General features: G+C 46.2%; 4 protein-coding genes across 7 annotated transcripts; 3 read left to right on the top strand and 1 right to left on the bottom strand.

Moving 5' to 3' along the window:
* The first annotated feature begins 3,778 nt into the window (after positions 1-3,778).
* On the top strand, positions 3,779-19,028 carry LOC133916245 (protein SEMI-ROLLED LEAF 2). 2 transcript variants are annotated; one of them, XM_062359839.1, is made up of 19 exons: positions 3,779-4,269; positions 4,569-4,643; positions 4,738-4,853; positions 4,977-5,088; positions 5,202-5,324; positions 5,433-5,480; positions 11,173-11,372; positions 12,214-12,410; positions 12,845-13,125; positions 13,341-13,490; positions 13,728-14,120; positions 14,397-14,546; positions 14,810-14,885; positions 14,993-15,117; positions 17,068-17,259; positions 17,664-17,804; positions 17,933-18,064; positions 18,311-18,511; positions 18,593-19,028. In XM_062359839.1, exons 1-19 carry the CDS (start codon positions 4,135-4,137, stop codon positions 18,719-18,721), a joined length of 2,976 nt encoding a protein of 991 aa, XP_062215823.1. In that variant the 5' UTR covers positions 3,779-4,134; the 3' UTR covers positions 18,722-19,028. The 2 variants fall into 2 exon arrangements, with proteins under 2 accessions (XP_062215823.1, XP_062215824.1); XM_062359840.1 differs by having other exon boundaries at positions 13,731-14,120.
* A 10,792-nt stretch (positions 19,029-29,820) lies between these two features.
* Positions 29,821-33,460, top strand: LOC133916247 (ATP-dependent Clp protease proteolytic subunit 5, chloroplastic-like). Its single transcript, XM_062359845.1, has 9 exons — positions 29,821-30,006; positions 30,098-30,190; positions 30,323-30,446; positions 30,550-30,642; positions 31,469-31,514; positions 31,611-31,683; positions 32,580-32,614; positions 32,716-32,804; positions 33,057-33,460. Exons 1-9 carry the CDS (start codon positions 29,900-29,902, stop codon positions 33,252-33,254), a joined length of 858 nt encoding a protein of 285 aa, XP_062215829.1. The 5' UTR covers positions 29,821-29,899; the 3' UTR covers positions 33,255-33,460.
* Positions 33,461-34,162: 702 nt separating this feature from the next.
* On the bottom strand, positions 34,163-37,152 carry LOC133916246 (ubiquitin-conjugating enzyme E2 32-like). 3 transcript variants are annotated; one of them, XM_062359842.1, is made up of 6 exons: positions 36,932-37,152; positions 36,373-36,504; positions 36,185-36,269; positions 34,896-35,059; positions 34,694-34,817; positions 34,163-34,663 (listed from the first exon to the last, which is right to left on the bottom strand). In XM_062359842.1, the coding sequence occupies exons 1-6, from the start codon at positions 37,043-37,045 to the stop codon at positions 34,371-34,373; spliced, it is 912 nt and encodes a 303-aa protein (XP_062215826.1). In that variant the 5' UTR covers positions 37,046-37,152; the 3' UTR covers positions 34,163-34,370. The 3 variants fall into 3 exon arrangements, with proteins under 3 accessions (XP_062215826.1, XP_062215827.1, XP_062215825.1); XM_062359843.1 differs by having other exon boundaries at positions 34,163-34,615; positions 34,691-34,817; XM_062359841.1 differs by having other exon boundaries at positions 34,163-34,817.
* A 3,183-nt stretch (positions 37,153-40,335) lies between these two features.
* Positions 40,336-41,720, top strand: LOC133914753 (uncharacterized). The gene is made up of 3 exons (XM_062357780.1): positions 40,336-41,102; positions 41,174-41,347; positions 41,441-41,720. Exons 1-3 carry the CDS (start codon positions 40,336-40,338, stop codon positions 41,718-41,720), a joined length of 1,221 nt encoding a protein of 406 aa, XP_062213764.1.
* Positions 41,721-70,556: the final 28,836 nt, after the last annotated feature.

Here is a 70,556-nt window from a genome sequence, read left to right on the forward strand (position 1 = left end):
ATCCCAAAATGCCTGGCGGAACTCCACCCAAGACACCTTATAATTTGCGGAGTGCATGGCCAAGTAATTGGACCACCACGCGCCCGCCGGGTCTTGAAGCTGATGAGCAGCGAAGAGCGCCTTCTCGTAGTCCTCGCACCGAAGGAGAGCGAGTTTCTACTCGATGGTGCGAAGCTAATGGTCGGTGTCGAGCGGGTCCTCAACACGCGTGAAGGTAGGCGACTGAGTCCTAAGGAAATCCGAGAAGTCATCTCGGCGCACGGCCCCACCTCCTCCTTAAGAGGCCATGTTATGCACGAGAGCTTCAAGAAGTGTCGTCTGAGCTTGACGGTATTGCTCGATTTGCATAAGCACCTCCGCCATGCTCGGCGGTGGAGGCACGTTATTCTCATTAGAACCATCGGGAAGATCTCCCAAACTGCCACGGGTTCTTATCCTGTTGTGACGATGTAAATAAAGAGAGGCGAAAGGTTAAACTCCAACATAGGTGAAAGATCCAACTTCAACTAATGCTACTTTGCTATGTCGGATCTCGCTTACTTGGACCCGTATTCTATATACTGATGAAAATGCATGTTCAAAGGCATGATACAAAATGAGCAATCAAACATGAAAGCATGCTCGCTTCTGAACTACACATATCCTTCTCAAATGCATTCCACCCCATCAAGCGTCACAACTACATATGTTATACTTAGGAGTATAATATAGCAGGTTTATACATATTGGCAAGAAGATACACAAAAGAAATTTTAGTGAGTTGCTTAGTGAAGTTAATCACTTACTAAACAACGTTCTAATTATATTTAGGCTACTTTATTAAACTAAGCTCTGATACCACGTTTTGAGGAATTGTTCAAATAATATTTTAATTAATCACCAGGAGAATCATTATTTATAATCACAACATCGATGATTAAACAGAATATCATCCTATTAGTCCCGACACATGTTTTATGTCCAAGATCGGAACACATGCCTTCCAACAATTAGCATCACAACGTAGCTTAAGAAAGAGCAAGTAATTAACATTTATGTTACAAGTTCTTTAACATGCAACAATTTTCAATAATTTACAATAAAAGGTAACAACAACTACGAAGCAGAAACATAAACCTATACAATAAAAGAGAGTAGAGCCATATGCCCTTAAGCTGTACTCCAAAAGCATGACCTCCGAGAGTACGGTGCACTACTCTTACCAGTCACCCTGAACGGCAGGCACTAAGTAGCTAAATACCGACTCTTCCTCACCAGCAGCACCTGAAAATGCAGGCAGGAGTACGAAGGTACTCGTAAGACTTAAACCATATAGAGCATATATACATAGCTCGACTCCAAGGATTATGCATTGAGCCATTAGCAAGGAAAAGTCACATGATTAAATTAAACATAAGCGGTAAGCAATCTAGATATATATGTGTGAGCAACTAACTTAACCAACAACAACATAAATCTATCCTGCCATAACCAACTAAACATACATAACTGAAACCATAAGAACATACATGTAACAAGAACCAACTCAACCATCTCCCACATATCCAACCATCAACCACAAGCAAAAACTCTATGACCGATGCAGATGGACATAAGCATGCTCATGATCGAGAGCGCGGTATTTCGAAATGTTTTTACACCCTGCAGGGGATACTCTTGACTCACACGACTTGAGGACCATACAGCTTGCATGACCACACAGATCTATACAAAGGGTACTCATGTCAACCTTTTTCAATAAGCCTCAAAAATTTGAAATATGCATCGCTCGGCGCGGCGGTACTAGAACTACTCTCGGAGCAAACTAGTACCACTACAAGCTCGCCCGCTCACACCGTCGATGTTCAGGCCCTAAATGACTACAACTACAAAGGTATTCGGCTCACCTTGCCATTAGATCGGCATGTGGTGAGTAAGGTAAGTGCTAAAATCGACTACACCGACGATCGGTGCTTAAACGACGTAAGCGGTCTACGGTATTCAGGTTCCTCTCCCGGTCTGCCCCCAGGATTTTCCTCCGGAGCAAACAACACCCCTAGCACCGTTCACATCTCGTCTCATACTCATCACTCATTCAACCATCATCAACAACCCATCAAGATTTAAAATTATTGTGAACAACAATTAACCCATCAAGGTTTAAAAAACAGCTTCCTCTGATTCACTTCCTGCACAGAATTATTTCTTCCGTATATTTTATTTTTGAGAATCACTTTCAGCCACAGAATCACTTCCTCTGGAAAATCACTCCCCGCAGAGAATTTGAATCCGGAAGAGCTCTACCAAACAGACCCCTACATGTTAAAATTACTTCTAACCATGAAATACTCAGTGAAAAAATAGAAAAAATAAGGACACAGGTAAATTAGTTAATTGCACCATCATCATCTCCTTCAAGAAACTAATTTCTGCCAGTTAGCCAAACAATTTCTAGATGTAATTTTAATTCACTAGGAAAGTATTTCTATAAAAAATTTGAAACTGAAACGTTTCTACTAAAATATAGATCCCTACCAAAAGGGCCTTTCATCAAACACTTCAATAGATAAAAATCTTAATTGCCTGATTTCACATATCTTATTACGAAAAGAAAAAATAATGATCCTTAGTCCACGAGCTAACCCATGGCTTATACTAAAAAAATCCCTGCCACTAAAAAAATCCAATGTCCTGACAAAACTATGAACAACATGATGAAACAGGCATGGCAACATCTAGAGAGCACCAAACCTTGGGTGACCGGCAACTATTAACAACTACCAAGTCCTAGGTTGCATCAACGACGTCTTAATCTGATGAACGAATAGAGTCAATAAACTATGCCAAGTTTGCATACTTATAACGAAAAGATCCTTGCCAACCTCATAAATTTCAATTATAGCTCCCGCAGTTAACCAATCACGCTCAGTCAATGATCACCCGGTTACAACAGTCCATGCATCCACGCTACCTTTTTAGTCTAAATCACATTTGTTTTCTGAGTAAGGAGTTAATTAACAGAAGCATGTGAAAAAATGTAAGATGACACTGCCTCACCACATATGTCCTCTCTCTCAAATCACAATGGTAGCAAAAAGGAAATTTTCTCCTTACATGATTCATCATCAGTGCCCGGAGTTGAAGGCGGGGAGGAGAAGTTTTCTTTTTAATCGGGGACACAACACCTTCTTACATGATTCCCACCATATAACTTCTACTTAAATCCATGAAAATTCTCAATTCACGCTTAGTTGTAATATTTTGTTCGGACGCTTAGTCCTAATTTGTCTTTAGACATTCACTAGCTTTGATGCTTCATCATGGTTGCACTTGGTATACATCTTACTTCTACTAGAATTTGAAGTAACCTATGTTTTTTGGATGATAGGTTGGTTTTGCCTCTTTTGTCACAAATGACAAATCTATGAAAATTCTTTGAATCTAATGGCTAGACCTCTTGTACTATGGAATTTAGAGTCCAACTAAACGAAGAGTTTACCTATAACAATCCACCATCGAAATTGAAACAACAAATTGTGAATCCACGTGTGATGCAAGCATCAAAAGTACACATTTTTCTCCGTATAAATCTGCCCTATCACATAGGATCAGATCAAGTCATGTTCGAGTAAACTTCCAGGTTTCCATCGGAGGACGTTGGCCTCAAGTTGTACTTCATTTAGAAAATTAAAAAACGCTCTAGGCGCACTCGACGTTCAAACCGCAGTCCCCATCCGTCACAAGTGCGCGGCGTGGGCACTGGGCAAGCCCTGCCCCTGCTCAGTGGCGCGTGTGGAAAGCGCTCGTCACTCGTCGCGGGGGACACAGGAAAAGGCTGCGGCCTGCAATTGGCGCTGCCACCGAGGCCTCACTCACGTGGTCTCTCTCTCCTCTCCTCTCCTCTGTACTCGCAACCCAACCCTCCCCTCTTTCCCACCCCAAGTTCCCCCTCCCGGCCGTCGGTTCCGGGCCTCTCCAGGTTGGGTTTTGGGGGCTTCTCCGCGGGTTGGGTTTGGGGTTTGGGCGGCGGAGCTGGGAGGGCAGCCTGAAATATCCTGCTGCGAGCAAGTGGAGTTTGGGTGCTCTCTCTGCAGGCGGACAGAGGGGGTTGAGATCTAGGAGGGCTGCTGCGGTGGTCTTGCGGGGCCGCGGAAGATGGGGTTCCTCCCGGCGAAGCTCTTACCGTCGTGCGAGAGCATGTGCGTGTGCTGCCCCGCGCTGCGCCCGAGCTCGCGCCGCCCCGTCAAGCGGTACAAGAAGCTGCTCGCCGAGATATTCCCCAAGACGCCCGTGAGTCATGTTCTGCTCGGTTTCTCCTCTCGCTCGGATTCGGTCGGCGCGGGTCTAGTTTAGGAAGTTCGGTAGCGGCATTGGTTGCTGCCGTCGTTCAATGCATTGTGCTATGTTCTATCTGTAAGTAGTTAACAAGCTTCACTGAAAAATGCTCTAGTGGAATACTGTGCTGTCAAATGGCGTCAAATCGTGGATAATGTAGATTCCGATGTTGGTTGTAGACGGCATTAGTACCCATACTTAAGTAGTAGTCAGGTATACTGCTGCTGCTTATGTTACATGATTTACTCTTGCAGGATGGTGCTCCAAATGAGAGGAAAATCATGAAGTTGTGTGAATATGCTGCGAAGAACCCCCTCCGCATACCAAAGGTATGTGAATGTGATGTCGCCATTTTGTTACGTTTTATTATGCTGCTACATCATTCCTTAGAAGTATGTTTCCCTTTCATTGCTTTCTTGTCAGATCGCTAAGTTCCTAGAACAGAGGAGTCACAAGGAGCTGCGCGCTGCCCATGTGAACTTTGTCAGAATCATCACCGAAGCTTACAGCAAGTTACTCTTCATTTGTAAGGAGCAGATGTGAGTTTGCGAAGTTCTTGGCTGCCACTTATATATAATCATACATAACAATGTTAACTGTTTCAAATGAGGTTTTATGGCTGAGTTTTTATGTCGTACTACTGTGGGCATGTGATGTTACAGGGCATATTTTGCCATCAGCCTGGTAAACGTCCTTACTGAGCTTCTGGAAAGCAAGCAAGAGAACATTCACATCCTTGGGTGCCAAACTTTAGCGAGGTTTATCAACAGCCAGGTGGGGCTAACAAATAGACATGCTCTGTTCTATAAATGTCCATTTTGTTGGTTTTCATTTGTTTTTCTTTTTTAATGTATGCCTGAGGATTCATGTTTGTGGCATATTAACAGGTAGACAATACATATGCACGGAATATTGAAAGCTTGGTTCGCAAAGTGTGTGTTCTTTCACGTGAACAGGGAGAGGAGCATACTCTTCTGAGGGCAGCTAGCTTGCAGTGTTTGTCAGCAATGGTATTACATAGCTTGTTTTCACTTCCTTCTTTTTCTTTACCTTCCTGATGCTTTCCAATAACTTTGTCTGGAGCTTCAAGTCTGCTGACTGTCCTAATACTTGTTCAGATCTGGTTCATGAAGGAGCATTCATACATATTTGCTGATTTTGATGAGGTAGTCACAACCAGTTTTTTTATGGCATTGATCCTGTTGCCATTGTTTGTGCAGAATCAGTAGGAACTTAAACTGCTTAACATGAGTTCCAAACTGCTCCTGGTTGGCTTCTGAATAGCTTGCTTGTTTGTACCAGGTTGTTTTCATGCTTAGAAACAACCAGCTTGTCTGCTTAGACATGCTTTCTGTAATTCCATGGTTGAGTTGGGCTTGTTCATCTGCACCAAGTTTAAGCTTCCATTTCAGGCCACAGATTATAACCCTTTTTGTCTTATCTTTTCCACCAAACATCACTGGCTTCATGTGTTTTTTGTTGTTTGCTCTACTGACCTATACCTAAATGATTATTGTATCATGATAGATTAAAAATCAAACTGTTTTAGTTTAATTTAGGATCTCTTTTTCGGGTAGTTGTACTTCATCCTTTTAGGAATTAGGAATCCTTTCTACCAAAACTACCATTAGTATGTGTTGAGTCAATAGCTATGTGTCACAAGCCCTGTGCTAACGGTAGAGAGGGAGCGCAGGCAGTAGTCGTGGGAGATGGGAGGCCGTGGCCTTGGACCTTGTCGGCGTCGCTATTGAGCCGTGATCAGCTACCGCACCGGCGAGGCATGGATAAGAGAAGAGGAGGGGGAAACTAGGAGATTGATTCGGCTTGCTTTATTCCAATAGCCGTACCCCTTTTATAGATGAAGGGAGGCACTAACAAACTTAACAAATTGTCTAACAATCAAATCCAAATCCTAACAAGAATGGATCAACCTAGCTTATCCCTTAAACAAAGCGCAAGTAGCTCAACATGCCCTGGCGTTGACTTCTGCTCAACCACGACGATGCCTGTAGGTTCGGCCCACCATGACATCTTTCCCCTCCTCTGCAAACAGTTAGTCCTCGAGCTTGTACTCTAGATACTGCTTCTGAAAAACGCGTCCAGAGGCTCCCATGACGCTTCAGCTGTGGTGAGGCCGTCCCAATGAACCAACAACTCCTTCCGTCCCCTTGCAAGATGGGCTTTGATGATCTTGGCTGGTTTAGGCAGCACACATCCATGAAACAGAGGTGGCAATGCAGCAGGCGACGGCAGTGGAGTACCGTGGAACGGCTTGAGCATGCCGACATGAAAGACATCATGAATGCAAGTGCGAGCAGGAAGACGGAGCCTGTAAGCCACCTTGTTGAAGCGTTCCACCACCTGGAAGGGCCCAAAGTAGCGCGTGTCCAACTTGGAACGGCCCTGTGTAGACAGGGATGATGCATGTCGGTGAAGAAGCTGGAGCCACACCCATTGGCCGACCTCATATTCATTGTCGTGGTGGTTGGCGTCGTAGTGGCGCTTGTGGTATTGTTGGACTTGTTCAGACGGCCACGAATGTCAGCGATGAACTCGTCAAGGTCCGTAAGCAACCGATCCACCGCCGGAAGACGAGCAGCGCCGTCTGCATAAGAGCGAAGTGACGGTGGTGACCGACCATAGATCTCGAACGGTGTTGTCTGCACCTGAGGTTTGATACGAGGTGTTGTAAGCGAACTCTACCCACGACAACTAGCGAAGCCATTCACGAGGACGGTCCCCAGTCAAGCTCCGCAGAGACATGGTGACTATTTTGTTCACCACTTCAGATTGGTTGTCGGTTTGTGGATGAAACACGGTGCTGAGATTTAGCTTGACGCTGGCCAATCAAAAGAGCTTGCTCCAAAACCCACTAGTGAACACCGGGTCTCTATAGCTGACAATGGAGACTGACATTCCATGGAGACGCACAATCCCGTCGAAGAACTCCCGCACCACTAATTGAGCCGTGTAAGGATGTTCGAGGGCTAGGCAGTGCGCCATCTTGGAGAACCTGTCGACGACGGTGAGAATCACCGACTTGCCGTGCACGCGCGATAGCCCTTTGATGAAATCCATGGAGATATCGGACCACACCGTTGTGGGCACGTTGAGCGGCTGAAGGAGTCCAGTAGGGTGGAGTTGCTCGGCTTTGTTCTTTTGGCGAGTAGTGTAGGAGCGCACGTAGTCTTGCACCACTGTGTGAAGGCGATGGAGCGTCTTTTGAACACCCTCGTGCCCCATGTCGTGTAGAACAACCAAGACAACCAGCAGGGACAGTGACGACGTCGAAATGTAGATGTGCCCCTTGAACGTGATGAGGCCGTCTTGGAATGCCCACGGGCCGCGCTGCTTGCCTACTTTGATTACGGCCCTGAGTGATTGCAGCTTTGTTGTCGTCGATGCCTCTTGGCGGAGGACATCAAAGATCGCGAAGTCGGTGGCAGACAACGCCATGGCAGATTGCTAATCCTCTGTGTTGCACTGTGAAAGCGCGTGTGCTACCTTGTTGCTGACGCCTAGCTTGTACTCCACATGGAAGCCGAAGCTGAGGAGCTTGCTAACCCATTGATGCTGCGGCACTGTCGAAAGGCGTTGATCAAGCAAAAAATTTAAACTGTAATGATCCGTTTGTACCAGAAAACGTCGGCCCCATAGATAAGGCCTCCAGTAGCGCACAACCTGCACGAGGCCAATGAGCTCACACTCGTAGGCTGCAAACTTGGCATGATGATCGACGATTTATCGACTGAAGAAGGCATTGGTGCCATGCCTTGGTGGAGGACGACGCCAAGACTGTGACCCGACGCGTCGCACTCCACGACGAACTCGGCGCTGAAGTTCGGGAGCTGTAACACAGGTGCTGATGTCAGCACCATCTTGAGGGTCTGGAACACCTGTGCTGCATCGCCGGTCTAGGTGAAAGCCTCCTTGAGGAGCTTGGTCAGGGGCGTGGCGATCTCGCCGAATCCGCGGATAAATCGGCGGTAATACTCTGTCAGCCCGAGGAAGGCACACACTGCGCTCATCGAATGGGGCGTTGGCCACTCTTGCACTGCTTGCACCTTTTCTGCATCCATGGACACGCCGGCCGCTGAAACGACATGGCCCAGGTAAGCCACCGTGTCCTCACCAAAGGAACACTTGCTGCGCTTGAGGAAGAGACGGTGTTGGCAGAGTGTTTGGAAGACGGTTCACACGTGCTGGAGGTGCTTCGCCCAAGAGTTGCTGTACACCAGTATGTCATCGAAGAAGACGAGGATGAAGCATCGCAGGAACGATCGGAGGACCTCGTTCATTAGCGCCTAGAACGTGGCCAGTGCGTTGGAGAGGCCGAAGGGTATCATGAGAAACTCGAATAGGCCTTGGTGCATGCGGAAGGCAATCTTCTCAACGTCGTCTGTGTGCATGAGGATCTGATAGTAGCCGGATCGTAAATCGAATTTGGTGAAGAACTTGGCGCTGTGTAATTCATCAAGAAGCTCACCTACGACGGGAATGTGGAATTTGTCTTTGATGGTGCATGCGTTTAAGGTGCGGTAGTCCACACAAAACCGCCATGAGCCGTCACGCTTCTTGACGAGTATGACCGGGGAAGAGAGAGCAGAGGAGCTACATCGGATTGTGCCTTGCCAAAGCATCTTGTCGTATTGTCGTTCCAGTTTGTCTTTTTTGGAGTTGGGCATAGTGGTAGGGCCTCACCGCGATGGCCTCTGTCCCAGGCTTCAGATGAATCTGGTGATGGCGCTCGCAGTTCGAGGGCAAACCCGTTGGTTCATTGAAAAGGTCTTCGAATGCTGCCAGCAACTCGTCCATCTAGTCGTGCCCCGTGCAGACCACGGTGGACGTCGCGCGGCGACTGCTCGGTAAGCCATGCCACATGATGTGGCGACCATCGCGCGCGAAGGCCATGGTGAGCTTGGCGAAATCCCATGTAATAGGCCCGAGGGTACCCAGCCACTGCACCTCCAGCACGAGATCGAAGCCGGCCAGCGGGATGGTGAAGAAGTCCAGTCGAAATGTGTCGTCGCCAATTGTCGCTGTTACACCACGACACATGCCCAGGTCATCCACGTGATCGCCATTGTCCACCATCACACTGATGTGGGAGTGAGCATGGATGGGAACGCCTTTGATGGCGACGGCGCCAAGTCGAGGAGAGCGATCAAGCTGATGCTGTTGACACACGCCGCGACTCGAATTGTTTGTGTTGCGTGATGCTCCATGCCGGTCAGCGTGGATAGGGAGATGCTTGGATCCCCCGCGCTGTCGCTATCCTCTGGCTCATTGTCATCCATGGCGAACGGGTTAATTTTCAGGACGAAGAGTTTCTTGCACTTGTGGCCAACATGGAATTTTTCTTCGCAATTGAAGCAAAGACCTTTATCCCGTCGTGTAGCCATCTCTGCTGGTGTTAGGACACGTTGCGGTAGACTGCAGACCGATGGCGGTGCTGATGTCGCTGTAGGATCTACGCCAGCCGATGTTGACTGTGTACTTGGAGGAGATTGGATGGATCGGCCATGGAAGATCTTGCAGACTGAACAACGGTGCAATTTGTGTGCCGTTTGTAGGACCGAGCCAGTGTCATCGCTCGCTCCAACGTCTCTGGTGCTTGGAGCTCGGTGTCGATTTGCAGTGGTTTCGGCACACCAGCGGTGAAGATGTTCGCCTGTTGTGCTTCCGTCAGTGGCCTCGCCCGCGGCAGCGTCATCAGGAACTGCTCGTAGCGTGTGTTGACGAGTTCTGTGAACACCGGCCATGAAGGTATCCCGTTCTCCTATTCCAGCCTGTAGTACCAAAGAATGGTTGGTCTGCCCATGTTGAATGAGGCTAGCCAAACTTTGTCCTCCTCCGGCGTGCGCTGTCCTTGGAAGTACTGCTTGTAGTGATGCAGCCATGGTAGAGGATCTTCTTTGCCATTGAAGACCGGGAAATTGAGTTTGTGGAAGCGCGGGATGCCGCCATAGCTGGCAGGCATCGTGCCGCTACCTGACGTTCTGGAGTCGGTGGAGTCGTGTTGCAGCAGTGGCTTACCGAGGAGGTTGTCCCTGGCCGCGACGGCCTCTTTGTCGATCTGTTCCAGGGATTTGCCATTACCGAACTCCAGCCAGTTGATGGTGACGTGATGGGCATTCTGCTGCTGTTGCAGATCCTTCAACGTGGACATCACTTAGTCAAGTGTATCAGTTTGCTTCTTCAATGCTAGCGTCAAGTGATTGATGGCGTCGTGCACCTGTTGATCGGTGCTGCATTGGGTGGCGGTTGACATGGGCGTGGCGGGTGAGTATGGTGCACTGGATCTTGATACCAAAGATGTCACATGCCTTGTGCTAGCGGTAGAGAGGGAGCACAAGCAGTAGTCGCGGGAGATGGGATGTCGTGGCCCTGGACCTCATCGGCGCGGCTGTTGAGCCGTGGTCGGTTACTGCACCGGCGAGGCAGGGATAAGAGAAGAGGAGGGGGAAACTAGGAGGTTGATTCTGCTTGCTTTATTCCAACAACTGTACCCCGTTTATAGATGAAGGGAGGCACTAACAACTTAACAAATTATCTAACAATCAAATCCAAATCCTAACAAGAATGGATCAACCTAGCTTATCCCTTAAACAAAGCACAAGCAGCTCAGCAGGCCCTGAAGTCAACTTCTGCTCAGCCATGCCGCCGCCTGTAGGTTCAGCCCACCATGGCACTATGGAAACCGCAACCTCACAAAATTTGGTGCCAACAGGAGTTTAGGCTTGTTCTTGCATTGCCCTTTTAAGCTTTTGAGTAGTTTTTGAATGCAACCACTATCTACATTTCTTACGTTCAATGCAATGATAGTGGTTCAACATTTAACTTTCTTGGATTTGGCAGATAGTGCAATCGGTGTTGGAAAATTATAGGACGGAGGAATCTGGTGGTGCTGGTGATGACAGACATGCATCACAGCATAACTGGGTTGATGAAATAGCGAGGCGTGAGGGTAGACCTGGTTTAGGTGGAGGTAATGATGTGAATTTCAGCAGTACAACTGTTAGACTGCGACCAGCAAGGGATTCTTCAGCTCTGACCAGGTAAAGTATCATTAATGCATGCCGCTATTTAAAGTGGTTGATTATATTAGAAGGAAGAATAACATGCACCAAATGTGCCCAAACAAAATTCAGCTACAGGTTACATGGCCATATGCCCACAAAACACATTATGTTGTCCTAAAGTTCGTTCAGAAAATGTATGCTTTTGCAACCATATGAGTTTGTCCTGCTCTACGGTCTTATATGATGTCACTCTTATATGATGTCACGCCACAGCATATGGCTTTCTTTCTCCTCTTTTAAAGGGTTCAGAGTTCAGAGATGTTAGAAGTGGAGATCCGATAACACACTTAAGCTCTAGATTTATTTGATGACTTTTTATTTGTCTAATGTAATATCTTTTGAAGTGTACAGACATGTTAGATTTGGAAATCTGATAGCACAGTTAAACCGTAGATCGATTTTGTTTCTTACTTGATGAGTTATTTCAGTTATTTGTTTGTCTAATATACTCTTACTAGATTAGTAATGTGTGGGAAAATAACATGAAAATAATTATCTATTAGTTAAAGTAGAAGGCATTTCAAACATACACCCAATGTTAAAAAATGCTCTCGGAGGAAAAGCTTAGTAATACAAAGAATTCAAATTCAACTTTTTTCTGATTTATCCATCAGCCGACAGGTGAATTTGAACATGATAACGTAACTTCATCACCATATGAATAATTATCCCGCCTATATTTTGCGACATGTTTCTCCTTTTCTTTTCATATTTTGCTTTGTCACGTGTCTATTTTTTTAAGTTATCCATTTATCTCCTTGTTCACTCCAAGTGCAGTGCACCCAATAAATCATGATTTACTTTGATGGTAATGCAGGGAGGAACGTGAATCTCCAGAAGTATGGTCACATATTTGTGTGCAGAAGCTTGCAGAACTGGCTAAAGAGAGTACAACTATGCGGCGCATCCTAGATCCAATGCTTTCATTCTTTGATATGAAGAAACAATGGGCTCCTCGACATGGATTGGCCTTGCTTGTTTTGTCTGATATGGCTTATCTGGAGAAGAGTTCAGGTATTCAGTATTCTTTTTAGTCCTGAGAAGATTTGAATGATCAGAATTGCTTGCAAAATAAAAATAACAAGTCGCATTATCTTCTATATAAATTCCTTTCAACTATTTTACATGGCATTCTATGAAGATCTTATTCTTCAGGCACTATTGATTATGTTTCTGATTCCCTTTGTTTTTTACACAGTGCCAACCTATTTTTAATCATCTTTTAGAAAGTACTTCGTTAGCTACTTCAATTTTTAGGGTTGGTTATCTTTCTTGTTAGAAATTGATCATCATAGAAGATGTGGAGCTTCTGCATTCTTCATCACTCCATCCACAAACTCAAAGCTTGGTCAACCTCACTATTGAATACAATACAATTTGCACTGACAACATTCTTTTCCTCTCTGTAGGTTATTGTCCTTGCCTGCTAATGTGTTCTTGTCTTGCAGGTTATGAACAATTGATTTTAACTGCTGTCATCCGGCACCTGGATCACAAGAATGTTTTACATGATCCTCAGACAAAACCAGATATTATTCAGACAGCAACATCCTTGGCACGGCAATTGCGATCGCAAGGAGTTGCTGCTGAACTTGTAGTAGCAGGCGACCTGTGCAAGCACTTGAGGAAAACATTAGAGGCCATGGAGTCAGCCTGTGTTGAAGAGCTGAACTTGAATGAATCTCTTCAAAATTTCCTGGAGGACTGCCTTCTGGAAGTTGTTAGAGGAGTATGCCCCGCACTATTCCAGTCACATGCTAACATCTGTTGATGAGAATGGATGCTCTTGGTGCATGATTAAGCAGTGATTGATCACATTAGTTTTCATGACAAAAACTTCCAAACAGCAGCATGCTAGTTGATGACTGTATTACCTGTTTTTATACATATAACCCTTTCATTTTCACCTTTTTAATTTCTTTTTATTTTTGGAATTTCTACTAGATTAATGATGTGCGGCCGCTCTATGATATGATGGCAATCACATTGGAGAATTTACCTTCTATGCCAACTGTTGCCAGAGCGACGATTGGAAGTTTGCTGATCCTTTCACACATAATCTCGTTGACATCAATATCTTCTAACACTCCTATGGTCGGTTGACAGCTTTGAATCTATGCTATCCACTCAATTTTTTAATACTGCTCACTATTTACGAAATTTCGTATTTGGTATGTCCGAATAAAAAGGAATGTAAAAAGTCCAGAACTGTGTTATTTATTTTGCTGCAGATAAAAATTTCCCCTCTCTGTCTTTCATTCTCTATTTTTTGCAAAATGCTGTTCTTTGACCGCCTCAGCCATTCTTTGCTTGTTCCTTTTCTTCTATTAGCAGGTATTTCCAGAAGCACTCCTCCAGCAGATACTGAAGTCCATGATACATCCTGATGTTGACACACGTGTGGGAGCACACCACATGTTCTCTGCCGTTATTGTCCGAGGACCAAGCCATCTGAGGAATGAATCAGAGTACCTGTATGAAACAAAAAAGTGGCAATCTCGGACGACATCAGTATTTGCTTCAGCTACTGCACTACTGGAGAAACTGAGGAAAGAAAAAGAGAGTTCAGATAAGCCTCGTAGTATGATGCATGATGATTTAAAGGAAAGAAACATGCATGAAGAGGAGAATAAACATGTTTGGGCACGGAGAAATTCGGCTTATTTTTCAAAGTTGGTTTTCTCTTTCACTGATCGACGTGCGGCACTAAGTAGCTCTCAAGAGGTAAACCCACCCACTCTCACAGTTGGGCATTCTCTTTAATCATTTTCGCCCTTTCTGTTGTCAATGACTGCCTGTTAGATTAGCTAAAATTAAATGGCATTTGTACTATTGTTTCACTTTCACGTTCTTTGTTTCTGTTTTGCTCTTATGAACTTTCTTCCTTTCTGTCAGCTGTGTTTATTAGGGTGTTAGGTGAGGACAGAATGATTTACTTACCTTACCTCTAAACCCTACAAAGTGGTCTAACATCTGACTTTCCTTGTACCTATGTTTCAGGAGACCAATGTCGCCATGTTAACTGAAGATCAGACAAATCAGTTGTTGTCTGCATTCTGGTTACAAGCCCATCAGACAGATAATACTCCTTTTAATTATGAGGCTATTGGTCATTCATACAGCCTCACAGTTCTTTCTTCTCGCCTAAAGGTATAAATATCTTTGGATAAAAATACAGCTTTCTGAAGTTTCATTTATAATAGAGAAAAGTTAACCACAATGTTGTTATTAGTCTTTGCTCTTCACATTTTCAGCTATCAATTGTTCTTTTATAAGAAAGTCACTTCTCACTAGCCATGTTAGTGATCCCTTTTGTGAACTGCAATAAGTATCCTTACATTTGCAGTGGAAATCTACATAATTATGACTAAGTTATTTTGCCCCTTATGGAAATAATGTTTTTGATGCTGCAGAATTCAAGCTACAGTAATATCATCCAGTTTTTCCAGTTGCCACTGTCCCTTCGGAGTGTTGCTTTAACCCCTAGTGGTATGATCTGCATAAAAAAATTATGGTTTTCTCAAACCTGCTTATTGGTCTTTCATTTATTATAAGCTTATGTAAGCCACGCGCCTTTGTTTGTGCGATTTTTCCAGGAGCCCTGTCTGCTTCTTGTCGGCGGTCTCTTTTTACTTTAGCAACGAGTATGGTGGCTTTTGCCGGGAAAGTCTGTCACGTTACTGAACTGGTAGACTTGCTAAGGTGTTTTACATCTCCCAATGTAAGTTATAGTACGGATGATAAGATATTACTGTTAGGAGTATAGAATCCTTATCCTTTACATATTCATTAGTAGAATCCTCTATGTATACATTATTAGAGTCCTTTTCGTGTACTCTATATATTGCCTCATTGGGGCTATTATTGACTACAAGTGCTATTCATAACAGCAAGGGAAAATTTGCTACACGACACACTAGAAGTGTGGCTTTTGCCACAAGACATGATTTTTTTTGGACACTACTAAACTGTGGTTATTTACTGGAACACACTCTAGCCATTAAATTAATCATTTCCTGCTTTTTAGGAGAAAGGGTGTGAAAAGTCTATTTTACCCTTGGTTAAGGTGGGGCCCACAAGTCAGTTTTTCTTCCTCTCCTTTGCTAGTCTGTGGGCCCACATGATAGTGTGAGGAGGGGTGGCAAAAGATAAGGCTGGCGGCTTCTGTTTGTGTGGCTCACAGAGGAAGGGGGGGGGGGAGAGAGAGAGAGAGACCGGAGGGAGAGGAGGCCGTAGGGGAGGAAGAGGGAGGGAGGTGAGGGCATGCAAGAGGGAGAGGAGCTGGGGTGGGGAGGTGGCCGGCCGGAGAGGCGCGAGCGGCGTGGTGCCGGCCGAGCGGGACCCAGCCTGGCGGCGCAGGAGGCTGGTCACGGTGGGGAGGCCGGGACGGTGCACACGAGGGACGCTCGAGTGTCGCTCCTCACGCATACGTGCCGTGGTTTGCCCATCGCTTGGCTTAGCCTCCATCGCACTCGCCTGTCACAACCTGGCCACTGCCCTCCCGCTCCTCCCTCGCGGCCCTCTCGAGCAGCAGCGGAAGCCACCGCCCTCTAGTGCCTCATCCGGGGTGTGGAGGGTCTCACCCAAGAGGACGACACCAGGGTGCGACAGGGAGTTTGGAGTGGAGGCGGCAACATGCGGCGGCGATAGCATGGCCAGCAGCGGCCATGGCGTATGGCGGTTGTCAAGCTCTGGTGGCGTCGTGCTATGGTGAGGGGAGGAGGGAGACAAGGGGCGCTGGAGGCTCATCGGCTCGCGAGCGACCTCGTGGTAGGGTCGGCCTATACGGCGGATGGTCGGAGTAGGGCGGTCGACTAACGGGGAGCTTAGCGCCGATGTTGGAGAAGAAGGCGGCGCACGGCTAGCTCCGATCGGTGAGGGGGTTCGGGGAGGTTGTGGATGAGCTCGCCGTGGCCTACTCCTTCGGTTCCCGGTGGCGGAGAAGTAAGGGAGGCGGCCAGGATGGCGAGCTCGTCCACGACATCGCGTGCTCTCGCCGACTGGCTAGCTGCAGTGATGGAACGAAGAGGAGATATCAGAGGGTGGCAGAAAAAGAAAGGAAAAGGGAATGAGAGAGACATGATGACGCGTGTGCCCAGCAATGCGGAAGGGTAATGAGGGCATTTTGAAATTGTTCTCCCTCCTAATCAGCAAAATATTATATTTTAATAGGCTCGGTGTGTTCCGGCAAATAACCACATTTTAGTAGTGTCTGGCAGCATACATTAAAAAAAAATCATGTTATGTGACAAAAACTATACTTCTAGCGTGTCCTGTAGCAAATTTTGCCCTAACAATTATGTCTTTCCGTGCAAAATAGTTCTTAAAAATGTTAAATTTGTCTACTTGCAACAAAAAACTTTTGCGAGGCGAAGAGGAGAAATGATCCCACCCCCTCTCCGCAATGAGAATGTTGCAAACAAAAGTAGAGAAAAGAGTGCATCTACAAATCTTGTGTATGTCTCGGTCTTACCTGTATCACACAGATCTGGTTTAGGGGCATTATTAGCGTGTTCATAAGTGTACCTCTCTTTGATGGTACTTCTCATTCTTTTTTGTCCCCATTTCCCAACTGTCTATACACCAGATTTTCTTATGTACTTTTTAGCAAATAGAAATGTAATCGCATTTCAGGACTGTTTAGTGAAATGTGTTATGGAATGTTTGGCAGATTGATCCTTACCTCAGAATTGGTGAAGACTTACAACTCTATGTAAGGTTGCAATCAGATCTAAGCAACTATGGATCTGAAAACGATCAAGAAGGTGCCAAATCCATACTTTCTGACTGGAGGACGAAAGTAGGGATTAATGATCAGCGAGTACTTGATGTTACCGCTTCTGCACTTTCTAGTTTCACTGAGGTTAGTCTTGTTATGAGTGGTGTGATTTTGCCATCTGTTTGCTGTTAATTGAAAGAGTCAAATTAGTTTAGGCAAGTTATCTAGTTGTTATGGGTAGGAGATAAGTTGGATTTGATTAGGAGATATAGTTTGATTAGTTTCCAATTCAGCTAGAGATAAATTAGGTAAGTTAGGATTTGGATTGTAATTTCCCCGCTCTATATAAAGGGGCAGCCACACATTATTGGAAGCAGGCAAGAAAATAATCAAAGTAAAGATCAGAGCCCGTAAGGTGGGGTGATCTAGTTATCCTAGTTACTTGTTTCTTAATATAACATTGCATGCTATGGTCTTACTGAGGTCACATTCTGTTGAATGTGAAGGTAATTTACCATTTTCTATTTTTCTTGGAATTGCATTACTAGATGGACAAGGATGTACTAGCAAAAGAGCTCACTGAGATGTTCACACCTGAAGAAGTGCCCTTGTTTGGGTCGAATTCAGCACTTGATTGGGCCAACTTTCATCTGCAGGCATTTTCTGATGAATCCCTCTCTTTTGATGAGGTTTGTCACTTACATTAAATGGTGCCCTTTCGATTAATTGGATTGAGGCAGTCTCATACATTGTAATTGTTCCTTCCATCATGACAATACTATTTTTAGGCTGCCTCACGAGTCCTTTTGCATTGTAGGAGTGTTCAAGAACCTCTTCAGTAGATTGTGGCTTGCATGAGTCACCTGCCAACACTGCTAGCTCCATGTCAAAGATTACTCTACCACAATCTGTACCCCATGTCTTAGGTGTTGGTCACTTGCTGGAATCGGTAAGTACTTATCTTCTTGAAATGCAGTTGGCTTGTTTCTCAGCTTGCTCACATATGCAGTAAGCATGTGAATTTGTGGCAGTTTGGCATCATTGTAAAGCTCCCCCCCCCCCACCCCACCTCTTACTGTGCCGTCATGATATTATATCACATGGTCGAGTGGGCCATACATAACATATAGCAAACACTGTTGTTCATTATTTGAATTTTGTACCAGTTTCTCAATACCTTTGTTTCTGTTATCAGGCGCTACATGTGGCTGGTCAAGTGGCAGGTGCATCTGTTTCAACCTCACCCCTTCCGTATGGTACAATGACTAGTCAATGCGAAGCCCTAGGATTTGGCACTAGGAAGAAGCTATCAAGCTGGCTTGTCAATGGCCACGAATCTACTCCAGACAATCCTATGCCAAGTCTTCCCACTGCCCATCATTCCATCATTCCAAAGGTACGAAGATTGACAAATCCCAAACACGTCTGTTAGTGTGTTGCCTCCTGTATATTGTGGTCACGATTTGCATTTGTCCAGGTAAATTCTTGCGGTTTCGAGAGCATTCACTGCACACCATCAGATTCATGTTCCACAGTGAAGCTTCCACCCGCCAGCCCCTTCGATAACTTCCTGAAGGCTGCCTATCGCACTCAGCCGGAGCTGTGATCAGCCAGCCCTGCGGAGCACCTAACCAAACCTCTTCACGAGTGCTAGACTGCAGTACTTAAGTATAATACACTAGGTTATCTAATGGAACACATGGCCACTCTGAGCCTGTAGCTGTCTGTAATGTGGTTTTAGTTGTAGCGGCTTATGTATGTGTGTATCTATCTGTACTAAATGGCTTCAGCGTATGCGTAATTACGGATCATGTGTAGTTATAAGTCGCAACCTCTGTTGTTTGTTCAGACTATTAAGATGTAGGAGAATACTTCTATTTGGGGTCGTTTTATGTACTGCTCTGTTATGTTAACTTTGTCTGTGATGCTATGCCGTGAAGTCCACAGAGAGTGAAATGCCATCACTATCACCTGTGGTCAGACAACCACTGTAAGGTAGAGATGTTTAACACTGGACAAACAAAACAAGCCTAGGTTATACTTCCTACGCATATCGTTATTTGATGATCTAGTATCATGCAGTCAGACTTCAAAATTTTGATCAACATGCCGCTAGGTCTGTAGTTGAAAGTACTTTCATAGTCATAAGTTTGCTGCCTCTAATATTCTAATTTATATCAAGGTGTGGACGCTAGTTACGCATACAACATTATTACCGCAAGTGTACGAGTTGTCTGTAGTCTTTCACCTGAAGTATTATAAGGTTATTTTATATGTATGGATCAACAAGTAAACCTAATAAGATTAACTACTTTATACTAATAGATCAATTCTATTTATGAATGTAATTGCATAAGATATGGTCGGATGATTTAGATGATTACGAGAAAGTAGATGCGTAACATATGTAACATATAGATTAACAAGTCTTAGCTAGATATTAATTAAGCTATATCTCAGTAGCTATCAGTTGTGATTCTTAGCCATAAAAATATTATTGTATTATACATGAAAAAACATCTTTAAGTCTATTATTTTCTTCAGCTATCACCTACTAAGATCTCGATGACTCCCCTGGTTTCCTATCACGTAGCTAAGTAATTCAAATCTCTCTTTTTTTTTAGTGAATACAACTTAAGCAAGTAGATTCTTTGCTAATAAACGATAGATGGCTCCCAAAAGTCTATAAGGCCGATAGAAAACTTGGATCTACGAGAGACATTCCAACCAAGTTAAACGAAGAGAAGATTAGTAACATACCTGTTGGTTATACCTTAACTATCATGATTATTTCAACTAACAGATATAATCACCACAAATCCACAATTATATCTATTAGCTAGTCATCTTGCAGCAAATTAGACGAAGAACAAAGCATACTCATGGTAATCGAGACCAAGAGAAAAGAAGATCCCTAGATCAAGATACAAACAAATAATACTTATTTAATATAATTGATACAGGCGTCATCGTTGGTATATCTTGATGGCGGCAGATTCAACTCTGAATCTTGATCTAATTAGAACCAGAAGGTCTAATTATATCGCTTAGAGTAGACTAACTACTTTAGACAATTAAAACTAAAGCGACGTGAGTTTCATTAAAATTGGCTCTGGATTTGAGACTTTTGATTCCTAGAACATCAAGGGGGGCCCTATTTATGGGTTGCCTCGTGGCATAGGGAGATGGTGACGTGCAACACACGTCAGCCCTCCTCCCCTCGCGATGGCGGTTGCCTCCTTCTATTAGGTCGGTTCTCCCTCCTTCTAGAAGATGTCTTGAGTCCTCTATGTGGGTTCAACGTGCATAATCTCCCCGATATAGACTTTGAGGATAAGTTCAAATTTTCGTAGATTCTAGATTCCGAATTTATGCTTTTGGAATATTCCTAGGAGTAGATTGTGGTAGCTTCTAAAAGACTTGCGCAAAGTAAAAGCCCTCAACCCTGGATGGGCTGAGAGGGTCTCTTGGGAGATTGTGCCGCGCGACACCAGGCGTACAACACTCTCTTGGTTTGGGACCCAAGTAGCCCATGTTTTGGTGGATGGTCGCCTCTATTTCAGTAAAGTCCAAATGTTTTTGGTTTTGCCATCATTTATGTTGATTTTGCAATACATGCTCAAACGACACTATATACGAAAACCATCAAGGTTAGCGACAATAAGAAATGATGATGATGATTTATCAATAATATATTAAGAAAATTTGATGCTAAAATGATACAATAACTAACGTAAATACAATGCTATATTGTTGTGATCTAATCTATTATCAGGAATGAGTCCTACACTTGTCCTATCATATCTTTTTTGTGTATACAAACAATAGACTTGACTAACTCAACTCTTAGGAAATTGCATACCAAATCATTTGTTCATAACTAAACAAAGGAAGCATGAACCCTCTCTTTTCCTTATTGTTTCCAGTACACTACTAAGCAAGTTCAAATCAAATTGACCAAATTCTTTAAGTTAACTTGCTATTTTGACAAGACTTTCTAGAGTTCCTATACAACCTTTTCTTCAAGCCTCAAAGTAAGAGCTCATTTGGTAGAGATCTAAATTCTCTTAGAAATATTTCGATTTTAGATTCTCTCTAGAAATATTTCTCTAGTGAATCAAAATCACCTTAAAAAATATTTGGCTAGCTGGTTAGATTTAGTTTTTTGAAAAAGAGAATGGTAGTGAAATTAACCACTTCACCCTTGTGCTCATATGCTTTTTTTTTTTGGGTTTTTTACTTGAGTAATCAAAACGACAAGACGCAATAATTTCCACTATGAGAAAGCACTGATATCACACGAGGTCCACTCCAACTTCTATACTTGGATTCGAAAATAATGTGCAGTTTGAAGCTGTAAGACCCCTATTATCAGGATCTCCTGTGCCTCCTGTATCAGTTCCTGGATTACGTGGCTGATACGCACAATATAACAATTGTAGTATCACAGTCAAACTTCGTACATAAATAATAAGATTCTGGGTACAAAAGGCTTACAATCCATACCGAATATTACAAGCCTGGCCTAGCGGCCATCAAAACACACAACGGAAGCAAAAGCCCAAGCCACAAGCAGCAAGGGTGCGGACGCGATTTCAGAGACTATTCTTCATCCCTGGCTTCACCTCCGGCGAAGTCGGCATTGGGTTCTTCATCTCAATGACAGCAAAAGTGAGTACGGAAGGTACTCAACAAGCCCTATACTACTTCAAGATGTTGATATATGCATTTAAGGGTTTATTCAAGGATAAGCTTTACGGTTTAGATTTAAGCGTAAAACAGTTTATGCAGATTACCAATTGTATCAACTATGATCGATTTCAAAACATTTTAACTAGTTCAAAAATCCGTAATGAGTTGTATCTGGGGTTTCTCGGTCCTGGGAGGGGCTATATCTGACTCCGCAGTCCCTTTTTTCACATCTGGTGTACCTCTAGTACCACACAGCTTCTGGCGGAGTGAGCCAGAAACCTCATCACACGGACATCTAGTCCACACACTCACTCATCAAGACTCACGCACCCAGAGTCTATTCAAGCGTGACCATACCTTCGCACGTCCATTACCGTGGACACGGCTATTCGAATAGATTTACACTCCACAGAGGTTGTACAACTTTACCCATGCAATATGCTTAGCCTCCATCCGTTGCAGGTGGAGGAGCGAATTATACCGAGACTCTCCAAACACCTTTTCTACCAGGCTTTTCCATGAGACACGCCAAGTCCTAGAGCTGCATGTTCCGAAGGCCAGCATCCCTTTTTAAGCCTAAGCCGGTCCCTGAAACCTCCAAACAGCGGGACAGATGGACACTTGGCTGCTCATTGCTCTTAGCCTCCTGGTATGATACCCAACTCAGTCCAGTGAAAAAAAGTCAAGTCCTGCTCATACAGGACGTATGGTTGCATGGGGGTGGCTAAGCATGACGGCGCAAGACTCGGTCCTTACGCAGCTGGGCTAGGCATCTTCATGGGCAATGAATACCATCATGTAACTCAAGCCCCCAAGAGCATCCTCCCTGGAGGACTACTCTACCTGCCTGCGTCAAAACAGTTTTCACCCATTTTTACACATCACCCTCCATATCCCACACGACATCAAGGATTTCACAACCATCATATAATTCACAACCATCAAGGATTCATGGTATGTGAGTTGTCATTGATAACAATAAATCTTGTTTCCGAGGAGAGGTGTTTTAAAAGCGACATCTCCGAGGAGATGTATTTAATCCTAAGCATGCTAGAAATCAATGTGTCGTCCGATGCTAATATAGATAACGACAGGTAATTCTAGGGTGATATGTATTCTAGATGATAATATTCAAGATATGGCATGTGTTTGATAGTATTAACTATTGCAAGTAGTTTGTAAAAGCGTAATACATAGCACATGCGATAATAAGTTCGGTTTTAGTTGATCATGTATATTATTTGAAAACATAGGTTCAATATGATCAAGGAGATAGGACTTGCCTTCTCCGGAATTTTCTTCGAAGTCTTGATTGTCATCGGGATCCTCCTCACTCCTAACGCTTCCTGCGCAGCACTCGCAAAACTCTAGTTGCCCTAAAATCACGACTACAATCAATAATAGCAATACTAAAGAAGAATCAATTAATACCAAATGGAAAGCTAAATAAGCTCTAATGGATACCATAATGTGACAGAAGAGTAGATCTTGATTTTAGATGAATTTCGGTGAAAGAATCGCCAAAATCGGAGCCAGAACGGAGAAGTTATGGCTCCTGAAAGATTTAATCAGAATTTAAATCGGGAAATTAAGAATTGGCACTGTTCATGGGTGGGGCCCACTGAACTGTAATCTAGACCCACATGAACAGTGACCAGTAGGACCCACATGAACAGTACGAGTTTGGGCCGAATGGGCTTGGATGGGTTGGATCTATGCCTAAATGGGTTTGGATGGGCCGGGTTTGGGTTTGGACAGGCCGGGTTGCACAGTGTTGGGCTTGCACCGTGCAGGCCTGCTCGGGTTTTGGGCTGGCTAGCTAACAGGCCATGGAGGCAGGCCAGCCCACTAAGGGGCCCGTCTGGAGGTTGTGTTGGTGAGGCCGGCCACTGGGCCAAGCCAGGCTGAGCCACGGCCCGAGGCTGATTTCCACGTGCGCGGCGGAGAAGGGGGGGGGGGGGAGAATCGGCCGATGGCGAGGGATTTCAGCGGGGTGTCACTGAAAAGGTTGTCAGGGTTTGGTTTTCGTCGGAGCTTCACGATGACTAGCGGACGCCAGCCTTCTATGTGATATGGCGGACTCAGCAGGAAGCATCTCGATAGCGGCCGACGATGAGAACGACACCAGATCACCAACGAAGAGGAGACAGTGGCGCGGCGCAATTGGACAGCACCTCCCCTACATGGGGAGGGGCCAATCCTGCAAAGGAAAGAGGCCGTGACGCCTCTAAGCATTACGGCACGATGGCCGGACCACAATACAGAGCAGAAGCATGCTGGCGGCGAGCGCAAGCACGGCGGCGGAAGCTATGCACGGCGGCGCATGGCAAAAAGATAAGGGAGAGCACAGGGACGCCTACACATTATCTAGGAGGGGGTGCTAGGGGATTGGGGTGCTCACCGTGCTCAAGAACGATGAGAAGCGGGACAGCGGCCAGTGACTCGTTGAAGAGGTGACAGCGGCGCTGCTCAGCTATTGGCGCGGATGGGCTCCCATTCGGCTTCCAGTGATTGGACAACGGCACAAGGACTGCGGCAAGGTCCTGAAGCTCCTCGGTAGCACGTGGTCGGCGGATTGATGATGGCGAGGTCGCGGTGACGGTAATGGCGACAGCGACAGTGGCGTGGATGGCGAAACGGGAAGGGGTGAGATAGAGAGAGACCGGCATGCTATTTATAGAGGGAAGGGAAAGGCGGAGAGAGGTGGTGCGCGTGGGCTAGCATCACTGGGACGTCGGCGACGAGGTGGCGGCCGGCGTCAACCTTTTTCTCCGAGGCATGGACCAACTGTGCCGGCCAAGCATGTGTGGGGTTGCGGAAGTCGTGCATGCAGGGCATGGGAGGGGAGAGAGAGCATGTAAGGGAGAGAAGAGAGAGAGCGAGGAAGCGGAGGCTAGTTGGGCACGCGTGCGGGATATTTCTCGGAGGAATGACGGCTGGCGAAGGCGTCGTCACGCTGGAAGGGGAGAAGGAAGGAGAGGGAGAAGGAACGGGCCGACTGATGGGCGACGCGTGGACGGCGTGTGAGCGCGCGGCTGGGCCGGCAACGCGGTGGCGTAGGCCGAGCGCTGGCGCGTGAGCGGGTGAAATGGGTCAGCAACGCGGGAGAAGAGGGGGAGAGGAGATAAGGAGTGCGCCGGCTCGGTGGGCCGGGAAATTGAGAAGAAATGGAATTCGGCCCGAGAAGAGGAAAAGAATAATTAGGATAAGAATAAGGTTTAAATTCAAATTGAAGTATTTGAATTTGGATTTGATTTTGAACTTAGATCAACTTCATTTAGAATATCTGATTTTTGGATCTCGAGACTTTTTGGAGATGATTTGAACCCAAGAATTTGAATTCGGATTGGATTTGAGCTGAACCGAATTTAAGAGTAGGTTTTGAATTTGAGAGACATTCCAATTCAAACCACCACACAAAGAGCCATAAAAATCTCAACCAAAGCATATGAACCATCCTAATGTAGAGATTACTTTGGAATTTTGACTCTTGTGCTATTTGGAACACTTATTCAACTTAGCACATCTAATGTACATGAAGGTATATATATACATCCACAGACTTATCTTCTTAACTTTAGTTAGATTAATTAACCCTAAAAAGTTTTAATTTGGAGCTAAATTTGCAACTAAATAAACATGTTCAACTCAGGATGTTACAGAAGCAAAATCCCATGCCAAATCGAGGGCATTCCTAAAAAAGTTGAGGATTTCCAACAAACTTTGCCACATCATGCACTCACCATGTTTCTCAGCAAGTGTCACCCTCTCCCTGCTCTAGACGAGTCCATCACCGAGTCTTTATCCTCTCAACCCTCTCTTCCTCACTTCTCTCTCTCCATTCCTGGTTCTTCATTGAGAGCACGTACAGAGCTCCCATGCCATAGCAGCGCTGTCGCTGAGCACACCATTGACCAGAGAAGCTGAGCCGATGCCATCCAACTGCGTTCAAAAGGGAGAAATGTTTCAGGCTGATTCACACCAAAATAGGCGTCGAATGGACCAGTTGGAAGGTTCCAAACGACCCTCAAGACCCAAGGCTTAGATGCCACATCCCAAATCTCAAAGGCCACAGAACAACATGCGCCGTCTCATGTCCCTGTTTCTTGTTCCTGTTGTAATTCATGATGCTAGCGGCTAAGAACTCTCTCTCTTCGTCTCTCTCAATGAACAAAGCACAAACATAGATCAAATCAAGAACATAAGGACATACAATATACGGTGAAACTCTCTTCTTTATTCATTCTCTTTTATTATTGTTGTTATTTGTGAGAAATTGTCCAAAAAGTATTCTAATTAATCATCGGGAGGATCATTATTCATAATCACCACCTCGACGACTAATCGGAATATCATTCCAGTAGTCCCGACACGTGTTTTTTGCCCAAAATCAGAATACATGCCTTTTGAACATAAACAACCATAACCAAGCTTAATAAAAAGCGAGTTGTTAAATCATATTATAAGTTTTTAAACATTTACATGTTTAACAATTTACAGTAAAAAAGATCTAGAAGTATACTAAAACTGATCAACTTCTAGCCAAAAGAGAAACTACGTAGCGGAAACAAAAGCTAAAGAGAGCAAAAGCTGCGTGAAGCCATATGCCCTTAGGCTTCACCCAAAAACGTGACCTTCGAGTGGTTATCTACACATTCTCGCCGCTAGCATCGACGGATGTGAAGTAGCCAAACACCGCCAATTCCTCATCTGCAAAACCTATAGAGCAGCTGAGTACGAAGATACTCACAAGACTTAATCTATATAGGGTATATATAAATAATCCGACTCCAAAAATTATGCATTGGGCTATTAGTAAGGAAAAAGGCCACAAGGTTGATTAAAACATATGCGCCTGTAACCTAGATACATATGTGTGAATATCTAAACATAACCAACAACAATACAAATATACCCTGCAATAACTAACTGAACAAAATGTAACTGGAACCATCATGAACATATATGTAACGCGAAACATCTCCACCATGACCAACATATCCAATCACAACTCGTGACTCTACGATGGTGCGCATGGACATAAGGCATGCTTATGACAGAGAGTGCAGCAGTTCAAACTGTTTTTACACCCTGTAAGAGGATACTCATTTATCCACACGACATGAGGACCATTCGAATTGTGCCACCCGCTAAAGTGTACACAAGGGGTACTCATGACAACCTTTCCCAATAAGCCTCAACCATTTGGTTCGTGCATCGTTTGGCACGGGGATATGTAGAACTACTCTCGAAGCAAACTAGATATCCATGCAAGCTCACCCGCTCACACCGTCGATGTTCATGCCCAAATGATCACAACTATAAAGGTATTTGGCTTGCCTTAACATTAGATCAGCATGTGGTGAGTATGGTAAGTGCTAAAGCCAACGATCGGTGCTTAAACGATGCAAAGCGGTCTACGGTGTCTGAATTCCTCTCCTGAACTATCTTGAGGACTCCCCCTGAGCAGAAAACACCCCTAAGACCACCCACATCTCGCCTCATACTCACCACTCATCCAACCATCTCAACATCATAAATGTATTTGTAAACCATAAGTGAGCTCTAAGCTCATGAACAATGATATCACCGTCGCTCTACTTCTACCGAAGACCTATGCATTGCTAAGCATGTCGAACAACTCTTAAGCTAGACATCAACAATATTACCGAGGCGATAAGGATGAGGATAATCAACAACTCAAGGTAGAGGATATGCAATTCAACATAGGTTCTACCTGAATAAACCCGACACTTGACTCAATACATGCAAACATATATAAAGCATAGTTTATCAATTTAGACTCCCTTCAATTGAACAAAGGGTGCAATATACTTAGATGCTTACCTTGCTGCTCTGTCGATTGCCTGATACTACCCGCACATGACTCATAGAAGTGCGGTAGACCGATGTCGTCTTCGCTTGTTTGAACTGTTGGATCGACGCTCTCTAAAAAAACACGGGTGCAATGCATAAATAAACGAATAATGCAAAAAGGATGCAATATGCATGCTCAAGTAATATTAGAGTGCCACAACTCAAAAACATCTGCAAAGGATCGCTAAACGATTAGGGTTTTGAAGTTTAAAACCCTAGATAATCTAACCTAGCCTCACCTTAGCCTTCACAGACTGGCGGTCAGACCGGCCTTGGGGTGGTGGTCAGACCGACAGCCAGCAGAGAGTCTTGGCCTCTGGCAGTCTGACTGCCCACCAACGGTCAGATCGGACTAAGTGGTGGTCAGACTCTTGTATAAGTTTTCAACTCGGATTCTTCGGTCCCCAACTGGTGGTCAGACTGGCCCTAGTAGCGGTCAAACCGCCAGACCTTGCCGGCAGTGCCTTTGCGGGGTCACTGGCGAGGATTTCGGTGAGACCTTCGACAATGAAGGATATCAAAATGCTCTATGGGACTACTGGAGTGTTTCTAAAGTGATTTGGACATCATTCACCGATCTAAACTCAACATACCCTATGGATTGGATCTAAGCTAGGTTGTACTTGGGACTAAACGACACGAGGGTCGAATCAAGGTCGGAAACAATAGGAAAACGGTAGGGAATAGCTCACCTCAGCTTATGAAAGCTTTCTATTGGATTGGAATGCTTCAGGGAGGCTTCGATTCACAGATCGGCTCCTGGAGTGGTGGTGAAGCTTGCAGTCGATGAACGAGTCTCCGACGAGGGAGAAGGGGGGGGGGACTTAGGGAAGTCTTCCGGGAAGCTCGTGGGAGTTTCCACCTTCGATCTTCGACATTCGGACGCGACGAGTAGAGCTCTCTTTCTCTCTAGGGTCAGTTGGAGAGAGGGAGAGTGAGAGAAAAGTGAGAGGGAGAGAGCAAAAGAAAGTGATTGATCCATTTAACTCGAGCCTCTGTGTGTTGGCGGTCATACCGCGAGCTCGGGCGGTCAGACCACGGAAAATCTACGTGGCAGCCCACGTGGCGGTCAGACTGCAAGTAGCACTGGTCAGATCACGAGGGAGTTCTTTTGCTGAAATTTTTCTAAGTCTTCCCTCATCATCCTCCTTCTATTCTTTTCCTTCTCTAAGCCATGTAGGGATTCTCCAAAGTGCTCTAAACCATCTTTAAGGTGTTTGAGATATGTTTAATCGGTTCTTGATAGACAAACACGTACAAGCACATGCGATGATGATTATGCATACCTAATTACGTAATTAATATTTTGAGACGTGACATTATTCTGTTTCAAAACTTCTTATATATATAAAGGGATAGATAAATCCCCTTATTTAATATATAAGTTTGATGAATAGCTGACACCAAATAAGACGGGGTGTCCAGGTGAGGCCCACTCTTGTGCGCTGTAATGACGGCGGCCTTCCTAGCTGAGCCGGCCTCCTCTCATGTGGACCGGTTTTACAACACTTCCCCAATAAATCCACAATTTTTTATTTTTTATCTTAAAATTTTGAATTTAGCAATTTTAGACACCCATTTGAAAAAATAGCACAAATATGTGTTTGTCGCTCGTTGGAAGTGTCACCTTCCAACAGACGACATTTTTAAAAAAAATAAACATATAGCCCTTTCAACGGGCAACATGTTAAAAAATAAAAATACAACATTCCATTACTCTCAAAATTTAAAATACTATTTACATGAAAAATTCTAAAAAGAAATTATCCCTAAAATTTATCTTTTTTTTATTTGTTGTTGTATAAGTAACTTTTTGAGCTGAAATTTTGTTTCAGTTATATGATAGCATCCTCTACAGTATATTTTTTTTTCAGAATTTTACATAATTATTTACATAGTATTTTGAATTTTTAGGGCAATAGAGAGCTGCTTTTTTATTTTTTTTAACATGTTGCCTATTAAAAGAGCGACATGTTTATTTTTCTAAACCTGCCACCCGTTGGATAGGCAAAGCGAGAGATGCCTATAGTTTCATTTTTTTCAAATAGCCGCTTAAAATTGCTAAATTTGAAAAATTAAAATAAAAAAAAATAAAAAATTCGTGAATCCACCTCTGTTCTCTTTTCGTACCACTCTCGCGGATAAGGAGGCGCCACCAAATTCCTTCCGCCCAAAAACCCCACGCGAGCTGCCCTGCCAGCTCCTACCCCCTTCCATGGCGACCGCCACCGCCGCCGCCTCCTCCTCCTCCTCGCTGACCGCCCCTCTTCTCCGCCCAAAGCCCAACATCAACCCCGCCCCCAGATCCCTCCCGCTCCTCAGGTTCGCCCCTCCCTCCCGACCTCTCACTTCGCCTTCCTCTTCCCGGCCTCATATCTGTCGGCCCTAACCCGTCTCCATCCGCGTCTCGCAGGAGCAGGAAGTGCGCTCGCGCCGTGACCGCCGCCGCCGCCGGGGGCGCGGGACCGTACGGGGCTGCCCAGCGGCGCGGGATTTGGTCGATCAGGTGAAAATTGTGATGAGCTCATCTGCAGCTTCCCGCTGTTGTCATCTATTGTTGGGGTGGAGGGGAGTCCTTACGGTTTGTGAGGGTGCTGATGCGACTGCTTCTGCTGTTGTCTGTATATGTGTGTGGTAGGGATGACTTGTTGATGCCGAGGTCGCCCTACTTCCCAGTTGAGTATGCGGCGGGGCAGGAGCGCGGGCCGTCGCCGATGGTGATGGAGCGGTTCCAGAGCGTTGTCAGCCAGCTCTTCCAGCACGTACGAGAGCACTGGATTGTTGCCTCCTTGATAGGGGTTTTAATTTTTAATGGAATGTAATGCACGGTGTGTGACTCATGACTGTGTCATTGGTTTTGTACAGAGGATTATCCGGTGCGGTGGCCCTGTGGAGGATGATATGGCGAACATCATTGTTGCGCAGCTGCTCTATCTTGACGCCATGGATCCCACTAAGGTGAAAATGAAGCAGAAAAAACTGTTTGATGCTGAAACCTCCTGTGATAGAGAGCATGTTTTTGCTAAAATGATCCTTTATTTGTTCGTACCACACATTGAACAACCATATAATTCCCCCAGTCATAAATACATGTCGTTTTGAAAAAAGGTTTGGTCAAACTTTTTAAACTTTGACTAACAATAGCTTTCAAAATATTTAGTTTGAAAACCTTAAAATCATGTGTAGATTTGTCTTGAAAAATGCTTTCATATTATCAGAAATTCAATAGATTTTATAAATATATTCTAATAGAAAATAATGGTTAAAACTATGCATTGGAGACCGTGTCTTATCTTGTATTTTTGACCGTTGGGACTACTTAGTATGCTATATCTAATGCTCTTGTAATTTTCTTTGGTACTTGGGTTTGAAGGTAAAAATACTTATGTTTTGGACATGACATGGTCTCCAATGAGTGCCTTTGACCGCTTTTTTCTATTAGAATATATTTATAAAATCCAACAAGTTTCTGAGATTATAAAAGTATCTTTCAAGACAAATCTACCCATGTGACTTTCATATTTCCAAACTAAATATTTAAAAGTTATTTATAGTCAAAGTTTCAAAAATTTGACTGGATCTTGCCCAAAACATTAAGTATTTTTGAACTGAGGGAGTACTTAGGTAGGCTTGGAATTGAGCTATACAATTGTGACCTCTGAACTTGTAGGTGGAGCCAATGTTGCCATTTCATCTAGCTATGGACTCAATTCCATGACATTGTGTATTCAAACATGGTTTCTTACTTCCATCTAGTGCTTGATTCTTGTCAGTTTTCTTGTAGGATATCATTATGTATGTGAACTCGCCAGGAGGGTCAGTGACAGCTGGTAATAGCTCATGTCACAAATTTGTTACCATAGATATATCTTATGCTTGCATCAGTTACTAAGGTTAAATCACAAAAATATTTTCTTTTCTGTTAGGGATGGCTATATTTGATACAATGAAACATATCAGGCCTGATGTTGCCACTGTTTGTATCGGACTAGCTGCAAGGTATTGAACTTATATTTCTGTTTAATGACCGGCAATTGATTAAGGTTTGCATGACGATATTCATCTTCATGTTTAATTATTCAAGTCTGGGTTTCAGTTCCTGTTTGGTTCTGAATCCCCTGTGTGATAATGTACCTGTTCCCATCTATTTATTATTTTCCCTATGTAGTTCATATTGTTCTGGAAATGTGAGAAGTACATTTAATCTTTTGTGTTTGTGGCAACTGGATCGTTCAATTCAGTATAACCTGACAGTCTGGGATTTTGGGTTATGAGTTGATGTCGCTGCAGCCTACTATGTTAATTTTCGTTTAGTTCTTGTTAGCAAATAAACTTGCATGGCTGTGTTTTCTAACCTAATATCTCTTTATTAAGTAGATTGAATTCTTAAATTGTATGATTATCAACTCCAAATGGATGTCAACATTAGCGATCTGCTTCATTTTGCATACTTGACTCTGTTGAGGTTTTGTTATTCTGCAAATTAACCTTTTTAGTGAGCATGCTTAGTAATTATCGGCATCAAAATGTCTAATAATTAAATTTTAATTTTAATTTTTGTACACATACTTCTGCTATAAACAAAAGATAGGAATGAATTGTGCTGGCAAGGAATAGGATTAGTTTAGAACTGATGGGTTACATCTCCTCGTATTCAGTGTAACAAGCTGTATGTAGAGAATGGTGGCTTTGATATAATGGAGATCTAATTAATGTTTCAGGTTTACAGTTTGTTGGTCCCAACATGATTATTATTTGTTACTGCTATTCTGTGACCATTTCTTCTTATTGTGCTTAACTTAAAATTATGTTATGCCTTACGATATGTTGTCTTCCACTATCTCATGGGGATTCTAACAGACTCCTTTACGCTGTTTTATGTTTCCTTTTGGCAGTATGGGAGCTTTTCTGCTTAGCGCTGGGACCAAAGGTAACAGTAATGATTGCTAGAACAATACTACATGTAGCTTACAACTAGATTGACATCCATGCTTCGGTATAGAAGTCATAGAATTGGTGAATTTAATGCAGGAAAGCGATACAGCTTACCCAACTCAAGGATAATGATCCATCAACCTCTTGGAGGAGCCCAAGGACAAGAGACTGATCTTGAGATCCAGGTAAATTCGTGAAGTGGGACCATGTCCGTGCTTGTTTTAGACCAGGATAGCATCTTGAGCAATGAAGGTTTCTCGGCGAAGATCTTTATTTTCTCATTTTCATATCCACTGTTTACGCTTGTTTTACATAAAAAATACATAGTTTTATTTGGCAATGAGGCCCTCTTTTGGCAAACTAGTTAATAAGAAATACAATTGTTATTTGCATCACCAGAAGCCGCTGACCCTCTAGTATCTGATTATTTTCTTCAGGCTAATGAGATGCTGCACCACAAGGCTAACTTGAATGGTTACCTGGCATACCACACTGGGCAGCCCCTGGATAAGATCAACGTAGACACTGACCGTGACTACTTTATGAGTGCGAAAGAGGCAAAGGAGTACGGTCTTATTGATGGAGTAATCATGAATCCCCTCAAGGCCCTTCAACCGCTTCCAGCATGCAGTTAGTCATGAAGTGTTCGGCCTCATTTTTGTTGTATCTGTTAGAACTGTCGTTTCCATTGAGCTCTTTTTGTTAGCCTGGCTAGATGGTGTTGTAACTCTTGCATCCTGAGGCTTCAAAGGTTGTACAAAACAAGATCCACGACTATATCCGTCCTTTGCGATCGGTATTGTAATTGGATCAGTACTATTTCATTGCTAGTTTTGCGGTCCATGGAGCCTTCATAGGGCATATTATCATGTTCAGTTGATACTCTGGCACGTGTTTAGGGATGGCAACGGAGCTGCACTCGCTGGGCAGTGCCACCCTGTCCCGCACCCGTCATGAAAAAAACTCCTGTTACAATCTCTATATCTGCACACAACCGTGATGAACGAAAACTCCTGTTACAATACCCATGTCTGCATATAGGTACAATATTTTCCCACCCTTACCCTCGTACGGGTAACAGACACCTGGCTGATTATCAACACGAAATCATATTCAAAGCAACTATACTGTACATATGGAACTAGCTAAATGACTATAAGTTACAATAAAAATATAAATATTAAACATGATAATATTAAAAACAAATTTAAAATATAAAAATATAGATAAATCATTAAAACTTTAGAAACAATACTGTAGTTTAATCTTAAATAAAATTCGAAAAAGCAAAAATTGCCTAATTTTTTATTAATAAAATATGTCCTATATTTGTAACCGGTATTTAGGTTAAGAAACTAAAGATAAAAATAGATAATAAAAATAAGTAAATTATTCAAAATTTAAAGATTTTTATTAAAAAAAAAAGAGAAAGAGAGACCCGATCACCAACTTATGGAGTTGCGTGCTAGTGTCTAGGATCTCCATCCAGGATACTAAAGAGGGAAAACAAACGTCACACTGCAAACATAAACAGAATGACAGATGATGCAAAACCTCGGCAATTTTCCATCGAGTGTACTACATACAATGGAATATTGATAGTACCGTCCCACTTTGATTCCATCTATATATATATATATATACAGCGGCCATTTACAATTCTTAGGGGGTTATAAATTATAGTAGAGCATAACATAGCCACTATGACGCAGAATGCGGTATTCTCTTATCCAACTTATGCACAAACCTACTCAGAACTTGCCCTCGATGTAACCGGCATGGCCATTGATTTTTAAAAACTTCTTGATCACAAGGGCCATAATAGCAAGAGTCAGCCCAAATGCAGCCAAGGTCAATAGCCTGTCATGCTTTGGCTTCTGGATCGCAACAGCAGGATTCTGTGGCACCGAAGGAACTATTGGAATGTTTTCTCTATGGCTCGCTTCAGCCATATGATGGTTGGTAACCTCATCTACCAGGGCTTCACCAGTGTTTTCTGCAACTTCCAACAAAGATTCAGGCTCAGGAATGTCACTTAAGGAGCCAGACATGGACCCTGATGTGTTGTCACCTTCAGCTGTCTTGTCCACATGCTCAACAGAAGAGTCAGACGCAGATAATTGGTTGGACTCCTCATTAGGGTCATTTGTTAGCTGTAGAGGAACAGGTGGTGCCTTACTGAGCATTTGCTCATGGATCTGTGGTTACAATAGTACAATGTCAAAGATACGGAAAGGCCATGCATTTTCGTTCTTGAGGCTGAGCTGGGAATTTACCTCATCAATTAGTTTCTGACGTTCTGGGGAACCAAATTTTGGTGGTGCTTCACGTGATTTTATAGCAAGTGCACGTCTATCTTCTTTTTTGTAGTCCAGTGAGCCCAATGCGCCACCAGGGTTTGTTGGCATGAATGCAATCAAGGCAACTAGTGCTGTGCGCACTGCAACAAGAATAGTTTAGCTTAGCAGTTAAACCCTATGAACACAAAATCATGAAAGAAAAACTACATGAAAAAACAAAGCTGTGTCGGCCAACAAGAAAGCAATCCCATAATAAACAGCCACCTATTGATTTGCAAACATAATGCCATACTAATCCACAAAGAAGCATACCAAACTCATACATTAAGAAACTTAACCATTGAACCTATTTCCAAGTTATAATTAATGTACAAGAAAAATCCGTTCCAACTGAAACACAAACAAATTAAAAGACAGCTGTTGCAATATTGTTGAGTTGAAAACCAAATGTCAAAAAAATCAAGGGACCCTGCATAAACAGGGTCGTACTAATTTAGTGAATTTACAGCTTACACCAACATGCATTTGATTCCCAACTAAAAGCAGATATAAAACACATAGAAACTACATGTTGCTCCTTTGGCCCGGTCATGGGGATAAACACTTGCCACAGGACAATTCCTCAAAGAACCAAAGAACGATTTCCTTTTGCACCATGCTCGTATAGTGTAGATAACATAGGTACATACACTATGAAAAAATGGTGCCAAGATATAAAGAAGCAGCAAATGTACTGCTATCTCTGGTCTTGTTATAACTTGTATGCACAAAAGATTTGTAGTACGCAGGATTATCATAGCATATACCTACTATACATACCCAGCAACATTTAAAAAAGGTGTTCAAAGGCATATATGACCAAAGAAAAGCAATACTAACAAGAGTGCCAAGTGTAGTGCTGAGACACAGATACATGGCTGATGCCTCATGTAACGGCACTGAAAACTTCCCGCCAAAAAAAGCATCAACTTCCCTGCCCGCTAGTAGACCAAACCTTATTACTCAAATCCATCTTAATAATAAAGAGAAGAAATGCATGTTTATTTTTGGCCCAGCCATATGGTAAGTACTTGCCCCGTGGGAACTCCAAAGACCAAAAGAGAAATAAAGCATTTTCTTTTGCACCATGCTCGTATAGCCCACAAGGCCATATCACCATGGATCATGAATAGTGGTGCTTGTCAGCTTATTAGAGGTGTCCTTAAGAGAACCTACCAAGGGCACTTCAGCAGTCATTTACAAATAAATGGCCTAAGGCAACTCACCACTCCATGATGGCTGCCAGTGCTCGGGATGGTAATTAGATATGCTCAAACATATCTTCTTCTGAATCTCAAATCGTCCACTTGGCTGCAGCACATAGATAAAAACAAAAGAAAACATAGTAAGATTAGCAACAGTTCACAGACAGGACGCTGAACTAACAGAGGGAAATTAGAAATAGATTGCAGACCGTGAGTAGCATGAAGGATGGTGGCTTGAATGGATAGTCTGAAGGCAGCTGGATCCTGCCGTGGTAGATTCCGCCCTCAAACTCGCTGTCCCGTGGCCCCAGGATAGCAAATTGCCACTCAAAGATGTCCTCCTGTTCAAATGCATATATTGTCAATTATAACTAACTAATCAGGCTAAAACAAATCGCCATACTTAATCCCCGTGCCATAATAAATTTCCTAATTACGTGATGAAATGTCCTAACAACTACTCTTGATCCACACTCAACTGCTCACAATGTTTGGAACAAACACAATATCTACCATCCAGCTCTACTGAAACAACTGTAATGACATATCAAAGGTCCCGACAAGGCTAATTGATCAGATATTAATGAAACAAACGGATCTAGAACAAAATGCATGTAAACCTCACCGTCAACGAATTTATCGGGTTCCTAAATCACCGAACAGCACAAAACGAGGAAACATACTCAACTGACGTTCGATTAAGACCTGATTAAGTTCAGATCCGGTAAATCTCGCGGTAAAGGTAAGGGATGTGGCTGAGATTGAAACCTCGAGGGGGAGGGCCATGAAGTCGGGGGAGGGGTTGGACTGCATCTCCTTGACCTCCTGCAGGATCCGCTTCACCGCCGGGTTGCTCCGGTTGTACTTTGCCGTGGCCGCCATCACCGCCGCAGGGTTAGCCTCCGAATTGGAAATCGAAGAGAGGAGAGAGAGGGCGAGAGGTAGTGGAAACGCGTGGGGACTATTAAATGAGGGGTGGGTGTGTCCCTGGCTCGTAGGGCAGGTGAGACTTGAGGTGAGAGATGATGTGGATAGGTTTACGTGGGGCATCGCTATTGGTGGATGAGTCGTGTACGAATTGGACCGGAACCTTCCGACTAGTTGGAATTATATTTTTTATATATTAATATTTGTAAAATTACACGACCGTTACAAAATTGCAACTTCGTCTGTTTATCATAGTAATATCTTGCTCTATGAACCAACATCTTATGAGTCCCACCGATTAAAATTAAAAGTTATGGTGACGTGGGATTCACTTAAAATGTGTGGCACACTATTTGGACGAAAACTTTTGAGAATAAAAAGTAGTCGTGCCAGCCAAGTTGACATTAGCGTCTCATTTCTTTCCAACCGAGTCTAGAGAGAGGGAGGAGATGAGAGAAAGGAGAAATTTGAGGTGAAGTTCTACTTGATGAATGAAGTATAATTTTTTATTTTCTTTTTATAAACTCGTTATAATAGCTAACATTACTATTTGACAAATTCAGTAGGATAGCTACTAGACATAGGTTAGAGTGTAAATCTAGATTGAAAATTAGGGTCAGGCATAGTTTAGCAATTAGATCCTATTTGTGCGTATATTTTAGCAATTAGATATAATCTTTAGACATATATTAGGTATTTATCGGAGGATGAACTCCACAAGTGGGGATCCGGAGGGACCTCTTTGAGATTCGGTCGGGGAGGATGATTCTGAATCTACCTCGTATGTGAATTAATGAGAGTAAATGAGATTCAAGTGGGATGGATGATCGGATGCTAGTGGAAAAAAATGCTCAGGGGATTTTAGACAGGTTCGGGCCGCAAGGAGCGTAATACCCTACTCCTATGTGTATGCTATAAATGCTCTGGAAATGCCTCTCTGAGAATCTCTTGTGTTACAAGGATTTTTTGTCTAAGTCTAGAGCTTCGTGTGTCTTGTTCTTCGTTAGCTTGTCTCGGTATTCTTCAACTCGTGAGACCTGGTCGACCTCCAGAACCTCTTCGGCTTGTCCCTCTTCGCCTTGTCGTCGGGATGCAACCCCACCTTTTATACCGTCGGGGGGCGGGGGGGGGGGGGGGGGGGGGGGGGGGGCTTGGCGTGCCCAGAAAGGAGGGCGCGAGTCCCAAGGCGCCATAAATGGAAAATAACCATTATGAGCTGCAGCTTGATGTTACCGCCGGGGGGGGGGGGTTGAAAATGCGCCCCCGTCCGGTCCTATCGTCATCATCCCGCTTTTCAACAGGTGCAGCAGGGAGGGCCAATCGGGTAGCCACCGAGCAACCCCGCGTGCTCGCCCGGTCAGAGCAAACCTGACACAGCAGGGCAACAAGTGATATGCCTCGAGCCCAGCGACGATATCCCGAGACGTGCCGGATGACGCGCGATGGGACCCACCGCATTAAATGTCCCTACGCCTTCCTGCCAGGCGGTGGCAGGGACTGATAGCAGGCATGGGGGGAGTGGTTGGAAGTGACAGGCCATGCTCCCTCTTAAATGCAGTATTGGGCCTCTCACCAATTGACACCTCACCGCTGAGCCCTTGTGAGGTCCACCGGCAAGGGGTTTCTCAAGTCCTCGGGGAACTCTGGGTGCTCGGGGACTACTGTTCATAGCTCCAAGCACTCTTTCCTGGATATGCCTTTTCTCGGTCCTCGGGGAACTCGAGTACTCGGGGATCACTGTTTATGGCCTAGAACGCCCTCTCCTGGAACTGTGTCGGCTCGGGTCCTCGGGGAACTCGGGTACTCGGGGATCACTGTTCATGGCCCCGAGCACCATCTCCCAAAACTGTGTCTGCTCAGGTCCTCGGGGAACTTGGGTACTCGGGGACCAATGTTCATGGCCCCGAGCATCCTCTCCCGGAACTTGGTCTTCTCGGACCTCGGGAAGATAATCCCCGAGGGAGGGCGCCACGTGGTACTCTACTGTCCTGGTATCGGGACTTGGGGACCCCCGGTTCCCATGTCACCGACAGCAGCCCCCGGGCCCATTGGCAGGCAATGGCCCAGAGACTGCGGATGGGGCCCTTATTTCTTCGAGGCCAATCCCAGCATCGATGCCACGTGGCCTGTTCTCAGGCGCTAGAATCTTGCTGTCTTCGTAGTCTTTCCGGTCCAGGCTTTTGGTACGGCCCAGGTGGGAAACCGAAAGGACGCGTGTCCTTCCGACTTCTGAGGAGAGTGATAACGAGGTGGGAGGCGCACGTGGCAACCGCGCGGATCGAGGGTAGTGCTCCTGGCAACCGCACGGATCGAGGGAGATTCGCCTGGCAACCGCGCCGATCAAGGGAAATGCGCTTTGCAGAACGCGCCGCGGAAAGTGCCATTTGAAATCCCCAGGATATAAAAAGGAGAGGGGGAGCAAACCGTTGCCCCTCACGCCATTCTTGTGATCGCCACCTCCTGTCTTCTTCTTCTTCCTTGCGCACCGGGAGCTCTCGCCCTCTTCAGCCCGCAGCGCACCCTTCTTCTCAACCCCTCCAGCACATTCCCCACCCCGAAAAAATGCCGAGGGCAGGAAGCAGCCGCCGGGACACGTCGAGCTCCGATAGCGTTCTGCCGAAGTCCCACATTGTGAACGAGGAGGGGGCAGAGAAGGTCCGCAAGCTGATGGTACCCGTCGGCCAGCGGGAGGCGTCGGTGGTGACACCGACGAACTTTCCTCCCTCCACACACCGACCGGAGCGGATCGTCATCTTCGTGTCCTTCGTCGCCGCCGGACTGGTGCCGCCATTTTTGACGTTCTTCCTCCAAGTGCTGGACACGTTCGGCATCCAGCTAGCCCACCTGAGTCCGAACTCGGTGGTGATTCTGGCGATCTTCGTGCACTTCTGCGAGATGTTCGTGGGAGTGCCACCATCGGTCACTCTATTCCGGTATTTCTTCGTCCTCCGAGCGGCCGGGAAGAGGAAAGGATCCGACGAGGTGGAGGTGGTCGGCTGCTGCAACTTTCGCCTGCAGGAGGGGCTCGACGAACTCTACATCCTGCAAGTGCTGCATAGCAAATGGGAGGACTGGCGCCGGGACTGGGTCTATGTCGACGTCAACCCCCATGACCGCCTCACGCTGCCCAAACGCCGGCGGAACCCCACAGGTCGACCTGGGAGGCGGCCCTCGCGGAGGATGAGCGCTTGCGCCCGGGGCTGAACCGCATCGATGACCTGTGCTGGGCGAGGCTGACTTCGTTGATGGTGGTCACCAACTACCTACGCCGCCGTCTGGCCCCCTTGCGGGAGCATGCCCGCGCTGCCTGGATGTACACCGGCTCGGGCGACCTGACGAGGACCCACATCGGCCCGGACGGGGACCTCGACGAGGGGGCACTGGCGACCCTGCTGAAGGTGGTGATCGGCGTCGACGACCTCGCCCAGGCGGTCATGCCCCGAGAGGAGCTAGCGCTCTGCGTGGATCTGGGCCAGGCGGCACTGCAAGCGTCCATGTCGGAGTTCGACGCTCAAGGGATGGTGGATCGTCCAGGGTGCCAGAACCCCGGGACTATACAGATCCCCGGGGTAGATGACAACGGAGGGCGGGGCGCCGCTGCCGAAGGCAGCAGGCCGGCGGCCCGAGGAGACAAGGGGAAGCATCCCTGGGCATACGTCCGTCAGCTGTCTTCATCGTCGTCGCCGTCACCTCCGCGACAACGGCCGGCGGTGGGTGGCGCGACGGAGGGTGACCGAGGCGGCCAATCTTCGGGAGCAGAGTCCGGGACGGAGGCCAGATCTAGGGCGTGGGAGCCTGAGGGCCAGGGCCCGGCTGGCGGCGCAACGGCTGGCAGCTGTACCGACCAGCCATCGGAGAAAAACTCCGGGGCGACCGCTGGGGCCAGCCCACAACGGCCCGAGGGCCAGAGCCCTCCCCCGAAGAGGAGGAAGGCGGAGCCCGGACCAAAGCCGCAAATCCCCGACTTCCGGATTCCGAAGTCTCGGTGGCGGTACCGTGGGCCGAAAACCACGTAAGCTCCCTTTCTGTCTCGAGCATATCTGCCTGGATTTTGGCTTGCTACTAACCCTTTTTCATTTTCAGGCCGCCCAAGGACCCCGCAGGAGGCCAAAGGCAACCAGAGGAGCCAAGGCCAGTCCCTGTTCCAGGGCCGAGTGCGCCAGTTCCGAGGGCGCCGGCCAGCCCTGAGCTGAGGGCCCCGGCGGGTCTCGAGCAGCAAACGCCGACTGAACCTGCCCCGAGCCCTCCGAGGAAGGAGTGAGTGGCCGCAGGGGAGGTGGTCGCGACGAGGGCGACGCCGGCGCGGCAGCCGTTGAGGACCCCGAGCACCTCTACAAAGAGGGCTCGCAGGGGATCTAGCCCCCAGCCATCTTCTGGCCAGGCCCCGGAACCCCTCCCGGAGGTGCTAGGAAGCGCCTGGGTGGTCATAGGGTGGCTTGAACTGGCCGTGGCGGTAGAGAAGGCAGAGCACGTTGCCCTGGTTGATGAGAGGGGCCGGCTGGAGGAGGCTCGAAAACTTTTGGAGACCCGCGTCGCCTCGGCTCACGCGTCTTACGAGAAGTCCATGCGCGAGGTGGTCGAGGAGCGGGAGACGCTGGAGGAGACATGTGACGAGGCTGTTGCTGCGTAGGAGAAGGCCAGCCGCATGGAGCGGCTCGCGACCGAGCGCGACCAGGCGTCTCGGAGGCGGGCCGCAGAGCTACTTGCTCGAGAGTGGCAGTTGTTGTCTCGGGAGGAGGCGGCTGGCAAAAGGGAGGAGGCCGTGCGGTCTGCCCAGGCGGACTTGGCCTGTTAGAATGACGAGCTCGAGTGCGGTCGCGCCGATGTCCTTCGCCTGCAGGAGCAGGTCGAGCTGCGCGAGACCGACGTCGAAATAACGGCGGTGGCCCTTGATGCCCGGGAGGAGCAGGTCGCGTAGCGCGAGGCAGATGCTACCTCGGCATCGTCAGCTCTCACTGCCCGGGAGGAGCTGGTCGCCAAGCGGGAGGCCAACCTGGCCGCTTGAGAGCGGGTCGTCGAGGCCCGGGCTGAGTAGCTACAACGAGCTCAAACTGAGATCCCATCCACGAGGGGCGTCCCTACCAGCGTAGCCGACGGCACCAGCCTTGAGGACCAGCTGAAGAGCGCAAAGGACGAGCTCGAGACCGTCATCGCCGAGCGGACCAACGTGAAGGTGATGATGCGGGACATCCTTCAGCAGGCACGGAACTCCGTGAAGGCGGCCGGGCTCGGGCACGTGCACGTGGACGAGTAGTCGCTGGACAAGGAGACGACTGGCCACATCGCCCTCGGCTTTGTGGAGATCGCCCAGCGCCTCGAGGCCCTTCCGGATGCTGTGCAGGAGCTGGTGTCCCGGGAGGGGCGTGCTCTGGTCCAAGCGGTGGCCGAGCACATTCTCGCCTGCTATCGCAGCCGAGACCCCGCCTTCCCGCTGGAGCCAGTCCGGCGGGGCGTGGTCGAGGCCGAGGAAGCTGCCGCCCGGGAAGCCATTCGCGACGTCGCCGCCGAGGTGGCGGCGTGTTTTGTGCGGGAGTCGGAGCCGAAACCGAGCGGCGATAGCAGCAGCGATGTGTCTTCACCTCCGCCTGAGCCTGTAGATAGTTAGGTTTTTTGTTTTTGGAATGTTGTAAATATGGGAGTGATCCCCTCCTGAATGGTTCCTCTTAATACAATAGAAGCCTTTCTTTGGGATCGAAACTCCACTGTGTTTGTCTTTATATTTTTGGCTTTTTGCTTGATGTCCCGAGAGGAACTGGCCGAACCGAGCCCGGCCCTCTTCCCCCGAGAGTTAGGTTGCCCCGACCACTCATTGTACGAGTAGTGGGACCACCCGAGCGTCCAGCCCCCGAGCCCTCGCGAGTCCGCAGCTGCTAAGTCAAAGAGACACATACACGAACTTCCTTGCTCGAGAGATAAGTCCATCCAGCACGGTGCACTTCACGACCAGTGAACACTTTCCAACTTGCAACCTCCCAAACAAGTAGACCGGAGACACGTGCGGGCGGAAACGCGACCAAGAGTCCCCACAGTTTGGTGGTGTCCGGTGTTGGACTGACCAGACCGAGCACCGACAGCCCGCCCCCGGGGTCTAGGCGGTCCCGACCACTCTTTGTTCAAGCAGTAGGATTACCCGAGGACCCCAGAGACTCGGTAGTGCCCGGGGTACTGCCAAGCCGGCCGAACACCACGGCCACCATAAAGGACCTCGGTCAGCCATCGCTGCCTGTACGGTGCATCGACCACTGTCTATTTTTTTTTGTTCCAAAAAAGCAAACACGTGGGTAGAGTTTTGCGCGCGAGGAGACCATCTCGCCGAACAGATTAGCATGCGAGGGTCCCGAGGACAACTCGAGAACAATAGTTTATTGCGTATGTATGAAAGGAAATTCATATAACTTTAGTTACTCACCGGACAGCTGTCAACCTTCTAGCCGACCGATCTAGGAGGGGGTAGACACCCTGAGCTCAGGGCGCCCGGGAACGTTGGTTCCCTTGTATGGAGCACCCGAGCACTGGAAAGCAGGTGAGAGAACCAGGGGCTAGGCGGTCCCGACCACTCATGTTTTTGCGGCAGGACTACCCGAGGACCCCGTAAGTTCGAGCAGCGCCCTGGGCACTGAGGCCCTTGCGGTCGGGGCTGCCTGGTTCTTGATCATTGATCTGTAAACCTAAGAAATTGGCAAAGACTCTTTGCTTGGTGCGCTCTGTTAGTGTGGTACTGATTATAGACTGCTCTTGTTTGTGACTCGAGACCTCTCGAATACTCGGACCGACAAAGTGTACAGACAGAGGCATAACCAAGTGGTCTAATGGTTCGGTGGTGCCCAGGGCAAGACTGACCAGGCCGAGCACCGACAGCCCGCCCCTAGGGTCTATGCGGTCCCGACCACTCTTTGCTCAAGCGGTAGGATTACCCGAGAACCCCAGAGGCTCGGTGGTGCTCGGGGCACTGCCATGTAGCTAGATACCACAGCCTACCACAACAAACTTAAGTCAGCAGCTACTGCCTATGCGCATACCGACCGGGATCTGTTTTTATCAACGGGAAAATGAGAGAGCGTGTTTTCTCGCACAAATTGAGCATCTCACCAAACAGATTAAACATATGGATTCTAGAGAGAAAACTCAAAATAAGAGTGTATATTGACAATTTGTACAAAAGTGGTAACTTACATGGTTGGTGGCGGCCCCCGGCCAACTTGGGCAGGGGGGACCCCAGGTCTGGTTGGCTCGAGCACGAACATGTCCACCTAGGGATCAAATTTGCGCAGATGCTCGATGTTCCACGCGTTTGGGAGCGGCTGCCAGTCCTCTGTGGCCAGCCGAAACGAGCATTGTCGCGGGACACCGGTCACGATGAAGGAGCCTTCCCACATGGGGAACAATTTATTCTTTCTTTCGCGCATTTGGGCGCGTCAAAAAACTAGATTCCCAACCTCGAGTGACCGGGCCGGATGTGACGCTGATGATAGTGCCGCAGGCTCTGCTGGTATCTGGCTGTTCGGACGGCGGCTTGTCACCAGCGCTCCTCCAAGTGATCGACGTCGTCGCGTCTTTATTGTTCCTGTTCGCCTTCTGAGTAGGCATTCACCCGAGGGGAGCCAAGAGTGAGCTCAGAGGGGAGGACCGCCTTGGCACCGTACACGAGGAAGAAAGGAGTCTCCCCGGTGGCGCGGCTTGGCGTGGTCTGGTTGGCCCATAACACAGCAGGCAGCTCGTCGATCCACCATTTCCCATGCTTTGCGAGCACATCGTAGGTCCGGGTTTTGAGCCCCTTCAGTATCTCAGCTTTTGCACGCTCGACCTGCCCATTGCTCCGAGGATGAGCGACAGAGGAGAAGCAAAGCTTGATGCTGAGGTCCTCGCAGTAGTCCCCGAACAGGGCACTTATGAACTGGGTGCCATTGTCGGTGATGATCCTGTTCGGGACGCCGAAGCGACTTGTGATATCGTGGATGAATTGAAGCGCCGTGTTCTTGGTGACCTTGATGACTGGGACCGCCTCTGGCCACTTAGTGAACTTGTCGATGACGATGTAGAGGTACTCATAGTCCCCGATTGCTCGGGAGAATGGACCCAAGATGTCCAGCCCCCAGACCGCGAAGGGCCATGGCAGGGGGATGGTATGGAGAGCCTGAGCTGGCTGGTGAATCTGTTTTGCGTGGAACTGGCACGCCCTGCAGCGCCGAACCAACTCGGAAGTGTCCTGGAGGGCTATAGGCCAGTAGAAGCCTTGCCGAAAGGCCTTCCCTACCAGCGTGCGGAACGATGCATAGCCACCGCACTCGCCCTCATGGATCTCAATGAGGAGCTCACTGCCTTCTGCCCGGGTGATATATTTCAGGAGGACACCGTCCATGCCGCGTCAGTAGAGATCCCCATGTACTATGGCATAGCGTTTGGACTGCAATCCTCTCAGCAGAGGCATCATCCCCGGGAAGGATATTTTCTTTCAAGTACCCTCGGATCTCGTTGATCCACGAGGTATCTTGAGAACCACCGGCAAGCGCAGCGCACTCATCGGGCGGCGGCACCCTGACATGACCTCCCACTGAGGGTGCTACCTGGGTTCCCTCAACTAGGCTCGAGGGTTTCCCTTCATCCTAGTCGGCAGGCAGGACGGATGGCCGTGTGAGCCTTTCTTCAAAGGCTCCGGCTGGGGCGAGCCCCCGGGCAGAGGCCAGGCGGGAGAGGTCATTAGCCAGAGCGTTGTCGCGGCGAGGTATATGCCGCAGCTCGAGGCTGTCGAAGTGTCTCTCCAACCTCCTGACTTCCGCCACGTACGCCGCCATCTGAGGATCCGCTCATTGGTATTCCTTGGAAACTTGGTTGACCACCAGCTGGGAGTCTCCCATGACCAGAAGCCGTCGGATCCTAAGGCCCACCGCTGCTCGGAGGCCAGCGATGAGGCCCTCATATTCCGCCATATTGTTGGTTGCTCAAAAATGCAGTTGCACGACGTACTGGAGTACTTCACCCGTTGGGGAGGTGAGCACCACTCCAGCCCCCGCGCCTTTCAGCATGAGGGAGCCGTCAAAGTGCATGACCCAGTACCTGGGCCCGTCTTCCCCAATGTACGGGAAATCTCTTCATTGTCGATCTCGGGGACTGGCATCTACTCTGCCACAAAGTCAGACAGAGTCTGGCTCTTGATTGCCTGGCGGCTGACGAAGTGCAGATCGAATTCTGCAAGCTCGACTGCCAACTTGACGATACACCCAGTGCCTTCTCGATTCCGGAGGATCGGCCCCAGTTGGTATGTGGTTACCACCGAGACCTTGTGCACCTGGAAGTAGTGGCGCAGCTTCCTGGAAGCGACGAGTATGTCATAGAGCATCTTCTAGGCATGAGGGTATCTTGTCTTGGCGTCTCGGAGGACTTCACTCGCCCAGACAGCAGCCTCGCCCGAGGGCTTGCCACAGCCCCCGAGCTCGGCGCAGTAGTCGGGGCCGGCCGAGATCTCAGGCTCGACTCCCTAGTTGGGAGGAGTCGGGGTCTCGGGCTCAATTCCCCGGTCAGGAGGAGCCCCGAGACCCGAAGACTGCTTGGGGGTGGTTGGGAGCTCGGACCCAGCACCTTGCCCTGAGCACTCGTCATGCTCCACCACCAGTACCATTCTCACGACCTGAGGAGTGGCCGAGACGTAGAGCAATAAAGGCTCACCCTCGGAGGGGGCCACTAGTACGGGCGGTGAGGTGAGATACTTCTTTAAGTTTTAGAAGGCCTGCTCGGCCTCCGGTGTCCAGTCGAAATGACCAGCCTTTTTCAGTAATTTGAAGAGAGGGAGCCCTCGCTCCCCGAGCTTGGAGATGAAGCGCCCCAGGGCCGCCATGCAGCTAGTGAAACGCTGGACTTCCTTGAGCCAAGCCGGGGGACGCATCTGCTTGATGGCCCGAACCTTCTCCGGATTGGCCTCGATTCCTCGGTTGGAAACCAAGAAACTGAGGAGCTTGCCCGCGGGTACCCCGAAGACACACTTCTTGGGGTTGAGCTACAGGCGGGTAGTGCGGAGACTATTGAAAGTCTCGGCTAAGTCCCCCAGCAGGGTGGCGCGCTCTCGGGATTTGACCACGAGGTCGTCAATGTAAGCTTCAACGTTGCGGCCAACCTGCGAATCAAGGGTAATGCGCACGGCCCGCTAGAATGACGACCCAGTGTTGCGCAAACTAAAAGTCATTGAGACATAGCAATAGGGCCCCACTGGGGTAGTAAAGGATGTTTTTTTCTTGTCCTGTTTGGCCATGCGGATTTGGTGATAACCCGAATTTGTATCTAAAAAACACAAAAGATCACATCCCGCAGTGGAATCTACAATTTGATCTATGCGGGGTAAAGGAAAAGGATCTTTTGGACAAGCCTTGTTTAGGTCGGTGTAGTCAACACACATTCACAGCTTGCCATTGGCCTTCGGAACGATGACTGGGTTTGCCAGCCACTCTGGGTGGAGGACCTCTCGGATGAAGCCGGCGTCAAGGAGCTTGCTGACTTGCTCCCGGATAAACTCCTGGCGCTCGGACGCCTACCGCCGGACCTTTTGCCTCACCGGCCGTGCGTCTGGTCGCACAACAAGGTGGTGCTCGATCACCTCCCTAGGGATCCCGGGCATATCGGACAGCTGCCATGCAAACACGTCGACGTTATCCCGGAGGAAGGCGACGAGAGCGCTTTCTTAATTGTTGCCCAGGTCACCGCCGATCTGGACGACCTGGGATGAGTCTTCGCCCACCACGACCTCCTTCGTGGGGATGGAGGCGTCGGTGGCGAGTCAAAGTTTGGATGAAGAGGGTCCCAGGCCCCCTGGGTGTCCTTCGACCTTGGCCTGAGCAGAGACCAAGGCCGAGTAGAGCTGCTCGGCGCTGGAGACGGCGCTGCCGGTCTCAGTGGGTACGGAGATGGGGCCAGCAGGGTCCGGCATCTTAACCGTGAGGTAGGCATAGTGCGTCACCACCATGAACCCGGCGAGCGCCGGGCGCCCGAGGATGGCATTGTAGGGCAGGGGGACCTCCACGACGTCGAAGATGACGTTCTCCGTCCAGAAGTTGTCCCAGCTCCCGAATGTGACGGGCAGCTCGACCTGACCGAGGGGCAGTGTATGCCCCAGTGTCACCCCGTAGAAGGGGAGCGACGGCTTTAGGCGCCTGGAAGGCACCTGCAGCTTCTTGATGGCCTCCTGAGACAGGAGGTTCAAGCCTGCACCCCCATCGATCAGTACTATGCTAACCTTTACTTTGCAGATGGTTGGGGACACTACTAGAGGTAGTCGCCCCATACCTACAGTACTCGCGGGGTGGTCCGCCAGACTGAACGTGATCAGGTTCTCCGACCACTTCAGAGGCCTTGCGGTCGCAGTGCTCAGGGTGGTCGAGCACACCTCACATCGCATTGTCTTGACGCAACGACGAGAGGAGGTTGTGTACATGCCCCCCGTCGATGAAGGCGACGGTGTGCTCGGGCTCCTGGAACCCGAGCTCTGGGTTCTCGGGGTCGGCTTTGTCGTCGCCACCCCTGCGGCGCTCCTCGCGCTCCTTCTGGCGCCGCTCGACGAGTCCTTTAACCGACCGGCACTGTCGGTGAATCAGGAACCAGGGGTCCCCAAATCTCGAGGCCAAGCCAGTAATCTGCCATGTGGCGCCATCCCGCGGGGTGACCTCTGATGAGTAATGTTGGCCTGATCTTCTGATAGGTAGCGATAAGTCGGTGGATGGAGAACTCGATGTTGATGATCCAAAGGCTTCGACCTGAACAGATCGTCTCCCTTGCAATTACTACACCACAGCTCCGTTGGTTATCAACCGTGTCGCGTGGTTGACCTCGCCAAGAAGGCTCAATCCCTGCAAGCGTACCGAGAACACAAGCAAGAACATAGAAGATGCAATCTGAAATATTGCGAATAGAATTCAAGCACTCGAAGTTGGGGTTCCACAAACACTTGCGGCGGCCTAGTCGGTCCGGAACAAGAGCGAAAATCTCACAATCTGTGTGTAGATCAATATCTAAGCAAAAATCAACCCTAATTAGGGTGGCGGCTACTGTATATAAAAGACTAGGGTCGGCCAAGGACCCCTGGACGCGTCCCTAATGGACTCAAACACGTTACACGGCCCAACAGCCCAAAAGATGGTGGCGCAGCACCCTGACAGATTCTGGATGTCCACTTGTTTCAACAATTCCTGTTGACTCAGAAAGAATTTGGACATGGGACCAGTCCCGTTGGAAAGCTTATCTCCTTAGCTTTCCAACCATGTGTAGAACGTCGAAAACGGAGTCCGTATACGTCCTGGGTGATGATTTTAGTGCAGGTTGGTCCTGGACTCCGAAACGGACTCGAACTTGATTGGACCTCCACCTTGGCTTGGGCGCCCTTGCTGTTCTTCTCCTGTGTTCCTAAATAATAATACATCACAATTATTCAGTAGCATCCCATCCTTATCAATATATAAAGGAACACTAAGGAACGAGCTCACCTCATGATTTAGTTGACGTGCATGAGCTCGTGTCAATGGACCTATTGTTGGAGGAATACTCGGTGTGTGTGTATCCGAAAGAGTGATGTCCTCATCAACCTCCACGAGGTAAAAAATACTAAGTCCCAGGAGAGGGCGCTCGGGGCCACAGTCAGTGGTCCCAAGGTACCCGGATTCCCCGATGATCTGCGAAGACTAAGTGACCGGGAAGAAAGTGCTCGGGGAGGTGAACAGTGACCCCCGAGCACCCAAGTCCCCCGTCGACCAAGAGAACCGAGTACCGGGAGAGGTATGCCCGGGGCTTCGAGCAGTAGCCCCCGGGCACCCGAGTACCCCTAGGACTCAAGGAAGGTAGTTCCCCGAGGATCCGTACAGTCAAGGCCAGGAGAGAGTGCTCGGGCCGTGAACAGTGGGCCCCGAGCACTCGGTTCTCCGAGGACCAAGAAAGGGCGTTGGTGAACAGTGACCTCTGAGCACTTGATTCCCCGACGACCCAGGAAGCCCCCGTCAGTGGCCCCCACAGGGGCCCAGCGATGAGGTATCAGCCAGTGAAAGGCCCGAGGCTGCATTTAAGAGCGCGCGTGGCCTGTCACCTCCAACTGCTCTCGCCACGCTCGGTGTCAGTTCCTGTCATATTTTGGCAGAAGGGCGTGGGACATTTAATGCACGGGTCCCATCCCACGCTATCCGGCGCGCCTCGGGATAGCATCGTAAGGCCCGAGGCGTTCCGTCTGCCGCGCTGCTGTGGTAGGTGAACAAGACGGGGCGGGCACGCCGGGCCGCTCTGCGGCTGCCCGGTGGGCCCTCTCCACGACGCCCGTTGCTAGCGCCATCATGACGACTAAAGACCGGGCGCGGGGCGCGTTTTCAACCCCCGTCACTTCGCACAGAGGCTATGATGATGCCTTTTCCATTTATGGCGCCTTGGAACTCGCGCCCTCCCATTCGGGGAACGCTACCGCCAGCGGGTATTTAAGGAGTCGGTAGGCGCGGATAAAAAGGCTCTGGAGGTCTGAGAGAGTTAATTGGAAGGCGACGCTTGAACTCTCAGACTAGCGCACTCAAAGCCAACGAACACACACACACAGATCGAAGAACACCTTCGTACGAGCATAGAAACCGAAGAACAAGGAGCCCCAGGTTCTAGGATAGATAGACATTCTTGTAACTAGCACATTCCTGAGAGACATTCTCAGAGCATTTATAGCATCCACACTGGAGTAGGGTGTTACGCTCAGTGCGGCCTGAACCTGTCTAAAAATCCCCCCAGCGCATTTACTCTTTTCTGCATAGATCATTCCTCGCCACTCGCCATTGCATTCATATCCATTTATTTCTCCAGCAAACTTATTCAGAATCATCCCCCCGGCCGAATCTCTAAAAAGGGATCCCTCAGGATCCCTGCAACAGGAGCTAACCCTCCGACAAGCACTCAGTGAGGTCGTGCCAGTCAGTTTGGTGGATCTCACACCACTTTCCTGGTTCGGGCTTCGCGGGAGTGGGAGCCCTTGGGGGAGCGGCCTCCTGTCGACAGCTGCCCGGCATGCCGGCCTGCGGGCAGGCCCTCTGCTGGCACGACAGGGGCAGCGTCACGCCTCCTTCTCCTTTTCTTTTCCCGCCTGTCAGAGAGGGAAGGACCTGCCTTGTCGGCAGCGGGTTGCTCAGGGCGCGGGACATGCCACGCCTGAGCTTCCGCCGCCTTAGCGCACTTGTCGGCCAACGCGAAGAGCTCCGCGGTGGTTTTGACCTCATGCGTCCCTAGCTTTTCAAGCATCCGCTCGTCGTGGACGCCCTGCCGGAATGCGATGATGATGGCATGGGGGTAATTCGCGGGATGGTGTTGCGGACCTGGCTGAAGCGCTGTATGAAGCATCTCAGCGTCTCCCCCTCTTGCTGCTTCACGGCATGGAGGTCGCACTCCAAGCCGGGGCATGTGAAGGTGCCTTGAAAATTGGCCATGAACTGGTGGCAGAGATCATCCTAGGAGCCGATGGATCCCGGGGGTAAGTTCATAAGCCAGGAGCGGGCAGAGCCCCTCAAGGCTACATGAAAGTAATTGGCCATAACCTTTTCACTGCCGCTCGCCGCTTGGACGACGGTGGTGTAGATCTGGAGGAACTCGACAGGGTCGATGGACCCATCGTACTTCTCCGGTAGTTTTGGCCTGAACTTCGTGGGCCAGTTAACCCGATAGAGCTCGTTGGTGAATGCGCGACAGCTGGTGTTGTACCCCGTGGCGCGAGCAGCGCCCTTGGGGGGGGGCGAACACCGGCACGCTGGGGAACCCCGGCGGTCACAGGCCGACATAGAGGAAGCCTGGTCCTCTGCCTCGGCCTCGAGCCGGGACTCCCGGTGGCGCTCAAGGGTGACGCGCGCATCCTCGATGGCCCTCTGCTCATTGAGGTGTAAGCGAAGGTCCTGAGCTCCTGTTGTGGCCAGGGGGGCGGCACTGAAAGGACAATGATGTCGCCTAGAGGGGGGGGGGGTGAATAGGCATTTTACAAAAATTAGTCCCCTTTTACCGTTGGCCTAAACTTGCAGCGGAATATAAATTAACGGATTTTTGACAAGTGAAAAACCTAAATATGATAGGCTCTACTAGTGCACAATCACCCTAAATAAGTGTGGAAATTACAATCCTAAGGTGACAAAAATTACTCTAATCTAGCGAGAGATATGCAATAAAACTTAAATTGAAAAAGGCTAAAAACACCGTTCATATGCCTGAAATTACTGTTCATCAGGATACTCCGGTGAAGACCGGAGTCTCCGGGTTGTACAGGTCCGGAATCTCCGATAAAGTCTGGATTCTCCGGATTCTGTATAGAACTGAGCCCGAAACTGAATATAAAGGATGGGTAGAGAGTTCTAGCTCAAACCAAGTGATGTCGTGTGTTCCCGGAGATGATTTCAAGTAGATCCACGGAGAACCTACACACAAATACACACAAACAAGTAGATCAAGCAATATGCACAAAGATTTGAACAAGAACTCAAAAGTAAAGAAACAAGAGAGGAGACACAAGATTTATTTCCCGAAGTTCGGATTCACCACCGTGAATCCTACATCTCCGTTGAGGAAGCTCCAACGAGCCGGGTCTCTTTCAACCGCTTTCCTCGATCCACTCTTGATTTCTTCCCTTGCGGAGGCGAAATCGAGCCATTCACAAACTTCCGCGGCAACCCACAACCTTGGATGCTCGTCGGCGATGCCTAGCCGCCTAGGAGGCTTCACCTCTAAGAGTAACAAACGCAACGACGAACTTCTTACCGAGAACTCAAGTGCTCAAGATTGGATTTTAGCTCACTTGCACTCAATCTTCCAATCTCTCAACCCAACTCACTTTTCTTCTCAAATCACACACTAGAATGGAGTTGGAGAGGTTCTTTTGGCTCTAGAGGATGTTCTTTTCGTGCCCTTGCAGCTGCCCCAAAGGATGGGGTGAGTGGGGTATAAATAGTCCACTTCAAAGAACTAACTATTACTGTTCTGACACACCTACCTCGGAGTATCCGGTGAACACCGGAGTATCCGGTCTCAATTCCAAAATAGCGTCAGAACGGTCACAGAACTGTGTCAAAACTAGCCGTTATGCTCTTTTCTGGACTTTACCGGAGTATCCGGCCTACACCGGAGTCTCCGGTCGGCACTTAACACAGAAAACAGCCCCGGAGACTTCCCGGAGTCTCCGGCCACTCCAGGTATCGGAGTATCCGGACTTCACCGGAGTCTTCGGCCACAGCACAGCTGACCTCCGAAAAACGACGATAACTTTTGATCCCGAAGTCCGATTTCGACGATTTTGGACTCTATGGAAAGCTTATTCAGAGGGCTATACATACCAACTGAATTCATGACCTAAAACACATAGGATAAAACTAGGAACATTCCAAAATCCATTTTGGACACTTCCACACTTTCCGCTCCGGACTCTTAACAAGAAGTTCTCACTTTGGGTTTGGTTGGGAACTCTTGAGCACTGAGACGTGATAATTAGCTCATGTTGCATCCCTCTTAATAGTGCAGCATACCTATACTCAAATTCAAAGATAAAAACTCGTTTGAACCACTTTGAGCATTTGAAAACTTTCAAGTACCGCTTCTTTCTTTCAAACCTTGAGGGTTGCCAACTTCCATATATTTTTCACTTGATTCTTCATATGATTGATGTGAATCATCCAGAGCTTCCCATGGCCTCGCATGGTCCATCGACGCAAAGCCTTCACTCACTCTTCACCACTGCCTTGGTCCTTCGGCGCCAAGCCATTTGCTTACCCTTCACCACGGATGGTCCATCGCAGCCAAGTCTTGCTTGCCCTTCACCGTCTTGCCATAGAAAACCACTTTGTATTCAACATCTTCAAGGAATTCATTTTATCAAATATGGAGTTCACTCTTGTTCTTCAGTCTTGACATATATGATTTCAATTCAACTTATGCCTTCTTCTGGATCCTAACCCCAACTCACTCTCAAGCACAAAGCACATGGGTTAGTCCATAAAACCTAAATGACAACATTTATACCTTAAGTTACTTGATCTCCACACATGCTCATATTTCATATTGGCTGTAAAGGTAGTTTCAAATTTTGAAACATCACGGATGTCTTTAATTGAGGCGATGTTAGTGACATATGTTATAGAATAGTAGCTATACCAGTCTCCCTATAAATAGGAGAGAATCCCAATGTTATCTGCATTTCAATGCTCACATTCTCAAGACTTTTCGCTCTTCAAGCAAATCTTTCCCCTTTCTTCAACCTCCACTCTCAACTCTTCCAATGGCGTCCACCAACAACTCGTCAGCCGCCTCGGAGTCCTCGGATGCTCACATCCAAAAACTGGAGAAGAAATGACAAATTGCCCGTAAGAGTCTAATTCCTTGTAGACAAGTAGAGGGAAAAGAATTCCAAACCCCAAACATTAGAGAAATCATGTTATTCAAGGCCTTCTTTCGTTGTTGTTTTTGCCTTCCTACTTCAGATTTTGTTTTATAGAAATCCTCTCCGTCTACGACATCGAGCTCATCAACTTCAACCTCAACTCCATCATGATGTTGAGCATATTTGGTCACCTTTGCAAATCCTTCATGAGGGTGAAGCCACACATGCTCCTCTTCTACTACTTCTAGTAGCTAAAGCAAATTTCAGCTGCAGGAGCAATGGGTTCCATCAAATTCCTCCTTCATGAGGGCCTCACTGGTGAGTACATCAACATTGAAGCCATTATGGTTGAGAAGGCACAAGAAGTGGTTCTACTATGAGTGCCCTGCCCTAGGCGTGCTCAAGTACAAGGGCATCTAGACAAAACCAAGTGCAAACTGGCTAGAGTATCTCGAGGTGAGCTAGCAACTCCAAGTACTTGTCGACTACAACAGGGACTAAAGACTCGCAGTCTGATTGCTTGGGGCGTGGTGTTGGATTTCATCCGGCGCTAAATCAATCCATTGAAGTCTTGAGTGCATCCAACATGGACGTATTCGGGACTCTCAGACCTAACGAAGGAGAGTGACAAAGGTAAGATTGTCATCTTCTCATTATCCTCATTTGTATATATGCATATTCTAAGTGCTTGTATCTTCTCATAGAGCTACCCCTGAGTGCCGCCAACAAGAGAGTGTTATACCTCCTCGACAAGCCCCTGGTGGACAACCGAGACTTCATCCCAAAAGCTCTATGCGACTTTCCATCCAAATTAAGGGAGGTGGAAATTCAGGTAATTTCCTTTACCATTATATGCTTTTCACATTATCTCTTGAGTTGTAATTTGTTGTTAGTCCTTACAGGCTCTTCCTCGAATCGAATTGAATCCAATAGGACTCGAGCTTGTCTCAGGTAGACGCATTAAGGGAAGTAAAAAATGCCCCAGCCACAACATTGGTGCCTCTAATAGAGGAGTCATTGAAGAAAATCCTCTAGGCAGAAAGCATCGTTCTGGTAGTCCTCAACCATGAGTCTGTTGCATGTCCTGTCGAGTCAGGAATTTCTTCCCTTGAGATAAGGGTGAAGCTCACCCTCAAGTTTAAGATTAAACACTCAAGGTAAGTTGTATAACTTATTCTTTACTTGACTCTCTTTCCTTTCCAATCTTTATTTATGTTTTCTTCATAGTTGTGTGGCTTTGAGCTCGAGGTGTTTTGCAAAGTGTCGCAGAGGAACCAAAGCCCATTGATGTGCCTACAACAATGGATGTTACTATTTCAACAAATAGCATGTTTGAGCTTGAGGAAATTGTTTTGGGAATGGTTGGAATAGAAGAGATTGCAGTGGTCATCTCCGATAGAGACATGACCACTACTACAATTGAGATCCCTGCCAGTCCATCAATGGCTGGTGGCGGACTCAGTGTCGGCCCACTTGGGGGCTAGTTCTTGCCACTACCGTCGAGCAGTTTGGAGTCAAGATAACAAGGCTATGGTCCTCATCCAGGTAAGTTACTTTCACTCAAAAAATATTATCCAAAAGCAGTTCTTTTAGCCTAACCGTTTTCTTTACTTTGTAGGTCACTCTTGGTTGTGCAGTTGTTTTAAACACATTGTTTAACCAGTGTGCTGAGCCTAAGCCTAAGGCCTCACTTTCCTGTGCCAATGAAGTATAAGGACTTTAACTCGAGCTAGTGGAAGAGGAAACAAAGATCACATGTTTCTATAATGAGCACATGAAGATCCTATCCGCCCATACTGAGAAGGATGCTACCCACTTGGCTAAGGTGACCACACTAAAAAGGACCTATCTGGTAAGTCTTTGACCAAACGAGTCGAGATTATTACTACTCATTTGTAGTTCTGACTTGAATAAATTCTTTCCTCAACCTTTGCTATAGAGAAGGAACAACTGTGGGTCGCCGTGAGTTTAGCTCAAGATGAGGCTGCTACCACCCAGGATACAGTGAAGACCCTCTAGTCGATGTTGGCGACTACTTTATAGTCATTTAATATCTAGATGGAGAAGCTAAGGTTTGGAGTTGATCCTCCCCCTTGAGCGAACCTTGGAAGGGTATGCCCATCGCCTTATGCAGCTGGCAGAAAAGTTTTGAGAAGTTGCCCTCACCCATCTGAATGTACTTAAAGTCGCCTAGAGGGGGGTGAATAGGCGTTTCTGAAATTTAAAACTCAGCAGCGGATTAACAGAGCTCGGATACTCCGGTGAAGGTCGGATACTCTGGTTGTCTGGACTATCTGGTATTGTCCGGATTATCCGGGTTATACAGGATTTCAAAATTGAAATGAATCTAAGCAAGTTTACTAGAATCTAAGAGATACTACAGGTTCTACTAGGAGTAAAATACTTAAACAACAATACCCTGCAGTAAGATACTCACAAATAATAGAATTTGGGAAACATCCCAAAACTACAAGAATTAATAAAGCTTGTACAAAAATAAGGAGACAAGAATTTATCCCGAAGTTCGGCCACCTCACTAAGAAGCACCTATGTCTCCGTTGAGGAGCTCACTAAGAGCCGGGTCTCTTTCAACCATATCCTCTCCTAGCGACCACAAAGATTAAGCTAGGTTTTCTTACTCAAATCAACGGGTGATTACAAACTTCCTATGGCACTCCACAATTCTTGTGTGCTCTACGGGCGACGCCTTGCCGTCTAGGAGCACGAGGCTCTAAGAGAAAAGATCACAAGTAAACGCTTGACGACGAACTCAATGCTCAAAGGTTGGATTTTTGCTCAACAACTCAAATCACACCTCCAAACTCTATCTCTCAATTCTGGAACAATCTAAACACTAGAGAGGTTTGGAGAGGCTTTTGAATGCTTTTAGAAGGCTTTGTCAAAGAGTAGCTCAACAGCAACAGCAAGCATTCAATGCAAAGAGGTGGGGAGGTATATATATCTATCCCTAAAAAACTAGCCGTTACTGTTCTGGTTGACCTAACCCGGAGTATCCGGTGAACACTGGAGTTTCCGACCAAAATTCCAAAATGGGCTCAGAACAGTGTTAGAACTAGCCGTTACAGTTCTGTCGAATTGACCCGAAGTATCCGGTGAACACCGGAGACTCTGGGTGGCACTTAGTCACCACTTAGAAAAGATCCGGAGACTTACCGGACTCTCCGGCCTCTCCAGGTACCGGAGTATCCGGTGAACACCGGAGACTCCGAACATTTAAAATAAATACTAACCGAGACTCTCTGGCGGAGTCTCACTTGGAGACTCCGGTCGAAAATTCCAACTACCAGAGTATACGGTGAACACCGGAGACTCTGGCCAATTAAAATAAATGCTAACTGTGGCTCTCTGCCGGAGACTTTCTCGGAGACTCCAGCCAAAATTCACCAAGCACCGGAGTATCTGGTGAACACCGGAGACTCCGTACAATTAAAATTAAATCGGAACCGAGACTCTCACTCGGAGACTCCGGCCTAAAACACAAAGTACTGGAGTATCCGGTGAACACCGGAGACTCCGGACTCAGAACACTTTGCCTATTTCCCGGTGTCCGTGGGTGAATGTGTCTCTCAACATTTGGTTCTAAGAGGTTAATTTGAGCATTGAGACACCATCAAATCTAACAATTGCATCCCTCTTCATAGTAGGCTTTCCTAAACTCAATTTCAAAGATAAAGTCAAATTAAATCCTATTGAGTACTATAAACCGCTTCTGTTTTCTTTTCGAGGGACGTTAACGTCGTATAACTTCACCAAAGAGATTAAAGCATGTTCATAGCTTCAATAGACTCATTAGTCCCTTAATTGTTTTTTCATCAATAAGCCAAAACCCACTTAAGGGGCCTAGATGTACTTTCAATCTCCCCCTTTTTGGTGATTAATGACAACACGATTAAAGCTTACAAGAGATAACTGAATTAAAAGATTTTGAATTCTAGAATATACAATGAGCTCCCCCTAAATGTGTGCATTGATTGAGAATTTGGTTTGAACTCAAATGCACATATTTATAAGAAAATTTTGCAAGAGCTCCCCCTATATCTTAGGATCCATGGGGTGCAAGTTTGCGTATACATAAATATCCATGATGCATATGGCACAATATATCACTCAATGTAACAAGCATAAGAAAACAAACTTAAAAAGCATCACACTAACATAATTGTCTTACAAATTTTCAAGATACTAAAAGCACACCACACAATTCATCATAATTATTACATATGTCTTAATGTCCAACGGAGACGAAAAGAAAAGATTACAACGCTGAAACGGAACTGGGTGACCCGGAGTATTCGGTGAACACCGGATACTCCGGTAAGGAGCAGACAACTAGAAATACTAACATCTCCCCCACTTTGGCATCAAACGCCAAAAAGAGGAGAGAACCACAAAGAGAAGCTATTCATTGCCTTCCTCATAAATCTCATCTCCATCGTCGTCATCCTTGCTTCCATCGTTGTCACCATCATGAGAGGAACTCGCTCCATAGACTTCTTCTTCATTGGAGGAGTCATCAACATGTTGTGATTGTGAGCTCTCCGCAGCAGCTTAGGCTTCATCATACCATGCCCAAGGGTTTTCAAACTCAACTGGCGCACTTTCTTCTTCGTCTGAAGCAATTGGAGAAAATGGCGGCTGAAGATTCATGGAAGCATACATAGCTTTTTGCCGCTTCTCTATCTTCCTTAATCTGACATTTTGCTCTTTAATCTGTGTTGCATTGTGAGTACAAACATTGAATATAGCCTTGAGAGCACTCTTGATGAAGGAGGATCTACGTGGTGGAGCACATCTTGAAGCGATCTTCCTAGTACTCTGGGGAACACGAGGTGGAGAAGGTGATGGAGAGGGAGCCTTAATGTTTAAAGGCCGCATTCTATATGGCTCATGTTTGATCTCTTTGACAAAGGTCTTCTTGGATATTCTCTCAATTATGAACATGATATAAGGAGCATATCCACAGCTCTTGATAGGAGACTTAGATGTGAAGACAATCTCTTCCCAAAGAAAATATGCAACACTGAACGGTGCATGATCATTGGACATCGCTGTAAGAAGATTTCTTGAAATACTTTGCACCGTAGTGGCATCTCCACTCTTGGGCGCCAAAGTAAGGCTAAATAGAGAGTTAAAACATTTATAGAATGGCCTCATCCCAGTAAGTTTCCCAAATTCAACCTTTCCACGATTCATGTACATGAAGCCTAATTCTTCCAGAGTGAGTTGATGCTCATTATGAATTTGTTCTTTTTGGGTGTCACGAGCATCAAACCTAAAGTGATGAGCAAAAGCTCTAAAACTCACTTTGTATTGTTCTCCCTCTGTCATCCAGTACATGGAAGGATTTTCTGCACCATCAAACCAAACCGTGGCATAGAATTGAGCTATCACTTCTTCACTCCAATCATATTTAAAGGCCATAATATTTTTCACTTTCTTGTGTTCACGTGCTGCGATGACTTCATTGAAAACTGAATCATTCTTTTGTGCCATATAGTCCCAATCAATCCATTGCATGTGAGTGATTGGTTTCTTCTTAGTAAGGATGACTATCTCATAAAAATCTGATTGAAAATCATTCCAAAAGTGATAATCAGTCACATTTTTCTCATATTCATAGGGGTTGACATGCCTTTCTGAATTCACCTTTGAAGTATGTTTCATGTAATTGACCGTTTGCTTTGGGGTTTCAAAAGGTGGAGTCTTCTTGATAGACTTGTGAAGCTTCAAAAGGCCTATCACCACATTCTCTTCTCGCTCCTCCTCTTGCTCTTCCTCAAAGTCATCATCGGGAGACCCCGAGCTGCTCCCCATAGCAATGCCCTTGCCTCTTTCTTCTCGTGTTGGCAAGGTTCCTCTTCCTCTACCGCTGTGACTGGGGCTATTCCCCTTTCTCTTCCAGATTCCCAACCTCTACCCACTTGACTCTTGGTTCTCCATTGACCAACATTTGCTCTTTGAACCCCTACATCAATTATTCCTTCATCAAGTCGCATACCACGTCCGGTGGCTTGGGGTGACTTCACCTTCTTCACAACTTTCCGGACATGCTCACCACTTCCATGCCCACTACCACTATCCTCTATTTGTGGTGGAGCATTTTGTTCTTGTGCTTGATGATCACTTTTCTGCTTTTTCTTTCTTTCGAAAGTGTGACCTTGCACATACCTATCTCCTCCCATGTTAAGATTCCTGAGATTCATAAGAGAGATAGGCTTGAGATACAACAAGGATTGCATGAAGACAAAGCTTACTGACAAGATTGACAGAGGCCGGAGTATCTGGTGAACACCAGATACTCCAAACAGCTCGATTCCGACCCAAAACTTTAGGGTTTGAGGGATTCACCCAAGATAATGCAAATCCCTTAGAGCAACGAGTTCTAGAAAGGATAAAGAACAAATTTACCAGAGGAAATCGATTCTAGATGAAGGTATTGAGAGATCGAGAGATTTTTCAAAAGAATACCTTTTTAGGGCAAAGGACCCCTAAGAATCACAATCTACAGGAGAGTCTGGAGATTCCGACCTTGTATTGAGGGTGAATCGATGAGAGACACCAAACATCCTTGGACACACTTGAAAATCGCCGGAGGGAGTTGTTTGTGAAGAGAGAGGTTGAAAGAAGAAGTTTGTGGTAGGAGATGAATAACTGTTCGGGAAAGGTAGGGATAAAAATCTAGAGAGCTCGGAGACTCCGGTCTAGTCCGGAGACTCCAGACCTGATAGATCTCGGATACTCCAGTCTAGACCGGAGAGTCCGGGTTCTGTTAACTCGACAGAACTCAGCACATACAGGAATAGTGTCAGGTGCCAGATACTCTGTCCTAGTCCGGACATTCCGGTACCTGGAACTTTGACAGAATTGGAAGTTTTGGCTGAGATTCGAGGGGAGGTTTCGGGAGATGGATAGCTGGACATATAAGACTATTTTACCATTTGTGATCAACCAACAAACATCATTACATAACTATGATCACAAGTAGCAAATTATGATCGTAAGATCAAAGAATCAAATATATTGAAAATAGCACACAAAATGCAATTTTTGCAAACTCCTAGCTACAAAAGCTATAACACTATAACAATCAAATGTATGCAACAGTTCAAGCCACGTTGCGAGAATCTAGGATATTTAACTCACTTCTCAACTCGCAAAACCTTTGCTCGTCTAGTGGCTTTGTGAGGATATCGGCTAGTTATCTTTCGGTTCTCACATGACGAATGTCGATATCCCCTTTGGTTGCGTGGTCTCTCAAGAAATGATGTCTAATATCTATGTGTTTGGTTCTTGAGTGTTGCACGGGATTGTTGGCTATTTCGATGGCACTCTTATTGTCACACAAAAGTGGGACTTTGGTCATGTTGTGGCCATAATATCTCAAGGTTTGCCTCATCCATAGAAGTTGAGCACAACAAGCTCCCGCGGCAACATACTCGGCTTCGGCGGTGGATAGGGCTATGGAGTTTTGTTTCTTTGAAGACCAAGACACCAAGGACCTAACCAAAAATTGGCAAGTCCCCGAGGTGCTCTTCCTATCCACTTTGCAACCAGCATAATCCGAATAGCCGATAAGTTCGAAGGATGACCCTTTAGGATACCATAAGCCAAGGTAAGGTGTATAAACCAAATATCAAAGAATTCTCTTAATGGCCACTAAATGGCACTCTTTTGGAGCGGCTTGAAATCTTGCACACATGCACACACTAAGCATGATATCGGGCCTAAATGCACAAAGATAAAGTAGAGAACCGATCATGGAGCGATATACCTTTTGATCCACGCTCTTGCCATCTTCATTGAGATCGAGATGACCATTTGCTTGCATAGGTGTCTTGATGGGTTTGGCATTCTCCATATCAAACTTCTTGAGCATATCTTTGATATATTTGGTTTGACAAAAAAAAAAATCCCTTCCTTGAGTTGTTTGATTTGAAATCCAAGAAAGAACTTCAATTCTCCCATCATTGACATCTCAAACCTTTTTGTCAAGATCCTACAAAATCCAAACTTTCTATTTGCGTGAAGCCTTGAGCAACCAAACTTGTCTTGTTCCTTGTCACGATCCCGTTCTCGTCTTGTTTGTTGCGGAAGACCTATTTTGTGCCGATTACGTTTTGATTCGGTCTTTCCACCAAGGACCAGACTTCATTCCTTTTGAAGTTGTTTAACTCCTCTTGCATGGCCATCACCAATTCTGGATCTTCAAGAGCTTCTTCTACCTTCAAAGGCTACAAAGAGGAAACAAAAGAGTAATATTTACAAAAATTTACAATTCTTGAGCGAGTAGTTACCCCTTTTTGTATATCATCAAGTATGTTGTCCACCAGGTGATCTCTTTGGATGCCTTGATGAACACGTGGGTGTGGCACTTGAGATTGAGGTTGAATGTCTTCCACTTCATCATCATCTAAGAATTTGTTGGAGTCATCATGGGCTTGATTTTGATCTTGAAGTTGATTTTCACCTTGATCTTGAATTGATGTTGATGGCTCCACTTGCATTGATGAAGATGGTTGGGCTTGATCATTTTGAGCCATTTGTTGCTTTTGTGGTTCTAGAGGCTTGATTTCACCAATTATCATCTTTTTGATTGTTTCACTTGGAATTTCTTCATCACCTAATACATTAGGATCAACTTGCTCCACTTAGAAGTCGTTAGACTCATCAAATGTCACATCTCGTGCAATTTTAACACAACCGAAGGTTTTGTTGAAAACACGATAGGCGTAGGCATTTGATCCATAACCAAGCATAAAGACTTCATCTACTTGAGGAGCAAATTTAGAACTCTTGGCTTTCTTATTCAAAATAAAGCATTTGCTACCAAAGACTTTAAAGTATGAAACATTCGGTTTGTTACCAGTTAGGAGCTCATAAGCGGTCTTGTTCAAAATCTTGTGGAGATATAACCGGTTGATGGCATAGCATGCGGTGTTGATTGCGTCCGCCCAAAATTGATCTGATACCTTGTATTCATCAAGCATTGTTCTTGCCGACTCGATTAGAGTCATATTCTTCCTTTTGACAACCCCATTTTGTTGAGAGGAGTAGGGTGCCGAGAATTTGTGCTTGATCCCTTCTTTATCAAGAAACTCTTCAACTTGTATGTTCTTGAAATCGCTTCCGTTGTCGCTTCTCACCCTTTTGATCTTCACTTCAAACTCATTTTGAGCTCTTCTTACAAATTTCTTGAATATGGCTTGTGTTTCACTTTTGTCATGCAAAAAGAATACCCAAGTGAAATGAGAATAGTCGTCAATAATAACCAAATCATATTTGTTACCGCCAATACTTATGTAGGAAATTGGCCCAAATAAGTCCATATGGAGAAGCTCCAATGGCCTTGTAGTTGTCATCACGTTCTTGGCGGGATGAGGTGCTCCGACTTGTTTTCCCACTTGACAAGCACAACAAATTCTATTTTTCTCAAAAGAAACATTTGTTAGTCCTAGGATGTGCTCGCCCTTTTAAAGTTTAGACAACTTTCTCATGCCAACATGGGCTAGTCGGCGATGCTATAGCCAACCCATGCTAGACTTAGCAATCAAGCAAGTTTTAGGCTTCACTTCATCCGTTGAAAAATCAACAAGATAAAGTTTACCCTTCAACTTACCGGTGAAAGCTATTGAGACGTCTTCCCTTCTAGAGACAATCGCACCCTCATTAGTAAAAAGACAATTGTAACACATTTCACATAATTGTGACACGGATAACAAATTGTAATTAAGAGACTTGACTAACAAAACATTTGAAATAGAGTGATAATTGGAAATAGCAATTTTACCTAAACCTATTACCTCTCCTTTTCCATCATCGCCAAAGATGATGTTTTCATATGGTCCTCCATCTTCTTCAAAAGATGAGAACATACTCTTTTCTTCGGTCATGTGATTTGTACATCCATTATCAATTACCCAACTTGATCCACCGGAGGAGTATGCCTACAAAATAAATTTATGCCTTTATTTTAGGTACCCAAATTTGTTTGAGTCCTTTAGCGTTAGTCACAAGCACCTTTGATACCCACACATTCCTTTTCACAACTCTATCTTTTGTGCGGGAACCAACATAAAGAGCAACCACTTTACCACGGTAGTTTCTCTTAAGCATATAAGATGCATAAAAGGTAGGTTGAGGAGCATAGGCTTTTGGTTGCTTTGCTTGAGCCGTGTGATCATCTTGCTTGCCTCCCTTGATGAACTTGAGGCACTCCACTCCATTCATCATCACACGGTCATTTGGCTTGCTCGTGTATTGATCAAATCCAAGCCCTCTCTTTTGCTTGTTGTCCTTAGCTTGAACGGTCTTGTATAGTGCATCTTTGGATTTATAGGTTTTGATGCATCCATACTTGACCAAGGCATTTAGCCTCTTATTTTCTTTTTGTAACGCTTGTAAAGATTCAACATTAGTAGTACAAGCATTTATATCAATATTAAAGCAACGAGAGGACCCATTACTAGTGGAGGCACTAGATAGCAAGTTTGCATCATTAGAGTTGAATGAGCTACTCTTAAGGGTATCAATTTGCATTTCAAGAGTTTTATAATTTTTATCCAAACATGATAATTTTTCTTGAAGTGTAGAATTGTTACTCTCAAGACTAGCAATTGAGAAATTGGCCAAATCATAATCATTGGATAATTTCTCAACTTTCTCCTTCTCTTTAGCAAGGAGCTCCTCGAGTTCAAGGTTTCTCCCCTTTTCAAGGATGAGCAAATCCTCTTGTCTCTCAAGGGTCTCCTCATGACTATCTATTGTATCCATTAGCTCTTTTATCTTAGACATGACATTTTTGCTTAAATCTTTAAACAAACTATCACAATCACTATCATAATCACTATCACTATCTAGGAGCTTGGATTGGGATTTTACCTTACGGCCTTTAGCCATGAGGCACTTGGGGGAGTCATCATCATCATCACTCATCAAGAGTGATTTTCTTGGTGTAGGCTCTCTTATGGCGATGGTGGCAATCCCTTCATCACCAGAGTCGGAGTTAGAATTGGAATCCCACTCCTCTCCAATGTGTGCTTGACTCGAATATTTCTTCTTGTGGGTCTTGTACTTGTCTTTCGTGAATGGCTTGCTGTTATTTTCTTCCTTGTCTTTTCCCTTCTTCTTGTTGGGACAATCGGCTATAAAATGGCTAATTTCGTCACACTCATAGCATGCCCTCTTGGATGTTCTCTTCTTGGGCATATCTTTCTTGTATTTGGAATAGCCACTCTTCCTCATGAATTTCTTGAATCTTTTCACAAAGAAGGCCATCTCTTCATCTTCGGAGCTACTTGTTTGCTTTTACTTGCCTTGAATGCAACCTCCTTGTTCTTAGAGGTTGAGCTTTGATTGGCATGAATCTTCACTTCGTTGGCTTCTTCCTCCATGAGCTCATGGCCAAGTATCCTCCCGAGCACATCGCTCGGTGTGAGCCTTTTGTAATCTCTTTTTCCTCAGAGAAGTGTCACCAAGGTGGGATTTCTAGGAGCGAAAGCTCTAAGCAATATTTTCACCACTTTGTGATCATCAATATCTTCACTCCCAAGCCCTCTTAGCTTGTTCACAAGCACCATCGTCCTATCATACATGGCTTGGGGAGTTTCATGGTTTTTCATGATGAACCTTCCTAGTTTGCCCTCAAGCAACTCTATCTTGGACTCTATCACGCTTGTAGTGCCTTCGTGTGCAACTTGGAGAGTGTCCCAAATTTGTTTAGCCTCCTCAAGCCCATCTACTTTGTTGAACTCCTCTGGACTCAAGGCACTAAGCAAAACACTTGTAGCTTGAGCATTGCGGTGCATGTTTTGCTCTTCATTGGAAGTAAGCTCTTGATCTTCATCCGGCAAGTCACAACATGTGCAAACAATCTTCCAAATACTTGGATGAAGAGATATTAGATGCATTTTCATTTTGTGCCTCCAAGCGGCATAATGTGTAGCATCAAAGAATGGTGCACGCCCGGATGGCACGGAGATTTAATTGCTAGAAGAATTTAGAAGATCATAATTGAAAGGAACTTCACTTCCCTTTCCCTTACCATTACCTTCGTTGTTCTTCGACGGATCATCTTTAGACTCTTTGGGCTTTCGGATGTTGACATTTTGAATTCCACCAAGTGGTAAAGCCTTGTAGGAGGTTAGGCTCTGATACCAGTTGAATGTACTTAAAGTTGCCTAGAGGGGGGGTGAATAGGCGTTTATGAAATTTAAAACTCAGCAGCGGATTAACAGAGCCCGGATACTCTGGTGAAGGTTCGATACTCCGGGTGTGTGGACTATCCGGTCTTGTCCGGATTATCCGGGTTATACAGGATTTCGAAATCGAAATGAATCTAAGCAATTTTACTAGAATCTAAGAGATACTACAGGTTCTACTAGGAGTAAAATACTTAAACAACAATACCCTACGGTAAGATACTCACAAGTAATAGAATTTGGGAAAATCCCAAAACTACAAGAATTAGTAAAGCATGTACAAAAATAAATAGACAAGAATTTATCCCGAAGTTCGGCCACCTCACTAAGAAGCGCCTACGTTTTCGTTGAGGAGCTCATTAAGAGCCGGGTCTCTTTCAACCCTATCCGCTCCTAGCGACCATAAAGATCAAGCTAAGTTTTCTTACTCAAATCAACGGCTGATTACAAACTTCCCGTGGCACTCCACAATTCTTGAGTGCTCTACGGGCGACGCCTTGCCATCTAGGAGAACGAGGCTCCAAGAGAAAAGATCACAAGTGAATGCTTGATGACGAACTCAATGCTCAAAGGTTGGATTTTTTCTCAACAACTCAAATCACACCTCCAAACTCTATCTCTCAATTTTGGAACAATCTAAACACTAGAGAGGTTTGGAGGGGCTCTTGAATGCTTTTAGAAGGCTTTATCAAAGAGTAGCTCAGCAACAACAGCAAGCATTCAATGCAAAGAGGTGGGGAGGTATATATAGCTATATAAAAAACTAGTCGTTACTGTTCTGGTTGACCTAACCCGGAGTATCCGATGAACACCGGAGTCTCCAGCTAAAATTCCAAAACGGGCTCAGAATAGTGTCAGAACTAGTCGTTACAGTTTTGTTGAACTGACCCGGAGTATCCGGTGAACACCAGAGACTCCGGGTGGCACTTAGTTGCCACTTAGAAAAGATCCGGAGACTTGCCAGACTCTCCGGTCTCTCCAGGTACCGGAGTATCCAGTGAACACCGGAGACTCCGGACATTTAAAATAAATACTAACCGAGACTCTCTGGTGGAGTCTCACTCGGAGACTCCGGTGGAAACTCCAACTACCGGAGTATCCGGTGAACACCGGAGACTCCGGCCAATTAAAATAAATGCTAACCAAGGCTCTCTGCCGGAGACTTTCACGGAGACTCCGGCCAAAATTCACTAAGCACCGGAGACTCCGTGCTATTAAAATTAAATCGGAACCGAAACTCTCTGGCGGAGTCTCACTTGGAGACTCCGGCCTAAAACACTAAGTACCGGAGTATCCGGTGAGCACCAAAGACTCCATACTCAGAACACTTTGCCTATTTTCCGGTGTCTGTGGGTGAATGTGTCTCTCAACATTTGGTTCTAAGAGGTTACTTTGAGCATTGAGGCACCATCAAATCTAACAATTGCATCCTTCTTGATAGTACGGTTTTACTAAACTCAATTTCAAAGATAAAATTAAATTAAATCCTATTGAGTACTACAAACCGCTTTTCTTTTCTTTTTGAGGGACGTTAACGTCGTATAACTTCACCAAAGAGACTAAAGCTTGTTCATAGCTTCAATAAACCATTAGTCCCTTAATCGTTTTGTCATTAATAAGTCAAAACCCACTTAGGAGGGCTAGATGCACTTTCACCTTCACCAACGGAGCGCCATGCAGATTAACGAGTCGGCTTTTGAGTGCACCTCCAACATATTGTGTTGCCTCAATAGCTACTATCATAATCTAAACTTGTTAGTGTTTGACGAGGGCTTCAATTGTGGCGATTCAGAGGCGCATTGTCTTATCGATGAATATACTCCAATGGCCAACTCTAATGTAGATAATATTGTGTATGATGATGTAACTGATGACAATTAGTTACACTGACCTTAGGTATGTAATCTTATTGTCTTTTCTCTTTCCTTATTATCCTGAGTTGAATCCTCTTGAGTCCTCTCTCGATTAGACTCCTTTCTAATAAATCCTTAAGCCGAAGCAATCAAGTTAGAGCAAAAGGATAACATACTCGACTACTAGCCCACAAGTTACTAGTTGGAGAAAGAAAATTATTAACTCGTCTAACGAGGGAACGGACACCGAATATACTTACCAACACAGTAATATTCTTGAAAGCAAAAGTATTTGAGCAACCAGAGAAGAAAAATCAGGACAATTTATCTATAAATACTTGGATTAAGCTAAATTTCCTTTTCTCCAAGTGGTACAAACATGTTGATCTCTATGTACTTGGCTATATTGGAACCTAACCCATCATCAAATACTTACAAACTTATTGTCAAATCTCTCTCTCTGACAGACCAAACACAACTAATGCCCTTCCTTCCCTAGCCCCTTGCTATTCAATCAGGAAGAAAGACTTCTGAGTGGGCAAGAAAGTCAAGGAAGTATTTAATCCTCTATTTAGGTAACCATATAGCTTTTCTTTCCTTGTAAAGCTAACACACTTTCTGAGATATAACATTTTTTGATGTTTTCTGAGGTTATAGAAGGTTTCTTGTAAATCAGCGAGTATATCCCCTTTGATCTTGCCCTTAACATTTACATCATCAACATATGTCTCGATATTCTTTCTGATTTTATCATCAAAATTAATCTAAACACATTGTTGGTAAGTAGGACAAGTACTCTTTAAATAAAAAGGCATATTTACGTAGCAATAAACTATAAAAAGTGTAATGAAGGTAGTTTTCTCCTTATCTTCCTTACACATGCTAATATGATGATAACTCGAGTACGAATCTAGGAAACTAAGCAATTCACACCCAGACGTTGAGTCAACTAGCTGGTTGATCCTTAGGAGTGGAAAAGGATCCTTTCAGTAGGACTTATTTAAGTTAGTGAAGTCCACGTACATCCTTCACTTGTTGTTGGCCTTGTTCACCATCACAGGATTGGCCAACTGCTCGAGGTAAACGAATTCTCATATAAATCTTGCCTTCAAGAGCTTTCTTACTTCTTCTTGAATTGCTTCTCCACGATTGCTAGCGAAACGATGGAGTTTCTACCGAACAAGTTTTGATCCAGCCGAATAGATAACCTGTGCTCGATCACCTCACTGGGGATTCCGGGCATATTAAATGCCTACCACGTGAAAACATATGTGTTCATCAAGAGAAAGGTGACAAACTCGAGTTCATATTTAGCATCCAACGCGGAGCATATCTGGACACACTTGGATGGCTATATCAGATCCAACAGAACATTCTTGATGCCAACATTGGGCTTAGGAGTTAGCTTAGGTATGCAGTGCTTGGGTTTCTTCTGTACGGAATTAACATTATACAATGGCAATTGCTTGACCAGCTCAAGACTCATAGGTGGCCAATCCCCAAAACATATGGCTAATGGTATGTCACTGCTGTGAAATGGCGTATCATTGTCCTCATTATCTTCTTCATGCTATCGGTGTTTAGAGTCGGAAGGCCTACCTGAGGACTTTGTTCCCAAGTTCTTATCCACCTATTTAATTATGACACGATAAGTATCCAAGTCGTTTATCTAATTTATGAACAAGTACCTATTTTTCAGAACTCCAGCTTCAAGAATTCTTGGACTTGATCATCTCTAGCTCCAGAAATTCTTGGATCTGGAGCTATAGAAAGATTGATGGTACTTGGTTAAGCCACATTGTTCTCATTTTGGACTAAAAATAGATGTTTAAACCATACATTTTTATCCTTCAAACTCCAAATCATACATGGATCTCGGAGCTGGAGCTCTACCAAACAGCCCTTAAGACACCAGTTTATATCAGTGCCCTCCTTCGATGAAGGTTTATTGCCCTTGTTAGAAAAATGATGGGACCTGAAGTCGTTGTTGTAGGTTATGACCTTCTTCTTCTTCTTCTTAGCCTTATCGTCTTTCTTCTTAAACCTGC

This window comes from Phragmites australis, chromosome 4 (assembly GCF_958298935.1).
Source record: "Phragmites australis chromosome 4, lpPhrAust1.1, whole genome shotgun sequence".
In the NCBI taxonomy this organism is placed as follows: Eukaryota; Viridiplantae; Streptophyta; class Magnoliopsida; order Poales; family Poaceae; genus Phragmites; species Phragmites australis.

Excerpts from the sequence above, each read along its gene's own strand:
- LOC133916245 (XM_062359839.1), top strand. The coding sequence starts at position 4,135 with ATGGGGTTCCTCCCGGCGAAGCTCTTACCGTCGTGCGAGAGCATGTGC. Across the intron at positions 17,260-17,663 it reads CACTTTCTAGTTTCACTGAG|ATGGACAAGGATGTACTAGC; the intron begins GTTAGTCTTGTT and ends TTGCATTACTAG. Across the intron at positions 17,805-17,932 it reads AATCCCTCTCTTTTGATGAG|GAGTGTTCAAGAACCTCTTC; the intron begins GTTTGTCACTTA and ends TTTGCATTGTAG.
- LOC133916247 (XM_062359845.1), top strand. The coding sequence starts at position 29,900 with ATGGCGACCGCCACCGCCGCCGCCTCCTCCTCCTCCTCGCTGACCGCC. Across the intron at positions 30,643-31,468 it reads ACGCCATGGATCCCACTAAG|GATATCATTATGTATGTGAA; the intron begins GTGAAAATGAAG and ends GTTTTCTTGTAG. Across the intron at positions 32,805-33,056 it reads AGACTGATCTTGAGATCCAG|GCTAATGAGATGCTGCACCA; the intron begins GTAAATTCGTGA and ends TATTTTCTTCAG.
- LOC133916246 (XM_062359841.1), bottom strand. The coding sequence starts at position 37,045 with ATGGCGGCCACGGCAAAGTACAACCGGAGCAACCCGGCGGTGAAGCGG. Across the intron at positions 36,270-36,372 it reads CATCCTTCATGCTACTCACG|CCAAGTGGACGATTTGAGAT; the intron begins GTCTGCAATCTA and ends TATGTGCTGCAG. Across the intron at positions 34,818-34,895 it reads GTCAGAAACTAATTGATGAG|ATCCATGAGCAAATGCTCAG; the intron begins GTAAATTCCCAG and ends TTGTAACCACAG.
- LOC133914753 (XM_062357780.1), top strand. The coding sequence starts at position 40,336 with ATGGTGGTCACCAACTACCTACGCCGCCGTCTGGCCCCCTTGCGGGAG. Across the intron at positions 41,103-41,173 it reads TACCGTGGGCCGAAAACCAC|GCCGCCCAAGGACCCCGCAG; the intron begins GTAAGCTCCCTT and ends TTTCATTTTCAG. Across the intron at positions 41,348-41,440 it reads CCGAGCCCTCCGAGGAAGGA|GGGATCTAGCCCCCAGCCAT; the intron begins GTGAGTGGCCGC and ends GAGGGCTCGCAG.